The sequence below is a fragment of the Mauremys mutica genome, chromosome 1 (assembly GCF_020497125.1).
Source record: "Mauremys mutica isolate MM-2020 ecotype Southern chromosome 1, ASM2049712v1, whole genome shotgun sequence".
In the NCBI taxonomy this organism is placed as follows: domain Eukaryota; kingdom Metazoa; phylum Chordata; order Testudines; family Geoemydidae; genus Mauremys; species Mauremys mutica.
In genome coordinates, this window is record NC_059072.1 from 58,204,211 (window position 1) to 58,276,299 (window position 72,089).

Here is a 72,089-nt window from a genome sequence, read left to right on the forward strand (position 1 = left end):
CAACTCCTACACCAACCGGGTTCCAAGCTGGTGCCCTCTACGTCAACAGGTACTGCACCTGGCACACTAAGTTTATGCACACGACACGTTGGTATTGTAGCACACGGTACCAATGTGACCTACAATTGACCAGACAGAAGGTTTGAGAATAGACACACGGCACTATAATGTTGCACACCGCACCTTAGGGTAGCACACTGCACCACGGTGTTGCACACGACACCAATGTGACCTTTTGACCGACAATTGGCCATACAGATGCCATGTTTGAGCATAGGGTTGCGACAGGAAGTAGCCTAGGGGAAGGAACCGTCAGTTCAAGTGGTTTACCACTGTCCTCAGGGCCCCTGGGCTGGGATCTGGAGTAGAGGGCGGGCCCAGGTCCCTCCCTCTCCACTCCCCTCCTCTAGGACTCTAGTGGGGCAGTTAATATTCCAATTCAGGGGCAAGAAATGGTGCCCTGAAATCCCTCCCCAAAGAAGAGAAAGCACGAGACCCATCATAATAGTGCCAGCAATTTGCCACACAGGATAATATATGCAAGGGTGTGCTCTACTCTGTAAAATTCTCTACAGGTAAGTTTGATAAAATACAAGATACCAGACAGAATATCTGTTATATCCTTGGGGCAGCCGGTGTAGGAAGCAATCACTTGAGGCCAGAGAGCAGACAGCTAACCAAAACCTCCATTTTATTTACAGACACAGAGAGCTCACTCAGCCGGTTGAAACCGGCTGAGCTATCCCTTAATAGTCTAACTCAGTTGCCATAGTAACAAAGCCCATGACAACCAAATACACAACATATTCCTCCCCCCCTAATAAGAACATCCGCAAAATAAAACACACACTAAACTAGAGAAGGAGGGTAGACTGCCTCCATTCCCGGCTAAACCCTGGGGATTATTTTGCCCCATAACCGTGGGTTCGCCCTAACTAAAGATCCAGCCGATGAGGAGGCCTTCTGTCTCTAGGTGGATTACGGCGAACTTCTGGTGTTGTTGCACCCGAAAGTACTAGGGGCTCAGGGTCCGCAGCACGAATAGGTGAGGAGGTGGTATCAGCTCGTGCTGGGCAAAGGGGTATCTCAGCTGCCGGCGGTAATGGAGGAGAACAGTCAGGAACAGGTGACTCATGATTCGGTGTCTCACCAGGAGGGGTGAAGTCAGACCCCTCAACTGCAGATGCGTCCTGAAGACTGGCATGACCTGGCAACAGCTGATCTACATGTCGCCGCCAGGTAAGATTCTCTGCAGTCCGGACTGTATAGGAAACAGGTCCTGTTTGAGTGATGACTGTGGCCGGGACCCATTTAGCTCTGGAAGTATAATTCCGAGCCAAAACTGGCTGTCCTGGGCTAAAGGTTCGGTCTTTTGCTCTGGGTGCCCGTCTGATGACTTGATATTGCTGCTGATGTTGCACAGTTTGTCTGGGTTCAGAAGGTTTCAGCAGATCAAAGCAAGTGCGCAGCTGTCGTCCCATCATTAGAAAGGCTGGGGAAGCCTGGGTCGTAGCATGAGGTGTGTTTCTATAGGAAAGTAAGAAGGTATCCAGACGCTTTTGAATGGAGTGTTGTCCCTTTGCTGATTTCAAAGCGTTTTTCATTGTCTGCACAAATCTTTCAGCTAATCCGTTGGTGGACGGATGATATGGTGCTGACGTGATGTGGTGTATCCCATTTGCCTTCATAAAATTTTGAAACTCCTGAGAGACGAACTGCGGTCCGTTGTCGCTCACAAGTTGTTCTGGCAGACCAAAACGACTAAAGAGTCCTCGTAGTTTTTGAATAGTACTCTTTGCAGTAGTGGACTGCATTATAGAGACTTCTGGCCATTTAGAATGAGCATCTACTGCCACCAAGAACATGCTTCCTTCAAGGGGGCCAGCAAAGTCAACGTGAATACGTTGCCATGGGTTTTCAGGCCAGTCCCATGGGTGTAGGGGTGCCAACTGGGGTGCATTTCTTACACTCTGACATGACATACAAGCTTTTGCCTTCTCTTCAATAGCACTGTCCAATCTAGGCCACCAAAAATAGCTTCGTGCAATTTCCTTCATGCACACTATTCCACAGTGACCGGAATGTAGCTGTTCTAACATCTGTGATCTCAGGGGTGGTGGAATAATGACACGCCTCCCCCACAACAAACAACCAGATTGGACCGATAACTCCGTCCGCCTGGACATGTAGGGAACAAGGTCGGGTGAGACCGGAGAGGTTTGTCGAGATTTTCCATGCATCACCAGGTCCATAACTTGGGATAATACTGGGTCAACGGGGGTTGCCTTCTTTATCTGAGTAGCAGTGATGGGTGTATTCTCTACCTGTTCAAAGTAGAAGATTTCCTTTTGGGCACTATCTTGATGTTTGACCGGTAAAGGCAACCTTGAGAGGCCATCTGCATTGCCGTGCAGAGTGGATTTCCGATATTTGATTTCATATGTGTGTGCAGAAAGTATCAATGCCCAACGTTGCATACGACTAGCAGCTAATGGGGGAATGCCTGTGTAGGGTCCAAAAATTGATGTCAGAGGTCGATGGTCTGTAAGAAGAGTAAACTTTCGCCCAAACAGGTACTGATGAAACTTCCTAATTCCAAAAACAATTCCTAATGCCTCACGTTCGATTTGGGCGTAGTTAGTTTCTGCTTTGCTTAGAGTGCGTGAAGCAAAAGCAATAGGTCTTTCTTCTCCCAAAGGCATAATGTGTGACACGACCGCTCCCACTCCATAAGGGGAAGCATCGCAGGCCAATTGCAGGGGTAAGGATGGATCAAAGTGCGTTAGAACTTCAGAATTTAACAATGCATCCTTAGCTTTGTTAAATGCAACATCACAGGCTTCAGTCCACTTCCAGGCCTTGTTCTGCCCAAGGAGCTCATGAAGTGGTTTTAGCAGTGTGGCTAACTGTGAGATGAACTTTCCATAATAGTTCAGTAGTCCTAGAAATGAGCGCAGCTGGCTTACATTTCGAGGTGGGGGAGCCTGCACAATAGCTTTAACTTTTGCAGGGGCCTTATGAAGACCTGCAGAATCGATGATGTGTCCCAAATATTCAACAGAGGGCTTGAAGAATTCACACTTGTCTTTGCGAACTCGTAGGCCATACTCTTCCAGTCTTTGTAGGGTAGCCTCTAAATTCTTTAAGTGACCCTCTTCATTTCTTCCAGTGACCAGGATATCATCCAGATAGCACTGAACTCCGGACAAGCCACACAAGATCTGGTCCATAGCCCTCTGGAACAGGGCGGGAGCCGATGTGATTCCGAAGGGTAGGCGACAGTATCGATAAAGCCCCTTATGAGTCACAATAGTCAACAGCTCTTGGGACTTTTCATCGACGTGCATCTGTAAATATGCTTGACTCAGATCAATCTTACTGAACTTTTGTCCCCCAGCCAGGCCTGCGAAGAGGTCATCGATGCGGGGAAGCGGGTATTGCTCTGCACACAACACTGGGTTGACAGTGACTTTAAAATCACCGCAAATCCAGAGAGAGCCATCTTTCTTCACTATTGGAACGATAGGAGTGGCCCATGAGCTATGGGTAACTGGTATTAGGACTCCATTGGTGACCAGGCGCTCCAGGTCTGCTTCAACTTTTGGCCTGATGGCATATGGCACAGTTCGGGCTTTCAGATATTTTGGTGGACTGCCAGGTTTAATGTTCAATGTCACAGTGATTCCCTTCATACTTCCCAAATCATCTCCAAAAACAGCAGCATGTTTCCTTAGTATAGGGGTTAGACTGGTTTCTTCTTTAGTCATCCAGTGCACTTCTGCCCAGTTCAGCTGAATCTTCCCAAGCCAAGACCTACCCATTAAGGCTGGGTAGTTACCTCTCACCACAAACAGTGGCAATTTAGCCGCCTGTCCATTGAGCTCCACCTTAACATCAATAGTGCCCAACATGGGCACAGCTTCACCTGTATACGTCTTCAGAACAGTTTTTGTTGCCTTAAGCGGAAGATGCTGTAGCTTTTCCTTATACACAGTCTCAGGAACCAGCGAGACAGCTGCACCCGTGTCTAGTTCCATGCGTATAGGTTTGCCCTCCAATAAGGGGGTTACCCAGTATTCATGTGAGCCCGCTGCCAAAGACAAAACATGCAGTGGCACTTCCTCTTGTGAGGCGGTGTCACCTTGATCATCCTGGGTCTGCTCTAGGGTATGCAAGGTTCCTCTTTTTGTTGGCCAGACCACAGGCCTCTTTTTCTTTTGTTTACAGGCACACTCAATGTGTCCCTTTTTGCCACAGTGTCGACACACCAGGTCCTTACACCAGCATTCTGATGCCTGGTGTCCTGGCTTACCACAGCGGTAACATTCTTGACTCTGCACAGTTTTGTGGGTCGGTTCTTGTGACACTTTTTGCACCCTAGGGGGTGCACCGATGTATTGTGCCTCCCTTGTAGCCAGTTCCATGGAGACAGCAATATCAACAGCCTTCTGTAATGTAAGCTGAGCCTCTGTCAGTAGGCGCTTCCGTATAGCTTCACTGCAGAGGCCACTTACTAACCTGTCACGCAGGGCATCATTTAACATCTCTTTAAATTCACAGTGTTCTGCTAGCTTTTTTAAAATGGCTACAAATTGTACAACTGTTTCATCTTCCTTTTGGTCTCTTTTGTGGAACCTATATCTTTCAGCAATTACTAGTGGTTTTGGGGAGAAATGAGACCCCAGGATTTCCACAATGTCACTGTAAGATTTAGTCTCAGGCTTAACAGGGTGTAGTAAGCTGCGTAGCAGGGAGTAGGTTTTAGCCCCTACAACAGTTAAGAATATTGGCACCTTCTTCGCTTCTGTAATGTCATTTGCAATACCAAAAAGCTCAAAACGCTCAGTATACACATGCCACTGCTCTGTATTCTCATCAAAAGGCTCCAGGGGCCTGGTCAGAGTAGCCATGATTTTTAGTTTCACTTTCACAGTCAGTGCAAACAAGCAGCTTTTTTTCTTTGTTTGGTCTTTACCTTGACTTCTATTTCCTTCTGTTACTGGAGCAGCACCAGGATCCCATCCTCGTCGCCAGTGTTATATCCTTGGGGCAGCCGGTGTAGGAAGCAATCACTTGAGGCCAGAGAGCAGACAGCTAACCAAAACCTCCATTTTATTTACAGACACAGAGAGCTCACTCAGCCGGTTGAAACCGGCTGAGCTATCCCTTAATAGTCTAACTCAGTTGCCATAGTAACAAAACCCATGACAACCAAATACACAACAATATCCACACAGAACTGACACATTAAAGATGAACGGCTAACTTGTGGAGTTAACCACTGGCCACTGTAAATAGAGAGATGAGAAGGACCATGCTGCACTATGAGCCTGGGGAGAAATAATTCAGCAGAATTCCTCCTAAGACTCTAGGGAAAAGAGTGCAGGAGCAGAAGCTTTGCTACCCTCATAAAGGCCATAATGTGGGCTCCCATGCCCAGAGGCTGGTCTGCTCTCCACTTCAGAAGGATTGCGGGGCCATAGGCTGGGTCTCACCCTACTCCACTTCACCTCCTTCACAAGGACCCAAGCAGAATGGGAAGGCCCTTGCACCTTATCTTGTCAGCATACATGCATACAATCAGCCACAGTCTGGGCCCAAACCATGGCAACTGCTCACTACAAGCATAAATAATTTACTGGAGTATGTTCCTGGAATGCTCATATTTTTAATCTGATTAAAAGGACATGAGTCCTATTTGCATTCAGAAACATGAATATAAGTGTTGTAATGTGGCTCATTTGTTCTCTTCAAAAAGGCCAGATCCTAAAAAACTCTTAAATTGGACACATCTTTGAAGCTTGTAAACCTTTTGGCCTGGGCAATGTGACCATTTAAATTAATGAAAATCTCCCTTTTATGGTACACCCCGTTAATAATGAACCTAGTGAATCACTAGCGGGTGAGAGAATAAATCTTAGTGTCAATTCCCAGACAAAAAACTTCATTAAGCTGGAATTAAGGATGAGAAAGTACCATACCTTAAAAGATAAAAAGGGACAACACTAGTTTTAAATATCTAAACATTAGAAAGCGAGGGCATTCTAATGAAAGTTAAATTCAAAACAAAACACAAAAAGAAAGACAATGGTATGAAATTTCACAGTTACAGTATCTCAAACATCCTTACCTACCTCCGTGCCTACTTTAACCCACGTCCAGCTTCACCAGCTTCCGGAGACAGTTTAGGCAACTTTAAATTGGAGATACTATAATCTATGGCTATGTGGGACTATGAGCTCAGTCACATTTCTCTCCATGTCGGTATTCAGCCATTCCTTCCATAGCCCAATGCCACCTTAGCAAGAAAAAAGAAGCAACAGGAATATGAAAAATAAAGGTTCTTTCTCTCAGAGGCCCCATTCCTGGAGTATCTGAAATGTTATACTCATAACACCTCTGTGAGGTATTTTATTTTATTTTATAACTGGGGTACTGAATCACAATGAAATGACATGCTTAGGACCCCACACCAAGCTTGTAGCAAAGTTAGAATTGAAGCCATATTTTTTGAGGTCCTAGCCCAGAGGCGGGCAAACTACGATGTGGCCCGTGGGACCCTCCTGCCTGGCCCCTAAGCTCCTGGCCCAGGAGGCTAGCCCCCAGTCCTTCCTCCACTGTTCCTCCTTCCCACAGCCTCAGCTCACTGCACCGCTGGCACAATGCTCTGGGCGGCCGGGCTGTGAGCTCCTGGGGCAGCGCAGCTGCAGAGCCCAGCCTGACCCGGTGCTCTGTGCTGCGCGGTGGCGATGATGTGGCTGGCTCCAGCCGGGCATCGTGGCTGTAGCGCTACCAGCCACCAGTGCTCCAGGCAGTGTGGTAAGGGGGCAGGGAGCAGGGGGGGTTGGATAGAGGGCAGGGGGGTTTGGAGTGGTGGTCAGGGGGCGGGGGTGTGGATAGGGGGCGGGGCAGTCAGAGGGCAGGGAACGGGGGTTGAATGGGGGCAGGTGTCCCGGGGGGGGGGGCAGTCAGGAATGAGAGGAAGGGTTGGATGGAGTGGCAGGGGGCAGTCAGGGGCAGAGGTTCTGGGGGTGGTCATGGGGACAGGGAGGGGGTTGGTGGTGGTGGATGGGGGAGGGGTCCCAGGGGAACCCATCAGGAATCGGGGGGGTTGGATAGGGCAGGAGTCCTGGGGGGGGCACGACCCCCTCCCCTAACTAGCCCTCCATACAGTTTTCAAAACCCGATGCAGCCCTCAGGCCAAAAAGTTTGCCCACCCCTGCCCTAGCCAATGCCTTAGCCCCAAGACTATTCTTCTTCCATTGCTTATTGATGTTATGTGTCAATAGGCAGGGGAGGCCTACTTGTGTAACCTTTACTTTACCTGGAAAAGTGGATAATTGCCTACCTTCCCAAGTTGCCTGGTGTTGAGGAGGATCCATACTTAGAAAACTACAATATTCCTGGTGGAGAAGCCCCACTCACACAATCCCTGTTGAAGACATCAGGGCCCAGATGCTTAAAAGTATTTAGGTGCCTTGTCCCATTGAACTCAGTGGTCTGGGTGCCAAGCACAATGGGGGTCCTTGTCCAAGACTAAGGCTCCTTGGGTGCTACGGTAATACAAATAAATAATATTAAAAATAGAACTAAACAGGAGTGGGAGGGGTTTGAATTCAACCTCCCTCTTGGTTCTTTGAGTAAAAAGGAGGTGTTGCTTTTTTTTTTAGCACGTGCTAGACTCAGACCCAATACTGAATATTACAGGCTGAATATTTATGGGCTTGTTTGCTGAGTCTCCTGTTAAAAGGAACAAGAAAGGAGAAAAAGTGAGCATCTTTCTTCATCCAGAGCATTACAATACTCCCAATCCACAGCTTTTTTTCCCAATAAGACCCATTGCCCAGCACTTCATTAAAAAAATTGTTCATGCGGGTAGACATCAGAATACGTTTATTGCTCTTAGAGAAATATTACTATGAAGACGTTTGGGACCCCTGACGTAAGAGAACTAGCTTATTCAGGGAACTGGCAATGGTACAGCCACTCCCCTCTAGGTCCCTAACACAAATCTGGATCAAGTCATATTGCCTGAAAGTTGTTACTGTAGGGTTAATGGTCTGCATCCAGCCCTCAGTGAAGAGGTGTGCACAACACAAAAACCACAATCTCAGCTGGTAATATTGCTACAGTCTCAGTGGAGAAGCCAAGAACTGAGAGGGCACACCCATGTTCGGATGGAAGTTTGGTTCTGAAAGGTTGCCAGCCTGGCAAATTTCATGAGCATGAGCTACATTGAAGGTAAGGGAAAAAAATATTGAGCCAGCATCTGCAATATGGGCTCATTCCTACAAGGTGCCATATGCTCTCAGCTCCCCTTGAAGTTTGTGGCAGACCTTGCAGGATCAAGTTTTACCTAAGTCTTGAAAAATTGGCTTGTGGGAGTGATTTTTTTTTAAAGTTTGAATTTCGCCCTAACCTTGGAACTTGCCTTACCAATACATCAAACTATTCTATTGATTTAGATAGGAAAGTAACTCTATACTGTGTGTTTGAGAATGGACATTTATTTGTGTTACAAAAGTAAAATCATGGTTAACCATATTATCCCCCAGCTGCATCTGGACATCCAGACAAGCACATAACAACTGATCTTTCTCAGCTTAATTTTATCTTTTTTACCAGTTTAGTAACAAATTAGATGTCTAGACCTTACATGCAACCACTCTACATGCAACATTTAAAATCAAACTTAAAATTTCCTTTCTAAAGCCTAGATTCATAATTTATTTTTACTAGCTACTCATAGCAAGTATTATCTAGCCATTTTATGTTTTGTAATCTGGGAAAACCTTTTTTCTGTCTAATAGGTAAGGCTGCGATTGTTTCACGGAGGTCGCAGATGTCACAGATTCCATGACTTTCCGCGACCTCCATGACTTCCACAGTGGCTGGTGCCACTGACTTACTTCAGGGCCAGCTGCTCGGGCGCCTCATGGCCAGCAGCACCAGCCATTGCTGGAGTGACCCAGGGCCAGCTGTTTTGATGGTCCCTGGAGCCAGCTGCACCAGCCGCTACTCAGGAAGCCCTGGGCAGCTGGCTCTGGGGACCACCCAAGCAGCGGCCAGTATGCTTGGTCCTATGGACCACCTGAGCAGCGGTTCTGGGGGTGGACACGGTGAGCATCTTAGCAGTGGTCCTGGGGGTGCCCTGGGGACCACCCAAGCAGCAGCGGTTCCAGGGCAGCTGGAGCAATGGCCCCAGGGGCACCTGGAGGCTGTCTGGAGAGTGATCCCTGGGAGTAGTGGCTGGGAGGCAGTCAACCCCTAGCACTGGAGCACACTTCCCCCCCCCCCCCAGCAGGGGTCCCCTGAGCAGTAGTAAGTAGAGATTTAGTCACAGGTATTTTTGGTAAAAGTCATGGACAGGTCACAGGCCATGAATTTTTATTTATTGCCCGTGACCTGTCCATGACCTTTACCAAAAATACCCGTGACTAAATCTTAGCCTTACTAATAAGTGTTAGCAAGGAGCCTTTCCAATAATTCACCCCCTACCTGTGGCTCTTTTTAAAAAATAACAATCACAGTTATTTTATAGATATTATTGTCGGAGTTAATTGCACCACCTATTATAAGATTGCACAACATTTCCCGTTATAATAACCTTTTTTCAGTTGTTTGTAACATTGCCAAAGTAACCATTTGGGCTGAAATTGTCCATGCTGGATATCTGCCTCAGGCTGATTTTTTTTAATTTCACCAAAAATGGTTTCAACATTTCCAAGAATGAGGCTAAGGAAAAGTATGATGTGTTGCCTATCTTAAAAACTTCTGGCAACTTTTTCTTTGAAAAGCCCCATACTTTGGAGCAAGGACTTGAAATTTGGGTAGGGGAGACTTTTGTGTCAGAGATGTGCTGTTTGCCATCCTCGTGAAAATCCACTCAAATTTGGTCAATTCACAAACCATTGAAAAACACAGTTCACACATGCTAAGTAAAGATTTCTTAGATTTTACTATTCCCCCCACCCCATCACCTCTGGGCTCCGCTGTCTCCCCCAGTGTTTAATTTTAGGGCTGTCGATTAAGTGCAGTTTACTCACACGATTAACTAAATTAGTCATGATTAACAAAATTAATCACAATCACAGTTTTAATTGCACTGTTAAACAATAGAATACCAATTGAAATTTATTAAATATTTTTGGATGTTTTCTACATTTTCAAATATATTGATTCCAATTACAACACAGAATACTAAGTGTACAGTGCTCACTTTATATTATTATACCTCTTCCTCAATATAACGTGACCCAATATAACACGAATTCGGATATAACGTGATAAAGCAGTGCTCCGGGGGGGAGGGACTGCGCACTCAGGTGGATCAAAGCAAGTTCGATATAACGCGGTTTCACCTATAATGCAGTAAGATTTTTTGGCTCCCGAGGACAGCGTTATATCGAGGTAGAGGTGTATTTTTATTACAAATATTTGCACTGTAAAAATGATAAACAAAAGAAATAGTATTTTTCAATTCACCTCATACAAGTACTGCAGTGCAATCTCTTTATTGTGATAGTGCAACTTACAAATGTAGATCTTTTTTGTTACATAACTGCAGTAAAAACCAAAACAATGTAAAACTTTAGAGCTGACAAGTTAGCTCAGTCCTACTGCTTGTTCAGCCAATCGCTAAGAAAAACAAGTTTGTTTACATTTATGGGATACAATGTTGCCCACTTCTTATTTATAATGTCAGCTGAGTGAAAATAGGCGTTCGCATGGCACTTTTGTAGCCAGCATTGCAAGGTATTTACAGTATTTTCATATATGCCAGATATGCTAAACATTTGTATGTCCCTTCATGCTTCTGCCACCATTTGAGAGGACATGCTTCCATGCTGATGACACTCGTTAAAAAAATAATGCGTTAAATAATTTGTGACTAAACTCCTTGGGGGAGAATTGTATGTCTCCTTCTCTGTTTTACCCACATTCTGCCATATATGTCATGTTATAGCAATCTTGGATGATGACCCAGCACATGTTTTTCATTTTAAGAACACTTTCACTGCAGATTTCACAAAACGTAAAGAAGGTACCAATGTGATATTTCTAAAGATAGCTACATTTCTTGACCCAAGGTTTAAGAATCTGAAGTGTCTTCCAAAATCTGAGAGGCACGAGCTGTGGAACATGGTTTCAGAAGTCTTAAAAGAGCAACGCTGTGATGCATAAACTACAGAACCTGACCCACTAAATAAGAAAATCAACCTTCTGCTGGTGGCATCTGACTCAGATGATGGAAACGAACATATGTCCGGCCGCACTGCTTTGGATCGTTATTGAGCAGAACCCATCCACAGCATGGAAGCATGTCCTCTGGAATGGTGGTTGAAGCATGAAGGGACATATGAATCTTTAGCACATCTGGCACGTAAATATCTTGCAACGCCAGCTACAGCAGTGCCATATGAACGCCTGTTCTCACTTTCAGGTGACATTATAAACAAGAACTGGGCAGCATTATCTCCTGCAAATGTAAACAAACTTAGCGATTGGCTGAACAAGAAGTAGGACTGAGTGGACTTCTAGGCTCTAAAGTTTTACATTGTTTTATTTTTGAATGCAGTTATTCTTTGTACATAATTCTACATTTGTAAGTTCAGCTTTCATGATAAAGAGATTGCACTACAGTACTTTTATTAGGTGAATTGAAAAATACTATTTCTTTTGTTTTTTACAGTGTAAATATTTCTGAAAAAAATAAATATAAAGTGAGCACTGCACACTTTATTTTCTGTGTTGTAATTGAAATCAATATATTTGAAAATGTAGAAAATATCAAAAAATATTTCAATAAATGGTATTCTATTATTATTTAACAGCACGATTAATCACAATTAATTTTTTTAATTTCTTGATAGCCCTATTTAATTTGTATTGTTAGAGATGCCAGAGGCTAGAGCTCAGCCCTGGCACAAATTAAGCACTGACAGGGCAGCCTGATACTGGTGGGTGCTGGCCAGGAGCCCAGCTCTGAAGGCAATGCCGCCGCCAGCAGCAGCGCAGAAGTAAAGATGGCATGGTATATGGTGTATGGGCACCCTTACTTCTGTGCTTCTGCTGTGGCTTGTGGTGCCTGGTGCTCAGCATGTGGCTCAAGGTGGGCTTCGTGCTGTCACACGGGGGCTGCATCTTGCCAGAACCCACAGCCCTCTGGCTATTCCTGGCTCACCAGGGTGCCATTTCAGATTTTGGTTGGGGGGTGGGGGGCAACTTCAACTGTGATTCCAGGGGATACTTAGGCACCTGAAAACTATAGGGTTTTTTTTTGCAGATAACTTAGAAATTAGCTGTTGATTTCACCATTCACACACAAATCTACAAACATATTTCCATCAGTAGTAATTGAAATTTACAGATAGGGAAAGCAAGAAAAATGCTGCTTGAGAACTTGTTGAAGTCAAAATTCAGTGATATAAAGTTCTGAATCAGGATTGTTACAAATGGACTAGTGAATGAACAACATCAACAAATCATTTCTGGGTTTAGGATATTTATTTTATACATCCTGACATGTAATACTGACACTTCGTGGTTTTTGCAGTATTGCTGTAGTCAGGATATGAGAGCCACAAGATGGGTGAGGTAATATATTGAATTGGCCCAACTCTGGCTGGTGAAAGAGACATGCTTTCAAACACGCCCCCCCCCACCCCCACCCCCACCCCCACCCCCACCCCCACCCCCAGCTCTCCTGCAGGTCTGTGGAACTCAAAAACTTGTCTCTTTCACCAACCAATGTTGGCTCAGACAAAGTTATTACCTCACCCATCTTGTGCCTCTGTGTTTTAACAGCTTTAAAGCTTGAACTCTTTGAATCTGAACTTCTACTGACATTAAAAAGTTATCTGGCCTCCCCCATAATTTCCCACAACTGTGAACATTTAAAAACTATAAAAATACAAAAAAGCTTAAAAATAAACAATTGATATTATGGAGCAAAGTAATAAAAAAATAAAAATTGCATCCTACCAAGCCTATTTATAAGCCACCAGAGCAGCAGGGTTGAAGCATGGGGATGAGGAGGGGCCAGAGCCTATCCCCGCTAGAGTTATGTCCCAGTTTAACATTGTCCTCACACTAAGAGCAGGAATGCCATTGACTTCTAGAGGCTGAACGAGGTTTTCAGGATATGGGATTAAGTCAGAGATGGGAGTAGATAAATAAGTTTATTTATTCTTCATGCAGTATAGAAATGTGCACAGCATTTTGCCCAACAGCTTATGCAGGGCCATTCTTAGGCATTTATAGCATAAGCCACTGCGTAGGGCACCCAAAAATTGGAGGCACCCCTGGGTCTTAGTGTCCACCCTTCCTCCTTTTCCTATCCCTTCTAATCTGACCCTTCCTGCAGGCTCCCACCACAGCTGGCTGCTGCAGCCTGGTGAGTCTTCCTCTGCATCCAAAGAAGTGAGTTGTAGCTCACGAAAGCTCATGCTAAAATAAATTTGTTAGTCTTTAAGGTGCCACAAGTACTCCTGTTCTTTTTTCCTCTGGAGGGGATCTAGTACTTAAAAGTGAAAAAGCCTCCAGCCTGCCAAACCTATTAGCACAACATTGAAACTGTTAAAGAGCCATTCAAGTGGTAATAAAGCCATTTAACAGGCATTTGCTAACCCCCAGGTCAGTTTCTGAATTTACTGACAAAAATAGTTGTGCATTACTGTAATATTAACTCAGAACATGTTAGTCTACGGGACCTTAGTTTAAAATTTGCTTTAAAAATATTTCATTAGTGTGTTGCTGAAAATTATAAAATCATATCTCTAAAAAATCCTGATAGATTTTAAGATGCACAATCTGAGTATTCATCTTTAGCTTCATTAAATGCTTGGATCTTCAGACATATCGTTTTTTAAATAAATCCTTCAAAAGACCACCCATATCACATGCGAGCCTGGGCTGCCATCAGGTATAGGGGCACCAATTTAATAATACTGCATAGGGCCCCATAAATCCTAAGGATGGCCCTGAGCTTAGGGCATGTCTACACTTACCGGGGATCGATGCTGTGATGATCGATCGACTGCCGATCGCTCTCCTGTCGACTCTGGTACTCCACCGGAACAAGAAGCATAAGGTAAGTCAACGGGAGAGTTTCTCCCGTCAACCCAGCATGATGTAGACACCACAATAAGTTGACCTAAGCTGCGTTGACTCCAGCTACGTTATTCACGCAGTTGGAGTTGCGTAATTTAGGTTGACTTAACCCTGTAGTGTAGACCTGTCCTTGGACAAGGCCCTGCCCCCAGGAATTTCAGTATACTGTTAAGGACAACTAGTGGAAACAGAAAGAGATACAAACAGAAAGCCTGAGGGTGGGGATAGGCAATCAGGAATTGAAGGAAAGGGAGATGGGTTTCAAGGAGGTCACTGCAGGCAGGCACCACCTACTTAATGGTTAATCTGCTATTAAAACTACAGAACCACTGTGCTGGGAACAGCCCTGGGACAGGGAAGAGTGCAGTGAGTCTGCATGCAACTTCCCTACCCACTGTGGCCTACATTCCCACTCCTGTTCAGATGGTGGGGGGAGGCACATGGGGGAGCTGATCTCACACCCATTATCTCCTGTGCACTCTCCAGCCTGACTTTGAGGAGGCAGCCCCTCGGACCAAGTGAGTGAAGCTTCTGAGCCAGAGGAGCAGGAAGGACCCTTACCTGCTGATGGGGGTGGGGGCACAATTTAAAGGTCCCCCCCAACAGCCGGAGTCATGCCCCCCCTTCTCAGGCAGCTTCTCCCTTACTCTCAGTTCCCCTATGGGAAAGCAGCTGTTCCTCCACTACCTCTTCCTGCGCAGAGCTGAAGCAGCATCCCCTCCTCACAGCTCCCAGCTATTTGGTGCACCTGCTGTTTGTTTGCCTGTCCGCAGGGGAGGGAGGGAGGGTTTGGCAGGCAAAACCTGCCAGAAAACTGAGGAGGGGGAGGGGTATGTGACCCTGCATGCTCCCCCCTCCCCCATGTGTCATCTCTCTGCAGGGAAGGGATGGGATGGATGGGAGCAGGCTGCAGCACCCCTGGTTAGCGTGGGTGCTCACCTGTACAGAGTTGTGTGCACTCCTGCCAGCAATGCTGGGGGACAGAGCAAACTCTTTCCTGAACAAGTGGGGCTTTTAAGGGACATTAGTGCAGCAGGCCCACCCCTGTCACAACCAAGATAGCATGGGAGGCTGCTCCAATCCTCCAGCTGGGGGACACAGAGGCAAGCTGCTGGCACACACATCCCTCCTCCTCCTTCTCTCCCCTACCCCTCAACCTCAGCCACCCATCCCAGAGATCAGATCAGGAGCCTCTTCCAGCCCAGCCCCACTCCCCATGGCTTCTAATGCAGGGAGAGCTCTGTCCTGAGAGAATGGGGAGCCCGGCACCCACCCCTGCTGCTCCCACTGGAGTAGTTACCTGATGGAGTGCCTAGTCAAGTTGCAGCTTGGGGCTTCCCTCTCCAGCGATGCATGTCTCTCTCCCTGGCTGGCTGGCTGCCTCTGTAAGGCCATCTGGCTCTTGGTTGGAAGGTCAGGTCACACAGGAGGTAGCAAACGTGCCCCCTTCAGTATGTCACCCTGGGCAATTGTCCTGGTCAAAGGCCAGCCCAGAGCAGGGTGCCAGCTCTCCTGTGTTCTCATCAACCTCCTAGAAGATCCCAGGCAATGTAGACGATAAAGCTGCCTGATTCAAATGCAGAGGGGACAAGAGTAGGGGGGAGATGGGGAGAGTAGCTTGGGACAAGGAGATTGAGGGATGGGGGAAACTGGGATTGGAGGCTGGTCGGGGATGTGGGGAGCTGGAAATGGAATAAGAGTTGGGATGAAGCGGGAGACTGGGATTGCCTGGGTAAGGATACAAGGACTTGGAGCTCAGGGGATTGGAAGCAAGTAGGTGCAGAGGGAGGAAGATTGAGGGATGATCTTACTGGAATCCTGTGTCCAGTTCTGGTGCTCACAATTCAAGGAGGCTGTTGATAAATTGGAGAGATTTCAAATAGCCATAAGGATGATTAAAGAATTAGAAAACATGTCTTATAGTGACAGACTCAAAGAGCTCAATCTATTTAGCTTAACAAAGGGAAGACTAAAGGGTGACTTGATTACAATCTATAAGTATCTACATGAAGAACAAATATTTAATAAATGGCCTCTTCAATCTAGCAGAGAAAGGTATAATATGATCCAATGGCAGAATAAATTCAGACTGGAAATAAGGCTTAATTTTTTAATGGTGTGAGAGAGTAATTAACCATTGGAATCTCCCAAGGGTTGTGGTGGATTCTCCATCACTGACAATTTTTAAATCAAGATTTAAATCAAGATTGGATGTTTTTCTGAAAGATCTAGGAATTGTTTTGGAGGCATTCTGTGGTTTGTCTTGGCTAAGGCTGTTGGCTAATGCAGTTGAATGGTGTCCCAGAAAATTGGATTCTGTCCCTGCTTGGTACCGTGGCTCTTAGAAGACCATGAGGTCTTTGATGAGCTCTCAGTACCAGAACATACTGGTGCCTCAAAGTCACTCTTTGGGACCTGAGGTCACCAACACAGTCGTTCTCTAAGGTGACTGGGATCTATTTAACGAGGTGTTCTCTGGTGGGAGTCACAGAACTCCTTTTCCTTGGGGCCCTGTTGGTACTTCGGTGCCTTTATCCTGTGAAGATCTCAGTGAGCGGGATACAGGGATCAATGGGGCACTAAATTCACTTGAAGGCTGGCATACAGGGGTGTCAGCTAAGCCCAGCTCTGAAACTGGTCTTAGTGCTTGCTCCATCATAAGAAGCCTGGATGTTATATATTTTTTCTAGATCTGCTCTTGAAAGAAGTGCTGATCTTGCACTTGATTGGTGTATGGGTATCTCCCAACCAGTGGAATGCCTGTTGCTAACTGGGCTAGACTCCTGGCTGGAACAGCAGCTCTTAAAGCTTGGGGATCCCAGCATAACCAGCGACAACTACCTCCAAGGAAGAGCACCTCAAGGGGGAAAGGGTGTGGGGAGAAAAGATGGGGTAGTCATCAGACAAACCATCAAATAAAAAGGCACATCAAACTAGTAAATTAAACAATTGACTAATTAGAAAGCTAAACTATACTAAGACTGAAATACAAAGCTAAGCTATGGCTGAAAGCAGGCATGCTTGATGTTCCAGCTCAGGCTATAGGGTTGTTGAGAAGGGACTGAGGGTGGTTTGCCAGGCAGCTTCATTTATCTTTGGTACAGGGCACAAGGATATCTGGAGCGTATATATAGGCTGAATGGGCACTGCTTCTGAAAATCTCCAATGAAAGGCCCATGGGACTTATCCACACCTGAAGTGGATCTCCCATAGGGACACTGCTCAATGAATAAATAATTCTATCTTCAGAGAAGGGTTTGAAGGGTATGCAATAAATAAGACTTTGGGCCATACTTTGAATGAAGAAGAAACAAAATACTAAATAGCTACACAGTAAGTGAGCACCATCCACCCTCTGCATTGAATGTAGCAGGGATTCTGTGGAAATGATAATATTGTAATTAAAGATTGCATCATAATGCACATAAAGTTGCTCACACAACTTTAATTCTGGCATTTCCTATGTTTTGAGTGCTTGACATTGCACCTCTTAATAATGCTCTTTTAACTTCTTCTCTGTGTGTAATAATATACAGAATATGCTGTATGTTATGCAGGGCCGGTGCAACCATTTAGGCGACCTAGGCGGTTGCCTAGAGTGCTGGGATTTGGGAGGGCGCCATTTTCTTTGGCAGCAACCGCAGCGGACGGATCTTCGGCTGCCCCGGTCGCCGCCGGCATTTAGGCGAAGGGAGCTGGGGCAGGGGAGCACAGGGAGGGTCGCCTGCAGCAAGTAAGGAGGGGGGCGGCATGCAGGGGAACTCCCCACCCCAGCTCATCTCTGCCCCGCCTCCTCCCCAAGTACACCATGGCTGCTTCACTTCTCCCACCTCCCAGGTTTGCGGCACCTAAGCTGATTGGTGCCGCAAGCCTGGGAGGCAGGAGAAGTGAAGCGGTGACGGTGTGCTAGGGGATGAGGCAGGGCAGGGGTGAGCTGCTTCACTTCTCCCGCCTTCCAGGCTTGTGGTATCAATCAGTTTAGGTGCCGCAAGCCTGGAAGGCGGGAGAAGTGAAGCAGCGACGATGTGCTTGGGGTGCTCGTGCTTGGAGCAGGGGTGAGCTGGGGCAGGGGGGTGCCTCGGGGCAGAGGGTGGGGAGCTGCTGCAAGGGGGGCACCTCAGGGTGGAGGGGGCGAGCTGCCGCAGGAGGGGGGCGCCTCAGAGCGGGGGCGCGGGGGAGGGGGGCGCAAGGTGGAAGTTTCGCCTAGGGCGTGAAACATCCTTGCACCGGCCCTGATGTTATGGCATCAAAGTTGAAAGTCCTTTTCTTTTACACATACACTATTACATATATTGTTATAATTTGGGAAGTAAGAAGATTTCTCATAACACAAGAACTAGGGGTCGCCAAGTGAAATTAATAGGCAGCTGGTTTAAAACAAACAAAAGGAAGTATTTTGTCACACAACACACAGTCAACCTGTGAAACTCTTTGCCAGAGGATGTTGTGAAGGCCAAGACTATAACAGGGTTGAAAAAAGAACTAGATAAATTCATGGAGGATAGGTTCATCAGTGGCTATTAGCTAGGATGGGCAAGGGTGGTGACCCTAGCCTCTGTTTGCCAGAAGCTGGGAATGGGAGACAAGGCATGGATCACTTGATGATTACCTGTTCTGTTCATTCCCTCTGGGGCACTTGGCATTGGCCACTGTCGGAAGACAAGATACTGGGCTAGATGGACCTTTGGTCTGACCCAGTATGGCCATTCGTATGTTCTTATTTGCATGAATGGATGGATGCAAACTTGGATATTAGGAGGAGTTGGATATTATTCCATATGTCTTCCTTTGGCAGAACCCAGTTTGTTAGAAATGTAAAAGCCCTAAAGCTCTGCACAGGTACAAGGTTCTACTCATGCAGATCCAGTTACAGGAATATGGCTTTAGACTGTGAACTTTTTTGGGCAGGACTGTCTTTTATTATGTTTGAGACAAGGTAGGAGAGTTAACATCTTTTACTGTCCAACTTCTGTTGGTGGAAGGTAAAAGCTTTTGAGCTTCACAGAACTCTTCTTCAGGTCTGGGAAAGGTAACCAAAGTGTCTGAGCTAATCAGAAGTTAGGACAGATTGTTAAGCATAAGGGGTTCACGCATGCTATAGGAGACTGCTTAAAATGAAGTGGGCAGTTAAGGGTTAGCAGGCAGTGTGGTGTGTTACAAATTGCTGTAGGGAGCCTTAAAACCAGTGTCTCTTGAGTCCATGATTTTTAGTTTCTATCAGCGTTACGAATTTAAATGATCAGGCTCACTTTTTGAAAGTGTTGTGCAGGTTTCCTTTGAGGATGAGAACTGAGAGGTCAGATATGAAGTTATTTGTTTGTGAAAAGTATTTGTCCATGGGTGACATAGTTTTTTTGTCGTTTAGCATTTATCTGTATCATTTGAGAATGTAATAATTGTCTGGTTTCGCCCACATAGTTGATGTGCGACATATGATGCACTGGATAAGGTACACCACATGTTGTGATAGGCATGTCTAGAACCCATGAATCTTGAAAGGTGTATTGTGGAAGGTATTTATCATCAGAGCAGTGGAGATAAGTCTGCAGGTTTTGCATCTGTTGTTCTGGCAGGATCTGGTGCTGCTTTGAGTTGGTGTCACTTGGTCTGTGAATTCTGATGATGAGCTTGGTGAAGTTGGGGGGTTGCTTGAAGGCCAGAAGAGGGCATTCAAGAAATATTTCTTTCAGATGTGAGTCCCCAATCAAATATGGTTTGTAACTGTTTGATGATACCACAGGTTCCAGTGTGGGCTGGTAGGTGACAACTAAGGGTATGTTGTCAGTGAGATTCCCCACATTGAAACAGGTTCTCATGGGGTGTCTGCAGCATGGAATGATCCACCCAATCTACATCTCTGGCAGCATGTCCTTGTTTAGTGAAGGCCTTTTTAAGTGTGTTGTGTACTCCAAACTGCTCTATGGAACAAATTCTGTGTTATCTGAGAGCCTTGGTGTGTCTGGGGTGATTGCTGGATCTGTGGAGGTTAAGGGTGGTGATCTATGGGTTTGTTGTATGTAGTCATTAGTAGGGTTCTATTGTTGAAGCTGATTGTTTGCCTAGGTTGTTGATGCTGGTGTTGAAGTGTTCTAGAGAAAGTCTGATGGATGGGTGGTGATTTAGAAGTTGTGCTGGAAATCTGAGGGAGTTTAATTTGTCCATCCAGAAGATGAAAATATCAGTTCATCAAAGTTGGTTGTGTGGTGCCTTCTCCCAGAAATTCAAGTTGACCCATGAAAAGGTTGGCATATGGGGGAGCTATCCTAGTACCCATGACTGTTCCCATGGTTTGGACAAAGTGCACTGTTAAATGTGAAATTATTGTGCGTAAGGATGAAATGGATATTTGGTGATTCATTGAGGGTGGGTTTCTAAGTGTTGTACAGTATCTTGTAAGTATTTGAGGCATGCCGTGATGCTGTCATGGTGAGGGATGGTGGTGTATAGGGAGGTGACGTCCATGCTGGCAAGGATGGTGTTCTGGGGCAGGTTGTTAATGTTGTGGAGTTTCTGTCAGAAGTCAGAACTGTCTTGGAGGAAGCTGACCACTTGTGTAGTGAGTGGTTTGAGGATATACAGCTCTTAACACTATAGGATTCCAGTCATGGATGGGTTTAAGTGTTACTGTAATAAATAGATGTATGTTCCTTGCATGATTAATTCTTCAGTGCTGTTCAATCAACAGATTACATAGAATTACTTGTTCCCTCCAACCCAACTACTAAATGAAATTTTATAAATCAGATATTTTACATTATACCAGATGAATATAGTTGAACACAATACCATGAGTATTTTTTTTATAATCTCTGTCTAGGTTCTTGTATCATGCCCATCATAGTGGTGTCTGAGAGTCTGTTCATATGCAGCATTTGACTTAATTCTTTTAGATTACTGTGACCACTTCTGAAAAAAAATATAATACAAGCAATGTCAAATAGATAAGGAATTAAATCCCCTGCGTGCTGTACTTTGCTTTTGAGTTGATAGTAATTCCTTCACCTCTTCATCCCCCAAGAAAAAACAAAATTGCTAAGGATTATCTATTTATTTTTAATTCAGTTAAAACAAACATACAATGTTTCATTGAAACTGTGTAACACTCTTTGCCAACAACTGTAGTTGAATTGTTGACCTCTAACAATACAGTGGGCATATATACACAATATATACAAAGATGTACTGTACAACACCTGTAACAGATACATTAGACTGTAAAAGAAGGTGTTAGTCACTGCATTTGGGAAATTATAACATCCATGATAAACTGTATGAAAAAAAATCTGTACCTGATCTATACTTCTTTATGGACCCCAAAGACTCCTCTTTATTGTAACATTTACATTTGTAATAAATAAAACCTTTCATGTTCTTGTGTTCTTACATCTTGAGTGGTAACATACTATTTCAGTTTTTGTAAGCATAGCATTTTTCTGTAAAGAAACTTTCCCTTGACAGTTGTTACACATATGTACAACATGAACAACTCGTTGAAATGATGCAATAACCATTAATAATGGCAGAGGAATATATACATATACCCAAAGTCCCAAACCTATATTATATACAATATATTTACATTATATATAGACAAATACAGTTTATGTACATAACTATCATAAATATTGAAAAATAGGTTTTAGTTTTAATTGATTAATGTTCTATAAATAACATTACAGTTATGACTGAAATATCATGGAAGACAGCAACGTAAAAACAAGGTGACAATACAGTGGTTTAATACTGAAGCTGCTTATTTCCACTGGGATGTTGTTTACGGACCTCTAAACTGACAGGTTTGCAGCAGATTCATATATTAGAAAACTACCTAGCAAAGTGGTACTCAAGTTTAACAGCTGAAGAGCTACTTAGTCATCAAATGGAGCTTCAGAAAACAACTGATGTTACTCACAATGTAACATCCAGACATTGCTGCATTAATTTGCAAGACTCAATAACATGTATTGATACAACATAATGAGATGCTATCATGTAACATCTTCCCCTCTTATCTCCCCTGACAGTGACTGAAGGATTTCCCCCTCTCTTCCGGTTGCAGAGAAGGAAGAGATTCATTTTTGCTCCCTTTGATGCTGGAAAGGGATCTCTTCATCCTCCACACACACACACACTATAAACTCTTGGAGGGAGAGGACATTTTATATCCTCCCCCAGCTTTCCGTGTGCGTGGGGAGGATGAAGTAGAGTTGCCATATCACTGATCCATAGATCAGAAATAAATGAGCCTTTGATCTGAACGCCACATCCTCTTCCTGAGTCCCAGTAAGAGAAGCACTGATCAGTTCAAAGTACTAATTGAAAGTTGAGTACCACTGGACTAATCAAACAAGCAAGATGAGAGAAAACTCTCACTTTTCATTATGTTTTCTACAGATGTGGTGATTGGTAATTTTAGTCAGAAGTATGAATCAAAATATCTGCGATTTTTCATAGATTTTAAAATTGTGGAGAAAGACAGGCATCATCTGCCAAATAGTGATTGTTACCTAGAATTGATTCTGGCTTTTGAGACAAAATCTTCAGTGCTGTTTAATCAACTGATTACATGCCATTGTTTGTTCCCTCTGACCCAACTACTAAATTGAATTTTGTAAATCAGATTTTTAAAACATTATGCCAAATATAGTTGAACAAAAGTACCATGACACTCTCTTTTATTATCTCTGTCTAGGTTCTTATACTGCACCCACCATCGTGGTGTTTAAGAAAGAGCCTGTTGATAAGTCAAATGTGCTCTTATGCAGGTACCATTTCTCTTCAACCTGGGATAGGAATAAATAGTAAACATGTAGTAGAAACAAAACAGCTAATCACAAACATAGCACCTGTTTTGGTAGCTAGTTAGGACTCAAACAAAATGTATCTATTTCTGAAGCAAACAAGTATAAGATGACTGTTCAGTCCATGGTTTGTTTTGTTTAAACTACTATACAGTATCAACTTAATGAGGAATCTCAGTTGCCTATATGAAGAGAACTTGTCTTGAGCACCAAATACTGGTGCAGTTTGTGTATTAGTCTTTTAGCATGGACAAAATCGGAACAAAAATAATCAAGTAATTTAAAATCCAACAGTGGATGAGAAATTGACAAATACTGCGCAGTTTGTAAAAATAGTACAATTAATAAACTATATCAGGACCTCTTTTTTATGGTGCAGCAAGATCAAGAAAGACTGGCCAAAAAACCCAAACCTAATTGACAATGGGCCATATGCTATCATGAAGCAGAACCCCCCGTTAATCTCAAAAGAGAGTTTTGTATGATATGGCATGATATGACCCAGTGTGATTTGGTAGAGAGCTGCAACTGAATCAGAACAACCACCCATCCTGTTTTACCCAATTGCACTAATGAGAACCTCAAGAAGAGAACTCTCAAGATCTTTATGAGCTCTTCACTGTATAAAAGTTTATTTTAAACATCACCCATTCTGATGACTTGAAACTGTTAAAAAGCATTAAAACTTGAGTCAGATTGCCATTTTTTAAAACTATGATATTTTTAGTTGCTTATGTACAATGATTTGTGATATCGACAATGACTTCTTTGATTAAATTTTGGAGTATCTGAGTTTCACTGAAAAAAAAAAACAAAAAACAACAACCCTGTTTCTATTTAGTTACGGAGTTTTGACCTACTCAAATTGGTTAAAAGTCAGTATAATTATGCCTCCATTGAAGGGAAAATTGTATTACATTTAGAACACAGATTAAATGTTTGTACAGGTTCTATGTCACTGGGATACATTTTGACTTTAAGAAAACAATTTTTTAAATAAAAAAAAAAATTATGCTTTTGAGGTCCATAAGAATTTTTGGTACATAAAATAATAGTGTTTTTTCCCTCTCTCTCTCTCTCTCTCTCTCTCTCTCTCTCGATATATCAACACTTTGCTGTAAATTAAAAGTTATTTTTCACATCAAATGGTTCCATTAGGCACATTCAAGTAAAATAATAAAATACCCAAGTAACAATGACGAAAGCCAAACATGGCTTGATAAAATTCTACAGAGAGTTGTGTCCATTCTCTGGAATGGAATAAAATTGTCACTTCCCTCAGCCAGAGACTCAGGTGGTTTGATGTTAATATCCACTTCCATCATGCAGAATAGTTTCTTTTCAAGAGTTCACTTATTCTACAGTCAGAAGAACCAGCATCAAAGAATCTGCATTTTAAAGGAAGCAAAATTGCAAACCTAGGTAAATTTTCTTTCTCAGTAGATATTTCAGTGAATGCTGGAGTATTTGAGATTAAATCGTGCCAGTTAATGTCCGCCAGATGCATAATTATGGATCCAATCCATAATAATCAAGATCATACTTCCAATCATCACGAACAGGCCACTCACCAGGAAGAGTATAGCCTGGAAAGAGAAAATATAAAATTCACTTCAGACATTTTATTTTCTTCTTCAGCTACAAAATGTATACCTGACATAAACGGGTAAGTGCCTGTCCTGAGTGACTAATCTTAAATAAGTCAAAGAACACTAAGGAATGACTAATAAAAAAGAACAAAGATTATAGTAAATGACAATGAGATAACCTTTGATTTTCACATGCTCTGGTGCCTTTTTAAAATGGATTAATAAATGTATTTTTAATATAGCAGGCTACATACTCAGCTGGTGTAAACTGGCATAGCTCTATTGATTTAAATGGAGCTCTGCCTGGCTTCGCAAACTGGGAATCTGAACCTGAGTATCTAAGATCAGAAGCAGCAACATCGAGCAAAGGACTCAAGTGATCAGGAGGAGGTCAGCTCTGAGAGTAACCGAGAGAAGCAGGTTTTGAAGAAATATTTGAGAGAGGCCAGTGAGGCTGCATAATATTATACAGCAGTTTCACTACTGAATAGATATTTTGCTGAATACACTCCACTAAATATTTATCAGGCACTTTCCCTCTATTTATATTATTTGTTATAAAATAGACAAAATGTGCCCCATTTCTATTCACACTACTTTAGTGTCAGTAATGGTGCAATAGCTGTATGTAATTAAAATAATTTTATTTCCACTAACAATTTGGTATTTCAGGATGAAATCCTGGTTGTTGTCACCTCTGGAGTTGGCAGGGACAACTGGAGAGGTCACGTGGGGAAGTATGCAGAAATAACTTCCTGGTGGCTCTCTCTCCAGTTACAATTGCCTATGAAACTACTGCTTGTTAGAATAATAGACACTACTAGTTACTGCTAGTTCATCAACGAAGACAATTGCAGACATTCTGAAATCCTTAGATTAGAAAGAAATAAACTAAAACCCTTGCTCTGAGCCAGTAAGTGATGAAAGCATGTTAATGAAAATACTCTTCTACACATACCCCAATCTTCTGCACCGATTTCAGAGGTTCTTTCTTCACTAGTTTGATATAGAAAGCAGAAGGAAGTATAAAGATCAGCATGGCAGCAGCAGAGGCACCTATATTAATAATAATAAAAAAAGTTTTCTGAAATAAGTTCAGTGTTTCATTAGACTTTTGAAGACGTTCTGATTTTGAAAAACAAATAAACAAAACCCTGAATGAATATACAAAAACTTACCAATGAATCCAAATATATCTCGAATAGAAGGGACAAAGATTACGAGAACATTGGTAAATGCCAAAACAAAAACTGTAATTAAACTGTGACGTAACCAACTGAACTCCTTCTCTGCGCAAAACAGCTGTGTAATTGAAGTGCGGATCTGCAAAAAATAATGAGGACATTAGTATTAATCACAAAAAAGTCCTTAAAGAGACACTGTCAACTTAATACAAAAACAACTGGGATTACTATAACAGTAAGACATGAGAGAGAAAAATGTTTCTCTGTTTTGCACTTGACTTTATGCATTTGATAGCTCTTTATGAAAACAGGTTTTCCAGTTTTTTTTATATAGGTGTTTATAAACAGGGGAGAGAGAAAAAAACCTAGCTAAAAACCATTTAAAACAAAGAAATTGGTAAAGGGACTAAGGAACAGGTATAGTACCCAATACTACTTTTATCTCATTTTTTTTAAAATGACTTGAATATAGAAAAATGATATAGGGTAAAATATTTATTATAAATTAATAAATAAAAGCTTTTGACCCCTCTATGTAAAAATGTTTTACTTTCTAAATTGATGCCTATCATCTATTTCAATTATTCTGATTCAGTTAAATGAGTAAAAAGCATGCACGCAGACTTGTTATATAGAACAATTTTTTTAAGTTAAAAAAATTACTAGAAATTAGCAAACTGTACTTGCCCAATTAATTTAATATTATTATTAGTCCACAGCCGGAGAAGAAGAAAAGGTACCCAATTACTGGCGAAGATGGATACACCGAATAAAAAAGGATTACTTACTGGGAAGATAACTACAGGTACAGTAAGGGTTACAGCCATAAGTACAGCCAGACGCACAATAAGAATAATAACATCAGCACCCAGGACTGCAGAGTAAGTATGAAGCAATTCTGCTTCAACATTTCCTATAAAGAAAATGGCATTTTAATTGAACTCTAATAACACACTCTTCACAAGACTGCAGCAAAACGTAATAGAATGGTAATATCCCTGTATACTTAAGAAATAAAACAGAACAGTCCCTCCACAAATTTACAGTGAATTAAAAACTCAGTTGGTCTTGAGCACATTGTCCTGTGAGTTTGTGGAAGAGAGACAGACACACACAGGGCCTATCACCACTCATTTTATTTGCACATGTACTTCAGCTGGGCCAAATTTTGCTTTCTGCTACTCACTGACTTTGCATGACAAAGGCATATAGGTTTTCACCTTATTATTAGACTATGGCAACATCATAGCAAATTCTTAGAGCCAAATTCTATTCTCAGTTATACAAATGTAGACTCCTTAAAGACAATGAAGCTACAGAGCAGAACTTAGTTCTTTGGTTTTATAGATGAAAACCAATACAGGGACAGTAGTAGAAAAGGAAAAAATACAATAATGTGCAGTTATGAGAGGTCTGTGAAGAATATTACAGGGGCTAGTGAGAAAAAAACAAGCTCATTTCCCTTCTTAAACATATTAAGGCTCAGAATCATAATAAACTCACTTCTATAGTTGTCCTTACATAGTAACTTCAATGTTGGACTCATAGTACTTTACAAATATAAATGAATTTTATAAGCTTTACAATCCCTGGAAGTAGTAAATCCATTTTACTGAGGGATAAACTTAGGCACAGACAGGTCAAGGATAACACAAAGTCTGTGTCAAACAGCACCAAAATAGCCTGACTTCCAGTCCTGAACTTTAGCCATAAGACCACTGCTCCCCTTTGTGTGTGAATGTATAAAAATAATTAATTAGTTGATGCTAATTTGCTTTACATTTTAAAAGCCACAAGATTTATTTTGAATTTCTGGAGACATGCTTCATTTAAAAGAAAATAGAAGAGGCAATAACTACCATAAAATGTCAGGTATCCAAAGAGAGCAGCCAATAGGTACATTATAAACATGGCAAAAAATGAAACATTGGACACATTCATCATTCTTCTACGGGTTCGGCTATTAAAGAAACAAAACAGAAATAAGTGTTAGTGACAATATATTGCTTGTTTCTTTTTGAATAGTAAAGTTATATACAATCTATACATTTACCCTTTCAGTTCTTCATAAATAGGAAGAATAGCAGGATGGCAGACAAAAGAGAATGTTAGGATTGGTACGGCATAGACAGTCTGAAAAACATAAAACATGCTTTATAAACTTCTTGATAGATGTAGCAAATTTATCTTTGTTGCACAGAATTCATCAGTAGGTTTCTACTTTATATTTTTACTTTCCATTGAAAGTATAATTGGTCTCAATTTTCCATTAAAAAAAAGTTAACTATTCTGTAAGGTTATTACAACACTCACTCTCTCTTTTGTTCTTAAGGGCCCCAATACTGAGAATCCTCAAGCCCCACTTAAGCCCATGGTAGTTGAATGCACTCAGCTCCTTGCTGGATTGAATCTTTATGGCCTGATCTTGAAAATCTTTACTCACATGAGTATTACTTTCTCATGAGATTTTCCATCACTAGGGGTATATGTGTGAGTAAAGGTTTGCAGGATTTGGCCTTTAGGGGCTGATCCAAAGCCCACTGAAATCAATGGAGACTTTTCAATCATTATAGTTACACCAGTGCAAAATCCATTTACTGGTGAGAGGTTTGCACCAGTGCAACTTAATTTACCAGATTATTTGTTTTGCTGAATACAGATGGGATTACTCACATGTTTAAAGTTAAACATGTGCTTAAGTGCTTTGCCTTACCATGAGAAGTGCTGACTGCCTCCCAGGAGAGGCTGGAAACCCTTATTTCGTCTTGAGCTCAATAAAAGTTAAGGAAGCCCCATTTTGCAGGAGGTGCACAATGCCTTTCAGGATTGTGACATAATTAATGGCCCCCAAAATATTAGGTTTGGCAATTATGTAAGGAAAAATGCCCATATTTCTTTGTAATGTTTGTTCTCCCTCTTTATTTTTAATAGTGAGAATGTCATGTACATATGCTATCTTACCTGTGAGTTGAAGACGAAATATTTTGGCCTGCACATGTCATCACTAGTCATGTTTTGTGCTGTTCCATGCAAAGGTGCAGCAGTTGCCAGGTGTGCCAATGTGCCATTCAGAGTTGTGTTCATCACGTCATACTCCAATCCCAAAGGACAAGGGATTTGGAACTTCTTGCAAATTACCTAAAAATACCACCATACCACATTATCATACTGTATCAGTTAAAAATAACAAAGCTGTTTGAAATCATATGAAATCTCACTTGAAACGCACTATTACAAGCACTGTAAATCTACAGAGAAATTATACTTACAACAATAAGGAAGAAGACCATACACATTAAGGAAAGGCCACTTGTATATCCTAAGTATCCTGTCATCAAGAAAGAGAAACAACATTTTAATTACAGCCTTGCTTTTTTCCCCCCACTTATTTGCTAAAAATTACAAAATTTTGTAATTTACAAGTGTCTCATCGCTTGTTTTCACTGCAGTGTTAGCTCAAGCTATAAACTCAAGTTTTGCCCCTCCTTCCACACCCAAAGATTTCTAGCTCAAATTACATGGTTTTAAAAACTTTAAATTTAAACTTGAGCTAGCTGGCTGCTGTCACTGGAGTTAGTAATAGAGTTGGAGGATGCAGCAGTTCATCAGCAACTGCTAATCCAGTGACTAGGCAGCAATACAACACAACAGTTTAGGACCCCAAACAAACAACAAAAATCATTATTTCCAATTTAAACTGCAGGGAAAATTTATTTACCCAAAATGAAATTTGGCCAGGACACAATGGCTAACATCCCCACTCTTGGAAGAGTGCCACGTGGTAACTGATGACCGTAAGTGGTCAGAAGCTTCACTTAATAGATCTAATCTTGTTTCCAATGAAGTGAAATGGGAATTCTGATATGGTCTTCAGTGGGAGCAGAAATTGGTCCTGTATTTTATCTGAAAAATGCCACTTTCAGTTCCACAGTCCTCTACAACATAGGGTGGGTTATCGAGTCAAGTGCCATGTGGGGTATTCACTCTGTATTGGTTCAGAGAAAGTATTCCACCAACTGAATCATGAGCATCACTTTGCAAAGCATCTATGCTTTCCTCAAACGTGCATAGCACGTACATTGACCAGGCCAAATCTGCGTAAACAGAGATCTAACAAGTCAAAGGCAGTGGAACTGCAGGCTTCCCGTCCTGTCCTCACCCATTCTCTTTTCCTCTTATACTCTACAAACACTCTGTAGCCCTCATTTATTTCTTAAAAAGAGAGGTCCTGTTCTTCTCCTCAGCAACTGAGATCATTTGCACAGTTCTCCTAGCATTCACCTGGCAAGAGATCAGTAATGTGGAGGTAGCTCCCATATCTGGGCCTTCCACATGTTAACAACCAATCAAACTTATGTTTCCACATTTACTTTAAATGAATAGTTGCTTACCTAAATTTTTCAGCAGTGACAAAGGAAGAATGAACACTATAGACACCAGCACAACCAAACAGTCACCATTAAGATACCATTCTCTGTAAGAAAAAAAAGAGAAATTTATATAAGTAATCAAAGCATTTTTACAACAATGATGCTTACAGGTTAATCCTTACAAACAATAGTGTGTTATAGAAAAAAATATAAGTAAAAGATAAAATATCCAGTAACAATACCAGAGAATAAAACTATGTTGTGATAATTTCACAAAACAATGTATAAAGGGGCTATTGAAGATATACTGCTATTTCAAGATGTTTCAAATATATTTTTTAAACCTGATAAATGGGAGAAATAGGTTTAGATGCTGAAAATTCTAGCATTCAGATATACTATTTGAACTTTATTCTTCAGAATAGTATCCAAGTCAGGAAGGATCACACCACAAGGGGGCAGGGGGAGGGAAAAGAACCACGCCTCCCAGAACTATATTGAGGCGATCCTCCCATCATCTTCCCTCCTACAAGGTCCCTTTCCCTCAGTGTCTTCTGCCAGGATAGGCGTATACATGGTTGGCGGGGTGGGGGGAAAGAGGGACAGGAGATAGACAGTGGGTTGGTCAGGTGAATAATGAGGCTGCTGGAAATAAAAATGCATATTGCTCAAATTCACAAAGGTACTTATGTCCCTGAATACTAATGGGAGGTAGCTGCCTAAGTGACTCTGGGCCTTCGACTCTTTGTTGCTCCCCAGTCCCCGACCCTGAGGCTGCATTATCTTTCTCACTACGCCCCATCTGGGATGGAGATCACCCTTTAAGAGAGGCTTTGAAGAGCCAGGGGAAATCTCTGGTAATGTGGCTCTACTATGCTGCCAGGGAGCTAGGGGAAAAGCCAGAGAGAGCGCGCCGAGAGCTGCAGCAGAAGCACACGGCCTCTGCATGGCTGGCCCTGGCCTTCTGCCTATCACCTGGGACACTGGGAAGATTTCATTCAGTTCCATAGGGGCAAATCTGGCCCATCACAATTGAAAAAATATAGAAGAATATCACCACAAGGGAAATTTAATAGAGATTTTCTTCCCTGAACCCCCTCCTGTGTTTCTTTTTTCTTTCAATAGGCGAAAGTAATCAGTCATTTGTCAGGTGTATTGGGAGCACCTTCCTCTGAAACACTGGGGGACAAATTCAGTTCTCAGACCAGTGTAAAGCAGATGTAACTCCAGTGCAATGAAGTAACAGGGCAAAACTGGTCATGGGTATTCAACTGTGGCAGTAATAGTGTAGCCTTTATCCTACTGTTAATACTGGAAATAGTACTAGCTGATCCATAACAGGAGATATTTTTAAAACCAGATGTAATCTTTGGCTGAGAAAAGAAGCCTTGTTGAGCAAATAATCCATCTTAAAGACTTTACTGGTTTGAACATTAAGGGCTAAATTCTGAAAACTGGTGTAAATCTGGATTCATTTTAACAGAGTCACTATGGATTCATACCAATGCAAATGAGAGAAGAATTTGGACCCATTTCTTCAGCTACTTTATTTGGAATTAAAAAAAAAAAAAAATACACTATACATTCCCAAATTAGTATGATATAGACATCTGTAAGATAAAGTTAACGTACTGCAACTTGTCTTTTTTTAAAACAAGAAAATGTTTTGTTGAGTAAAAAAAACAAAACAAAGACAAAACAAAACACTGATATCAAAAAGCACTTCTCATCAGAATGCATCTTATTGTTGGTGATGCCCATGTGAAGGAAATCATGACTCGCAAAGTCAAGAAGTTATGGAATTTGTGTGGATTAATGGATAATGTAGATGCACAGTTTGGATGTATACTGCATATCTTAAATCACTACATGCACTGTAATCAATGAGCTGGTGTTTTTAATATTGCCACAGACTTACTGAATATTTGTTTTTAAGCAAACATTAACAAGAATCACTGTAGAAATGCAGCTTACTTTTATAGTAAGAATACTTCCCACAATGTTAATGTTTGAAAACTATCTTATCTGTCTAAGCTTCCTGAAATACATTAGAGATAACAACTATGACCCTATTAAACTTTCATTTCATTATTGAGCAATATGTTGACCAGCACAGCCATTAACACTTACCAGATATTCTTTACATAACTGTTTTCTATAATATGATGGAATACTTATATTTTGCTAACATCTTTACCAGCAGAGGCTAGATCCATGTCAAATGGACCACCCAAGGGGTAGGAAAAAAATGCTTACTGGAGCTTAACAGAGCCCTATCTCTGATTAAGAAGCTACACTAAGATGTACCAAAGGAGGTCTTCATATAGAATGTATATGTTGTCCATTTTTTGTTTCTACTGATAGTTTCTCTGATGAGGAGGAGTTCTATCACCTACCCTGTGTTCTCTTCGATGTTCATAAATGACTTGATGACCAATGGCAACTCATATTTCACTATGTAGAGGTAGCTTGACATAGCTGTAGGTGAATAACATTATAAATCATTAAAAATATAGATGGAACATGACATAAAAACTTATTTCATAACTTTACTTGACACAAACAATTAATAAAAAGATATGTGAAAAAAAGTCTGAGAATGGAGAGGTAGTATTTACTATTTGACATTACAATCTACAGTACATATTTTTAAAACCCTCACCTCCAATGTTCTGCATTGTAATTGACCCAGAAGCTGCAATTTTTCCAGCCAAACCAAATGCCTTCATTCCTAGCTGTTCATATAATAGAGATCCTACAAACATACAAAATAAATCAATTGAAAAGCTGTATTTTACAAAGGAAAGATAATATTAAGTTAGTAATAACTATTTGTACAATAATAAGAATTTACCATACCTCCTTCATTGGCAGTCTTTAGGAGAAGATGAACTGAATATAAAGAGAATATTGACACCACCACCAAGAGAATCCTAGGAGGGGGAAAAAAAAAAAAAGCCAAACAACTTTTAGACAGCCTTAAATTTATTTAGTTTAGCCATATTAAGTGTGCTATTTGAAAAGGAAGGATTTAAGATAGAACATAAGAACCAATATTGAAATATAGTGAAATGAAACAATAATTAAGAAAAATAAGAAGTGTAAGTTCCAATGCTAGCTGAGAAGGTATGAAAGGACATCATACTTAAATCCACATTGGAAGGTACACCTACCTATTTTCATTATTATTTTGCCAACAGGCCCAATTCTCATTTATACTAGATACTGCTGAAGTAGGATTAAATACTTACATCAACTTTACAACACTCTAATAGTGTAAAGGGGCCTTAGAGAGGTGCAAGTATAAATGAGAATCAGACCCAATATATTTTGATTGATCCAATAAACACATTATTTTAACAAAAATATAAAAAAACCACATTATTTTGTATCGCTATAACAGCTGTTTTTCTATTTTTACTCCCCCCCCTCACATTCTTAGGTAATTAGATCACAGCTAGTTCATCTCTGAAATACTAGACTTGTGACTGATGTAATTTGTGACTAGGTGAGAAAATCTGCTGAAGTCTGAAATGAATCACCTTATAGCTGTATGTGATTTTTTGTGTAAAGCAAGATACAAAGACAGTTAATTGACTGGTAAAGTATGGATGGACAATTAGAAAATGGTAAGAGCTCGTGACTCAGTACGGTTTGTTTTAAAATTCATATACACGGAAATTATCTGAATGCAGGTCAGTTTTCTTTGCTTAACATTTACTGTTGTTTCACCTGTGCTTGAACAGAGACTGTGAATGGCTCCCAGAAGTTGTCTAATTTTCTTATAGTTTCTATTAGAACTACATATGCTTTATTAGCAGCAAAGAGTCCTGTGACACATTATAGACTAACAAACGTATTCGAGCATGAGCTTTCGTGAGTGAATACCCACTTTGTTGGATGCATGTAGTGGCTACATGCATCCAACAAAGTGGGTATTCACCCACGAAAGCTCATGCTCCAAATATGTCTTTAGTCTATAGGGTGCCACAGGACTCTTTGCTGCTTTTACAGATCCAGACTTACACGGCTACCCCTCTGATACATGCTTTATTGAAATGCTTCTTTGTAACCTCTAAAAATTCGCAATGAATCACAACGAATACACCCTTCAGCAGCTGCACTGTTCTTTACAGCTAAAGAACAACACTGTCACAAAACTGTAATAAAATAAAAAAACCCACTGCTTCCTACACCAATACAAGCATTTGGCTTTAAAAGAATAGTTCCCAGAGAGACTATAGCTGCTATCAGGCATATTGTTGACAAGTAATACAAGAATCTCCATACAGCTCCATCAGTGTACTGCAGAATACATTGCAAATCATATACAAATACATTTTCATGATTGTGAAAGGTAATGATTAAGTGATGCACTGGTAACTGGACTTCTTATTTGTTCACCAGTCATAAACAGTACTGGAAAGAGCGTACAGATTATTATCTATGTTTTCTGTAGTACCAAACATTATAGATATATTTTTCAACACTACCTCAGACTTAGAATGGCCACTTTATCAGAGTAACAAGGTAGTTTAGTCCAGTGTTTCTCAAATGCGACCACCAGCAGATTTCCTTGAAGCCACAGCCTCCTAGGTGGTGATCGGGGGGTGGGGAGTGGCTAGGTGACAAAGCAGCGCCCCCTCCCCCGGTGCCGCCAGTAGGGGTTTGGCCCTGCTCGCCTCTGGAGCTGCAAATGCCAGAGAAGCAGGCACCCAGGTAAGTTCCCCACTTTCCCAGGGGTGGCGGGACACGGACTTCCAGCTTCAGCCTTGGGTGGCAAACTGCAGGCTCCAGCTGCGTGACATCAGGTTCTGTCCCCCACCTGCAGCGGGGCTTCAGGCTCTGGCCCTGGCCTCACCACCCCTCCACTGCTCCTGGCCCCCACCGTGTCCTCCAGCTCTGATCCCCAGCTGCAGGGCTTTGCCTCCCCGGTCTCACCCACCATCACCCCTGTTCCCTACCACCTCCCCATCCAGGGCTTAATTGGTCCCCAAGCTTGCCAGTAAGTCTGCTGTGAAAAAGTGGTATTTGTATGTTTATATCACTTTTCACTGCCTCCCAGCTAGCTATAAAGTGTGCTGCTGTGAAAAAAGTGATATTAGCTAATATCACTTTCACAGAAGCAGACTTACTAGTTAGCAAGTCAAAACAAAGCAACCAAAAGGCAAAAACAAACAAAACACCTTTTTTATCTTTCGGTCCAGTAAAGAGACAAATGTATATTACTGAGTCTGCTCAAAACAGAACAACCCAAACCCTACATAAATAAATTACTATGATTTGGACATGTACACATGCATATTTATTTGTTTTTCCTAAAGTTAATTAAGTAATTTAGGAAGAATTGTGAGAGTGGCCACCAGCAAGAGTTGGTGGCCACACTCTGAGGCCACCAAAAAAATTACTGTGAGAACCCCTGGTTTAGTCCGTGTGCTCATTTAGTTCCTGGCTTCTATGCGGAAACTACCAAGCACACACACTGAGAACACTTGTCCAGTACATACCACCAGCTCAGTTCATATAATCCACCTAATAATTATTATGTTAAAAATTTAAAGTCACTATCAGCCTGGGCCAGATGTGAACCAATCAGCTAGACATTAAACGCTTTTTATACTGTTATTAATCCTGTGAGCCATGCACTCTCAGTAACGTCTTAGCTACTGAAACCTGTGCTCTCCTGCATCTAGACTACTAATCATACTTAATTTTGTGATGTTATGTGAACTAGTGTAGCCTATTTCAGTAGCAATATATTTGAATACAATCTAGAGAAGAAAAAAAATATAATAATGAATTAAACCACTATGGCACCTGTGATTGCTAAATTGCTAGCTACAAGTATTTTGTTTTTTTAAATGAACTGATTATAGCATAATGTGTTGAATTATTCAAATAACTGACTTTAAACTTGCTTCCTCCTACCTATTTTACTTTTTTTGTCTACACTAACTCCTAAGAGATGTCACCAGCACAACACACGGTAGGCTATCATAACCACTACAAAACCTCTTTAGAGCATGGAATTGGCATATAAAAGAGGCAGGTAAATGCCTCTTTGCTATTTTTACTACATGGCACAGCTTTGTTAATTAAAAAATATTAATAGTATGTATAAAGAAAAGGGTATATAAATTATAAAAGTTCTTAACAAGGAAAAAAAAAAGAAAAAAAAAAAATCATGCCATGCACTAAACCTCCAGTAATAGAGATTCCACAACCTCCTTAGGTAATTTGTTCCACTGCTTGACTACCTTGCAATTAGGAAGCTTTTCCTAATGCCTAACCTAAATCTCCCTTGTTGCAATTTAAGCCCATTACTTCTTGTCCTGTCCTCAGTGGATAAGGAGAACAATGTATCAATTGTCTCTTTATAACAGTTTTTTTTACGTACTTGGAAACTGTTATGTTCCCCCTCAGTCTTCTCTTCTCCAGACTAAACAAACCCAATTTTTTCAGTCTTTCCCTAGTAGGTCATGTTTTCTAGACCTTTAATCATTTTTGTTGCTCTTCTCTGGACTTTCTTCAATTTGTCCACATCTTTCCTGAAATGTGATGCTCAGAACTGGACACAATACTTCAGTTGAGGCCTAATCAGTGTGGAGTAGAGCAGAAGAATTACTTCTCGTGTCTTGTTACAACACTTCTGCTAATACATCGCAGAATGATGTTTGCTTTTTTTGCAACAGTGTTATACTGTTCACTCATATTTAGCTTGTGATCCACTATGACCCCCAAATCCCTTTCTGCAGTACTCCTTCCTAGGTAGTCATTTCCCATTTTGAATGTGTGCAACTGATTGAAAATACTCCACTTAGGAAGGAACAATTTGTCCTTGTTGAGTTTCACCCTATTTATTTCTGATCATTTCTCCAGTTTGTCAAGATCATTTTGACTTCTAAGCCTATCCTCCAAAGCACTTGCAAACCCTTCCAGCTTGATATTGTCCACACAATTAGTAAGTGTACTCTCCATTTCATTTATCCAAATTATCCATGAAGATATTGACTAGAACTGGACTCAGGACATATCCATGTGGGACTCCACTCTACAAGCCCTTCCAGCCTGACCTGTGAACCACTGATAACTCCCTGAATGCCATTTTCAAACCAGTTGTGCACCCACCTTGCAATAGGTTCATCTAGCCCAGTGGTTCTCAAACTTATTTGATTCAGCCCCACCTCCTGCTTGTGTCTGTAGTCATTTACACCTCCCCCCAAAAGTACATATATTGCCACTCAGATCTGAAAGCAGAGTGGAGAGTGGCAGCTGCTGGCCAAGCACCCAGCTCTGAAGGCAGTGCTGCCACCAGCAGCAATGCAGAAGTTAAGGTGGAAAGGTATGACACTGCCACTCTTACTTCTCCATTGCTGCTGGCAGCGGCACTGCCTTCAGAGCTGTGCGCTTGGCCAGCAGCCACCGCTCTCTGGCTGCCCAGCTTGGAAGGCAGAGTGGGGAGTGGTGGCTGCTGGCCGGGTGCCCAGCTCTGAAGGCAGCGCTGCCTTCAATTAAGGTAAGGCACACCCAGCCAGCAGTTGCTACTCTTCTAAAGCTTCTCCCCTCCCTCTCCCTGAATACATTCCATGCCCGCTAGACTATATTTCTCTAGTTTGCTTCTGAGAAGGTCATGTGAGACCATATGAAAACCTAGTTAAAGTTGAGCTATATCACATTTACTACTTCTGCTTATCCACAAGGCTTGTAACTGTTTCAAAGACCTGAAGAAGAGCTCTATATGGCTCAAAAGCTTGGTCTCTCTCACCAACAGAAAGTGGTCCAATAAAAGATATTACCTCACCTACCTCTCCAATATCCTGGAACCAACAGAGCTACAACTACACTGGATACCGCTAATATTGTCTATTAACAGATACATGGCAGAAGAGCCTTTTTTAAATTAACCAAAACATACTTACACAAAAAGAATAATTCCAGTGTTTGCCATGGCATAAGAAAGTCCAAGGATGCCACTACCCATAATAACATTGCTCAGATTAAACGCTGACATTCCAAAGGAAGTAGTACCTGGATGCTGTGTAAGGGAAGGAAAAGCTAATAATTAATAGAGAACCAATGATTTATTCATGCTTTAGATTTGAATTGAAATGAACATTTTCCACTTTTCAGGGTTAAATGTTTGAAAGTAAAGCAATTGTTTAGTGTGCTAATTTTAAAACATTGTTAGTGCATACTTACATATTCAATGTCATACTTCTTCTTTCCAAGATTGGATTCAAGCAGGAAATTTTGATTTTCTGGATCCCTGTCTACACAAGGTCTGTAAGAAAAAATAAATAAATCCATATTTAATTGTTATAATGAACCAGTTATACGTTAATTGCCTTTAAGAAGTTAGTTGTTCCTGTTTTTTATTCTGTTTCAAAGGGAATTAGAAAACCAGCAAATCATCCAACAAAACTAAGTACATAATCTGTCATCTGCAAAATGACTATACAAAATTTTGTATATTCAACTTCCTATATTTCTAATTGATAAAAACATTAAAAACATTAATATCTTGCAAGGCATTTTAAAAGAGTACTTTATTACACATAATGTACTTCACACCTTTAGAGTACTGTAGAAATATTAACAAATAGAAACAAAACTAAGAGCAATGCAAAATCCTTCTGACCTCATAGGTGTTTTGGTTGGATATGAATAATTGAAGTCATTGCTGTTGGAGCTATAGCTACTGCTGTCTTCATCTGGAGAGATGTTAAACTTGCTCACGTCTGCTCTGTCCATGTTGGGAATTTAATTAGCTTTTCCCAGTATCAGATGAAGTGAGGAATATTTGGCCTGATGACTGCCCCTCGGTGGCAGTCTCCACTGAGCTCGCTCTTTTGTCCTTGGATGCTGGATTTGCCTTGCCTGTGAAGGTAAAAAGGAAACGTCAATACTGCAGTGGTCTATCAAGCCGGTCACGTGAAGAGCGGCTGCTTGCTGCTGCTCTGGGGCTGATTCATCGCCAGCCAGGCGAGTGGAAAAGTACCAGCCGAGAAGGGGCGGAGAGGAAAAGTACAAGATACTGACTACAACGGAGAACAAAGATAAATCTTCAACTACAACACCCAAGCACACGCCGGAAGATGTGATCTGCATAGGAAAGGGTCTACATTGGGCTTTCTGAGACATGTTCTTTCATGCACACACAAAAGCAAAAGAATGAAATCAAGATCACACGCTTCAGCTGCTAGGAAGACAGTTATATCTGAAGATCAAATCCACCTAATTTACGTAACTTACATGGAGACCAATCATATTGCAATGAAAAAACTATAATATTCACATTAAGATTTATAACGGAGAAGTACCCACAGTATACTATAATGAAAAATATTTGTTATATTAACAATAAAATATCCTTACACATAGATGTATTTGATCTCACACACACACACGTGTACTGTGTGTGAAAGAGAAATACCTCCAGTCCACTCTTCCTGTGCCAGAAAAGAAAACTGATGCAACATCCATGTGCGATTGTCATATTCACTCTTGATTAACCTTCCTCTCAAATATTTCCATACCGCTCCCTGCTTTCTATTTCCCTCCCCCACTCCAGGGACATGGGATCCCTGCAGTTTAAATGGGGGAAAAATGCAAATCAGTCACAAGACTGCACCAGCAGCGTGGGTTTTTGTTTTTTTTTTTATCTTGGAAGGAAGCAGCAGCTGGGGCGAGATTTGGGTCCGTCTGACCCACTCTCACGCACAGAAAATCCCTCGCGGGGGTTTTTAAATATAGTTTCAGAAACATAATATTGACCTTAACTAAAGGCACCAATAACCCACTCCGCGATTTAAAGCCCAGACCCCACACCCCCACAAGCAATAAGCACAGTACGTTACCTTGGCGAAGCTGAAAACCGAGGATTTCCCCTCTGAAATCTTCAGAATATCGACGAGATCTTTTTCTAAATCGATAATTTTAAATGTTTTTAAAAACAAAAACCCACAATCCTTAAAGTAAAAAAAATAAATTAAAGTATCAAAATTTCGTTTACAAGCCACCGGTACACGAGACAAAAAAAAATGAAGGTTCCCCTTCTACTCAAACCCTCGGCTGAGCAGGAGAAGCATGTGGCTTTGGGAGGCAGTGTTGTTATCCCGGCCGGGCAGCCAGATATTGCTCCCGTTCGACGTTGCTACAGGTCTGAAAAATGTCTCTGCTGCCTCTGCTTTTTGAGAGCGGACTGCGGAGACTCGCGGCGGGAGGAGGAAAGGGCGAGGCACCACCATACGCAGCAATGTGCCGCCTTTCCTTTGTATACCAACACCAGCCCCGTAGCCCCGCCCCCGGCTCATTTCCTCTCTCGCTAGGCTCGAGATGCCACTCAGGCGCTGTTACTTCTAACCCCCCTCCTCCATCGACGAGAAATACCAGGAGAACATTGTTTAGCACTGATGTAACACTGGAGACAAACTGTACTTAACGAGATACCACCACTACTTCGTGTTCACCTATTTCAGAGGATCTCAAAGGGCCCTACATCAATGCATGAAACCTCACAACACTAGAGTGGGTGAAGGAAACCCCCTTTTAGAGAGAAGACGACAGAGGTACAGAGAGGTTCAGTGAATGCATGATGCAATAACCATCGTTCTTTCAAGGACATCATTCATTCATTACTAAAAGCTCTGCGGCTTCAACTTCCCCCATCTTTAAAATCCCACTTCACAGACGTGGGGTGAGGCTGTTTGTAAAGAACTCCTTGGTGCAAAGAAATTCGCACTTGCCAGTTGCAGTTTACAGATTATTTGATTTCAGTACCATTTAAATGGGTGTAGCTGAGACTCCCCCGTCCATCATTGTGAGTGATCCCCAGACTCTCACTGTTTCCAGTCATCCCCTCTTTAGAGTTTGTATCACGTTACAATGATGCGAAGGTTACCGAGGTGAAAGCTGATCAGTCCCATGGTCCTACTGCTGTCATTTATTATTTGTAATGTATGATGCGGTGCATGCACATATAAGTCCAGATGGTAGCTGGAGTTTAAAAGGAACCCTTAGGCTTGCGTCATTGGAGTATTTTCCAAGGCCTTCGCCTGGGGTCTGACACCTTTTAAGGGGCCCAGGAAGGGGGACACAACTCCCTTATCCTCAGCCAATGTCTTACTATTTCCCCCCTAGTGATAGCTGGAGGATTTTGCTCTCGCTACGATGCAGGCAGGTTGTGGCGGGGTGAGGGTCAGTACTAAGCATTACCGCCTCTCCAGGGAGGGCTGGCCATGGATTTTATTCTATGGCTCCTCTCCCCGCTCTGGGAAGTTGGTGGGGGGATTTCGCGATCTTTCCCCCGTGTAGACAAATGTTCCACTGTATTTCACACGCCTTTAGCGAGCGGCCTTGGGAGGGAGGGGGAAGGATTTGCGGGAAGTCCCCCCTCCCTGTGAGTTGCGAGGTTGGTGCCTTTGGAAGCGGGGGGGGGGGGGGGGACGGACACAGTCTGTTGTCAGTGCAACGTGCGCTCCCCCCCCCCGGGAGGTATCCCTCCCTCGCACTGCCCAGTCCTTTAATTCCTTCCCAGCCGCCGGAGCTGGAGGCGGATGGGTGCGCGCAGTTTGCAGCGCGGGTGGCCCTGCAGCATGCGGTGTTTGTGTGGAGCCCCCTGCGGGGGGAGGGGCGCACGTGTGTGCGGAGGGGGTTGTGTGCTGGCTGGGCTAGCTTCGTGCGTCTGAGCCACCCGCCCCCCTTGTCACGGCTGCAATGGGGACATCCCCGGGAGCGCCACGCACAGCAGCCCCGCGCGCTCGGAACTCGGCGCACACGCGGCCCCGCGCGGGCCGGGATGGGGGGGGGGCGGTGTCCTACCCCCAGGGGCACGGGGCGCACGGATTTAAGGCGCAGCTGCTACACTCAGGGGTGCGCCTCTTTAGTGGCCGACCGCGCCCCATCCTGGCTGAGGGGCTCTCCCCGGCGGGGCGGCGCGAGCAGCTCGGGCACTCGGCGCCTCGAGACCCGGGGCCTCAGCCCGGCGGCGCGAGCCGACCGTTAGATTCCAGCCTGCCCGGGTAGAGGCGCCGAAGGTTCTAGAGCAGCCTGGGGGAGGGGGGTGACGGCGGGGGGGTTGAGGAGGAGGAGGAGGGCGGGGCAAAGGTTCTAAAAATTTTCCATAACTGCAGCGAGCGAGAGAAGAGGTGTTCGCTGGCCCCGCCTCCCTGGCGTTGTGACGCGTTAGTCAGCGCCCCGGCCAGGCAGGCAGGAGCCTGCGCGAGCAGGAAGCCGGGGCGGCCGCTCACGCGCTGTTCACGCGCTGCCAGGGCCGGGGCGCCCCCTGTGCTCCTTTTCCCTTCCCTCTGCCGGGCCGGGTCTGCACCAGGGCGAGGGGTGCCCGGGCTGCGCGTGCAGCCACGCACGCGGTGCCGCTGGCCGGGGGAGCCCCCGTGACCCAGGTTGCCAGCAGCCACGCGGAGCGGGCCTGTTTGCATGTTGTCAAGGAGCTGACGGAAGGCCCCAAACGCCCTGCACAAATGGGGGGGCGGGGCGATCTGCTGACACCCTTGCTGGGTTTGGCGCCGGCCCAGCTCGGCCACCACAGCCCTTTAAAACCACATGTGAGTTCGGCTGTTAAACGTGGCCCTCGGGCAAACAAGGCTGGGAAGTTTGGCGCCTTGGGAAAGAGATGCTCGGTGCCCAGCAAAGGGCTGATCAAGGCAAATGTGCCACGGGCAGGGTGGTCACTGACACATCCCCTGCACACTGGATATGGACATTCCAGTACTTCCAGGAAAGATGTGACCCTGCCCCTGCCAGGTGACCTTGTGTCTGTGGCTTTGCCCCTCAGCATGACTGTGCCACTGCTGGCATGATCTAACCCCTGCTGGTGTGACCCCAGCCTCTGCCAGCATGATGGCACATGGGAGGTCATGCTGGTGAGGGGTGCAGCGATGTGCTCTTCAAAATGCTGTTCGCTGTGCATGCTACCAGTCAAAACCATGTCCCATTTAGTCTCCGTACCAGCATAGGCGGTGAGTTATGTGGGCCCGTAGTGCCCATGCTCCACCAATATTAAGGAAGGTGGGCCTGACTCCACCAACGTTTGGGCTTATAGTTTCAGAGCCTTCCCATCCATAGGACAGACAGGAACAACCACCCCAGGCCCCTTGCTTTGGAGGGCCCTGTGCTTCACGGGGACACGGGGTCCAGGGTGGCCGGGTGCCAGCAGCAGTGAGCAACCCAGCCCACTCCCACTCCACCCCTTCTCTCAAGCCCCTGCTCTGGACCCCATGTCTCCCTGAAGCATGGGGCCCCCAGAAGCATGGGGCCCGGGGTGGTTGCCCCGGTCCATGCTATGGACAAGACGGCTCTGCTTGGACCCGTTCTGGGCACCACTAAAAATTTTACAAACCTGGCGCCCATGTGTACCAGACAGAGGACAAACCATAGAAAAACAGCACTGTTCAGCTGAATGGCCTGCCTACCCACAGGTGTTCACACGGGTTACCTATCTGCATCCGAAAGTGGGATTTGTTCTTAGGTTTTAATGTAAAATAAAACCCATGATTTGATGTATTTTAAAGTTATATGAAGGGTGCCTGTAGCCTGTGAGTAAGCACCCTTAATGCTTGTATAAATCCAGATAAATAAATAAATCATAAAAGCTACTTTGCAAAATCAGCAACAACATGAAGAATGAAACCAAAGCAAATTCATGCTCCACAGCTCACTTTACTGGGAAACCTAAAAAGCACAATAATAGAGGTAAACAATGTGTGTCCACTTTAATTTTGGAGAGAAAAATATACCTTTTAAATTGGATCAATAAATGCATTATAATACCACTTTTGGGCCAAAATCATACCTTCAGGCACCGGCAATTATACAAATAACTATATTTTAAATAAGTCAGGTTGACCTATTTATTGTGATTTGCATTAATATAATACCAAACAAGTAAAGAGTGCTGCAGTGCAAACTATGCTTTTTGTAGGCACTGTCAATCCCCTGAAGGATTTTTTTTTTACCATAAACTTGTCTTTTATGGGATAATGTCCGTGGCAGCACCCTATTCAAGACAATCACCTGGCTTTTGTGGGTAATTAAATGCCAAAGTGAAGCTAAAACATTTGATAACTGTAAAAGCCATTTATGCACACTTGCCATGAACATTACACCTCTTGTAGAAGAGAAAAGAAGTATCAACATAACAAAATGAGAATTTGAAAAAAAATCTTGTCTTGGAGAGTATGAAAGTTTTCATGGCTGCTACTTTGTTGGGCCATGATCCAGCAAACACTTAAGTACGTGCATAATATTAAGCAGGTGAACAGTCCCATCTAAATCAATGACACTACTCGTGTTTAAAGTTAGGCCTCTGTGAAGTGCTTTGCTGGATTGGCACCTGGAGATTTTTCATTGCTACTGGTTTAAGGATGAGATGTAAAGACTTGTTCAAGGGTTGAGTTAATAAGTGAATAATGTATTGAGGGACAGGAGTGGTGCTGTAATGTATGAGAAGATAATATATATAAATAATCTAGAAAGAAAATATTGATATTATTTGTATTAGGGTAGTGCCTAGGACCCACAGGGCCCCATTGTGATTGGCACTATACAAACACGTAGCAAATGGACAGTCCCTGCCCTGAAGAATTTACAGTCTCTGAACTCCTTCATCTATCATAGAACCTAAAGTTGATTCAGTAAATCTATTATATTTTTTACCTTGTCCATTTTTTCCCAAGGACCAATGTAAACAGTTCCTGGCTATTTTAATTCTGAATTTCTTGACTTAATTTGTTTTGCAATTGAAAAAATATTTAAATACCTTTATGTCTCTTCCATATATTTTGGAGGCAGAATAACAATCATCATACTCATCGTTTCCTTCCACTACCACTTTACCTCTTATTCTTCCTTTTATTCCTTTTCTTTTTATTCATCCTTGCTCCTTTCTTCTTTTTGCTTGTTTCCTTCCCTTTTCTCTTCAGCCTTTTTATATTCCTTCTCCTTCCCTTTTCTTCAGACTTTTCTTCTCATCCTTATCCTCCCTTATCTCTATACCTAAAATGTTCTTGTCCTGCCTCCTTTCCCTTCCACTTTGTTCCTTGTAGGTGGTCTTCAACCACTTCAAGCCTCCTTATAATACTTTGTGCTTTGTGGATATGTAAAGGGAACAGAATTTTCTGTATGAAGTTTGTGTACCTACTATAGTTATCCATGTAATAAATAAGACTGCTAAAAATGAAAGAAGTTAGTGAAAAATACTTTTCTATATTTTTTGTGTGTATTGATAGCTTTGTGTACAGTTTCACTATTGCCTATAGAGTCATTTTTCTTTGTTGAAAAAATCCTATAAACGTCAGTGGAATAAACCCTTATGAATTAAAAAAAAATCCTCAGAACATATTTAAAGGTTGCTCTGTGAGAAATTAGTTTTAAAAAAATTAGTCAATATAAAAAACTTCCTGTTGATTGTGTTTCTTTAAAGTATGCCACAACAGAAGCCTCAGATGTCAGTGGTGAGATTGCAATCTCGAATGAACTCTGTAAATATATTTCATATTAACAGACAGACAGTGGCATGCTATTATGGGATCTTACCCTGTACTCCTTTCTCAGGTAAAACTCCCACTGAAGCCAACAGGAATTGTGTGTGTGTGTATGCTGCTCATATGATGGTGACTCACATATTAAGAGTATCATTCAAAACCTAGTTTAATCCTCAAATATATATTCCTGGGTTCATCCTCGCCTAGTTTTAGCTTTCCAATATGATCACCACAAAATCATTATGTTAAAAAACAACAACTTTTTAAACAAAATTATATTTACTATATTAAAATTTAGACTTATACCAAAAGTAGGTAAGAATCCTGAGCCTTGCTTTTTAAGCCATACAGTTGTGCTATTGTATTTGAGTTCACTCAGAACAGTGGATTCTGCATTTAATATATGCAACAATACCCACACACAAAAATGAGTGAGTCTTAAAAGGGCACTGCCAAAAGCTATGAGAAAGATTTTCACTTTATGTTTTTCACTCTATAACATGCTCTTAAGAGGTTTAAAAATAGGATTTCTCTCTATTAATCTTGATCTTTTCCACTCAGCAAACATTGATTTTCTCCCTGTGTTGTGTGAAATTAACATCAGGTTTTTGTTTATCTTTTTGCTCTGTGATAATGCAGTACAATTTGGGAATTAGTATTTGTTAGCTCAAGCTCCCTCCACTGTCTGAATCCTCCCCTCGTCTCCCCCCCGCCCATTTTTATTGTCTAGCTCCTTCAGGGATCAGAGCTATAATTTTTGTTCTTTTAAATTTTGCTGGTGATGGAAAATCGATTTAAAAAAAGATATTTAGAATCTCAAAGATGTTTGTCACACATTTACTTCATTGTTTGTGTATAAACATAATTTATGAAGTCAACAAAGCCCTCAATCCACTTCAGATCTAGAAAAGGTCACTTACATTTTTGTGGGCCCCACAAAAATGGAAGAGTGGTTCAGAAGACCACACAATGGTGTTTATATTCATAAGGGAGAGAAACTATAGCAATTGGCAGGGGTCCCAGCATGCCTCCATACTAGTCCCACAAGGTTCAGCGTGAAGAACAATGATGGGGGCAGAGGAGGAGCCACGCGATATGTATTTACATTAATCCGATGGCCTGAATGCACCACGGCATCTTTGACCAGGATACTGCACATCAGGGAAAGCCTTCATAACTTTTGGCAGTAGAGGGTAGACAGCGTTACCCAGAATCATAGTGGAAACAAATACTCCATTCATGTTCATTATTTGGTGGGAACAACACATCTGCCTGCCCACTCTTGAACAATCCTGAGTTACTTTACAGGAGTATCTAATAACGTATGTATCTTTGAATTTCTCCCAATGGCCTACCAAGGTCTGCATCATGAGGGAGCAACAGGCCAGATCCTCAAATGTATTTAGGTACCTAATTCCCATTTAATTAGGACTCCAAACCTGGGCATTTTAAGAGTTCTTTGGTGGATAAAACACATTTACATTTTCATTTTAGTTTAGAACATTTAAACTTGAAAATGCCAATTTTAATTTAAAACATTATGTGGAAATGCGTTTAAACACTTTGAATGTAGTGGGATATGCCTTCTACCAAGTGAGTTTTCATATTCTTCAGCTGGGCAAAATGGACACAGTTTTCATTTAGTTATAACAGTTCTTGTGAACAAACTCCTGGCAGAAGTTAGGGATGGCTAGATGTTCCAGTTCATATTGTCTTCTATAATACAATAAATAGTTTTAAATTAGACAAGAGTATGAAGCACATTTATTTTTTTATGGAACAGATACTGATTCAGCACAATGGGAAGGATATTATTCTATTTATTTAAATATTGCTGAATCTCTAGCATCAGCAAGGATCGATTACCTGAACTACCCTTTCTGTTCTTCTCTTTTTATGTGCTGTACTTTTACTGAATTTATCAGCAAATGCTGTGTCATGCATAGGTTGCATAACTGGTGCTCCACATTCTGACCCAGAATTGGTTGACTGCCTCTAGTTCATAGGCTATCTGCACTCCTTATTCAGGCAACCAGTGCATGACACAGCACTTCTAGATAGGTTTAGAAAAAGTAATGTACAAGAACAGAAGTGTGTTTGTGTGGTCATATAAAGTAATCCAACCCTATCTACAGTACATCATTAATTGGCATTAACAGTTGTTCAATATTTAAATAAACATAATGTAATCATGTTCCTGTCATTGTGCTGAATTAGCAGTTTAACCATACAGTTATTCAGTAGGAGTTTTGCTGAATATATATGGAATATTAGATCCCAGAAGACTGCATGTCACTCTTCTTTGGGTATGGTGTCTAAACAGAGTGGGACATACGCACAAGTAGAATGCTTAAATCTCAGTCTATATGATCCATATGAGCTATAGTTTATGATATTAATCTATATTTAATACAGTCGAACCCATTTATCTCGACCTCGGTTAACTTGCCAACCCTATTAAGTCGAGGTTTTAGTAGTGGAACCGCCAAACTCCCTCTTTGTCTTATCGGTTTCTCATCGGTTATGTCGATTCTTTAATCTCGCCGAACCCTAATATCTCGAGCACAGAAGAGCTTTTGCCACTAACCGAGGTCGAGATAAATGGGTTCGACTGTAACTCCGGCGGCGGCCCTGCCCGGCTCCTGCCGCATCCCTCCCCGGCCACGCGACTCACTGAATTTGCATTCACTGAATTGTTCACTTTCGCCGGTCCCCGCTTCGCCGCCCGCCCGGCCCCGCATACCCAGTCCCCGCCCGCCCGCCCGGCCCCGCATACCCGGTCCCCGCTTCGCCGCCCGCCCGTCCGCCCGGCCCCGCTTCGCCGGTCCCCGCTTCGCCGCCCGCCCGCCCGGCCCCGCATACCCGGTCCCCGCTTCGCCGCCCGCCCGTCCGCCCGGCCCCGCTTCGCCGGTCCCTGCTTCGCCGTCCGCCCGGCCCCGCTTCGCCGGTCCCCGCTTCGCCGCCCGCCCGCCGGGCTTTATAAAACCTTAACAACAAGGATAACTACTTTTCTGCAGTGTTCAATCAGGTTCAAAATGTTGGGCTGCATCAATATTAGAACCTTACTTTAAAAAAAGAGAATGAAGGCAGAGAAACAAAAAAAACGGATAAAAAAGGGGATGTGGGATGAGAGAGTCAACAGAGGTCAGTTAATCATTTGCATTCACTGAATTGTAACAGTAAATTAAGAACTTATGCTTTGGCCTAACCTTCTCTCTACATTTCATCATGTTCACTTTCCCCTCATTCAAAATTTCCAGTGAGGGTATAGAGATTTGTTCACATTGCTGAGTGCTGTAATCATTTCTCTCTAAAATGGGACAGATTCTCTTCTGCATTAAGGCTTCTTTATTGCCACGCCACTGGTGCAAAGTAGCCCTAAGCCATCTTAGCCAGCCACAGAAGGATCACCTTCATGTAGGCACCCTTGTGTACCACAGAGCCACCACAACAATTTTTAAGACACCCTACTACCACCATAGATCTATGCCAACCAAGGATCCCCTATGTTTGTGCACACCTTTACTTCACAGTGATCCTAGGCTGTTTTAACAATCCTAGGCTGTTTTAACAATCCCTCAGAGGTATTGGTAGCTGGCACTGTGAGATTGGATGATGGGTTTTACACAGTATGAGTGCTTCTTGGCCACAGGTGTGAATCAGGTGCTATTCACAAACTTCTCTGCAGAGGAGCTGACTGAATGTTAAGATATATGTACTGTATGCTAATAATTTTCCTCTCTGTACCTCTTTCAGCAGTTGTCAGTGGCTTGCAGGATTGAGTTTTTAGGGCAAGATTGTGGCCAAAGCCAAAGGTATACACATAAAGGTGTTAGTTAACCAGAGAGAAAGGCTCAAAGAACTTTCTTCCCTTTCAAACATTTACAGGAAATGGCTTCATTGTAAATAGAAAATAGATGGGCCATACGTACCCTGCCTCCCTCCATGCTACCCAGCATAGCTGGACAGCTAGATAGGGAGTACATAAGGCACCCTCACCTGGGATATAGCAGTGGGTACGATGCTTGTGCGGACCTGGAAACTGTAGAAGGCATTGCTCTTTGGGAAACTCAAGCCCCCCCGCAGAGTTCCTGGTGGGATGGTGCCGTTTCACATCAGTTAGCTGTATTCATCCTGAACTCCACTGACTTCAGTGAAAGTTTAGGTACACAGGCATACAGCAAAAGATAAGTGTTTTTAAAATAGTTACATCATTTTAAACTCTCTAGGTTAATTATAGAAAATTCATATTTACATAAGATTAAGTTGTCTTCAGTCAATGACATTTAGTGAGAGTTTGGACCCAATCCTGCAATTGACACCTGGAGGGTACAGGACTGCATGTGAAATTAGTCAATTATAGCACTGGGGCTTTAGCTGGTAAGAATAGTAACATTTGGGGTGTTGAGTCACCACAATCATCTGGGCTGATGAGCTCTCCACGCTGATCAAACAGGAAATGGGAATTCAAAAGTTCCTGGGTCTTTAACAGGGGAGGAGCTGTTTTCTGTGTACCTAGCTGCTGTGCAGCAGAGTTGAAAATGATCTCCAGACTGGTCTCAGTGGAGCATTGTGAGACACCTCCTTGAGGCCAATTCAGTCAACTTACACAATGCTGTGCTACACTACCTCTCTGTCGACCCATCAACATTGAATTAAGTGCTATGCCTCTCATGGAGGTGAAGTAATTAAGTTGATGTTACAGGTGAGTTAGGTTGGGCAGAAGGGACCTGGTAGTGTAGACACATACATTATGAGGTCAACAAAAGGTGGCTTCCCTCGAGATAAGTTTGTACAGGTTGAACCTCTCTAATCTGGCACTCCCTGGTCCGCCAACATCCATGGTCTGGCATAGGTATTGACTCCGTGGGTGCTCTGGGGCTGGAGCAACCACGGGGAAAAATTAGTGGGTGTGGAACATCCACTGATGCCAAGCTCCTCCTCCCCCTCCCCCTGCACCTCTCACGCGCCAGCAGCCCCGTGTTTACCAACTCCTCCTCCTCCCTCCCAGTGCTTCCTGAGCACCACGAACAGCTGATTCATAGCGTTCAAGCTCCGGGAGGGAGGGGGAGGACCTTGGACCAGTGGCTGAGATTCTGGGTGAGGGGCTGGCTGCTGGGACCCTGGGTGGCAGTAGGGCTCCCAGGCAGGGGGCCACACTGGGTGCAAAGCCTACTTCCCATTCCTATGGAGACCTGCTGGCACTCTGCATTGCCCTCCTGTGGTTCGGCAAATTCTCTGGTTCGGCCAGGTCAAGTCAGGTCCCAAGGGTTCTGGACTAGAGAGGTTCAATCTGTAGTGTAGACCAGGCTTTAGATTATGATGATCTATTTTTGAATGTAGAATTGTAGTTAATCTGTAAGTGAGCATGTAAACCTAGCATTTATGTGACAGCCTTCCAGATTTTAAATATAGCTGATCTTCTGTCCCTCCTTGTGTAAATCCAGAAGCTAAAAATATTGTAGAACAGTAAGTCTTTGCAGCAGTTTACAGATAGTAAAACATGCCAGTACATTTATTATATACAACTGGTCCTAAATTTTACCACTGTGATGTAAAATGTATCAAACTAACAAAAACATGTTTCTATAAATGAAAAGGAACTATGAAAGACATGTCTATTTATTGAGGTCCCATAAAATGAAATATCATACAGGATGAACTGATCTGTTTTCATGCTTCCGTATAGCACGGAGGTGGGCAAACTACGGCCCGTGGGCCACAGCCAGCCCCTGTCCTGCCTGGCCCTTGAGCTCCCAGCCTCTCTTCTGCTGTTGCCCCTCCCCCACAGCCACGCTGCCGCACGGGCAGCACTCTGGGCAGCAGGGTTGTGTGTTCCTGCAAGGCAGCACAGCAGCATGTCTGGCTCCGGCTGGGTGGCGTGGCTGCCACACATGCTGCTCTGAGCGGCATGGTAAGGGGGCCGGGGGGGGTTGGATAAGGGACATGGGGTCCCAGAGGGCAGTCAAGGGACAGGGAGCAGGGGGTGGTTGGATGGGGTGGAGGTTCTGGGGGGCGGTCAGGGGATGGGAATGTGTGGGGGGGTGTTGGATAAGAGTGGGAGTCTCAGGGGGCAGGGGTGTGGATGGGGGCAGGGGACAGGGAATGGGGGGGGGTTGGATAGGCGTGCGGTTCCGGGGGGCCAGTCAGGGGGTGGAGGTGTGGATAGGGGTTGGGGTAGTCAGGGGACTGGGAGCAGGGGGGTTGGATGGGAGTGGGGTCCTGGGGGGGTGGTTAGGGGTGGGGGTCCCAGGAGGGGGCAGTTAGGGGATAAGAACTGAGGGGGATTGGATGGGTTAGGGGTTCTGAGGGGGGCAGTCAGGGGTCAGGAAGTGGGAGGGGTCAGATAGGGGGCAGGGGCCAGGCTGTTTCGGGAGGCACAGCCTTCACTACCGGGCCCTCCATACAGTTTTGCAACCCCAATGTGGCCCTCGGGCCAGAAAGTTTGCCCACCCCTGATATAGTACATCATGGGCTTAATCCGTCAAAGATTTATTCATTTGAGAAGTTCAATAGATCTCACATTCTACTTGTGGTCCTTTTCTAGAAAATAGGTGTGCTAGCACAAAGTTCTGTGCTCATGTGGAACCACTTTGAAGTCAATGGGATTCCTTGTGGGCGTTTGTTGTCAGGACTGGGACCTGTGTGATTAAGGACATGCATGACTGGTGCCTATTTTATAACTTTCTTCATGGATAATGTATAGAATATTTCCATTGTACTGAAAAGTGTACTACTTTCCTGGGACCTTCAGAGGTACTTTCAACAGAATAAATAGTTTTGACTAAAAAATACAGGAGTGCAGGGTGTACAGAGAGAAGCAAGCAAAAAAGAGACCCTCAACCACTTATGCAATTTATGCCCAGGCCATTTTATATGAAAGATTACCACATATTAGTAATACTGGTAAATGTGTTCAAATAATTTACCTCCTCCTGCCTATTTTTTGTACAGTTAACAGTCACATTTTTTTATTGTCTATACATTAAGCATATGACCAGTTGGGCAAGGTAGCCTGACAACGTGCAAATTTAGGGAGTATTTCTTACACAATTTTGCTAATGTCTTACCTGACTTATATTGTTTAATATCTGTAGTCCTGGGGCCTTGACCTCCTCCTTTAGTAGTCTATTCCACTGTGCTCAGCTAACACAGTGCTAAATCTCTGCTGGCGAAACTCCATAGAAGTAACTCCATTGAGTTGTGAAACCAACACTTTTGGTCCATATAGTCTAAACTTTTCTTGCTCTAGATTCAGTGGTGTAACTAGCAAGAAGTGACTGAAGAAAATCCAACCATCTGCCCACACAAATTTATGTAACCAGCTGCACTATAAGGCATTTCCTGTGTGCCTTTTTATGGGAATCTGCAAAAATTTATAGAAGGCTGGCTTAGTCACACTAGTTTTGCAAATATGAGGTATATTTTTGGTAAGTGCCTGATGTATTACAATATCTTTATATGTTTGACTTGGCACAAACTAGAAAGGGTATTTGTAATTTCATTTATTAACAGAATAATATTTTTAAAAATATCAGTGTGATCTTTTAATAGGTTAAGTCCATATCTATCCATCTACACACATGCACAATGTATATAGAGATAGAAAGATATAGACGTAAACTGTTTACACACACCGTATATACTCATATATATATACATTTACATATATACAGTATGTGTATATATATATATGGAGAGAGTACAAATGAGATAGGAAGAGAGAGAGAATAGAAGATCGAGTGATATGGTATAAAATGTTTATTGGCTTAAGCTCTCACTAATTGAGGCATTTATAAAAGTGGGCCCTGGTGAAGCCAGGGGACTACTCACATCAGTATGTATTCCGTAGCATTGGACTCCTATATTATAGGCACCTTGGGGCAGGGATCATGTCTTTTAATTTGTCTGTAAAGCACCCAATACAGTTTAGGCTCTGCATAAACAATAATGACCATGAGTTGTGAAGCTGTAAGAGAGTTAGGCAGGATAGCCAAAGTGAATGCTAAAGGGGTAATTTCCCAGATGAGCCATGAAAAGGTGCTGCAGAGTGGTGGAGAGCACGTGCCCATTATAGAAGAAAAGAAGGAAACATTTTTCTGTCACTTTATTTTTTATATCATTACAGCTTAAAGCTGCTTGGAGGTTTGGATGCCAGATGCATCCAGGCAGAAATGAATTAGTAAGCATAATGCAGGTGAGATGGTCAAAGGTGCAGGGCAAATGCAGCTTGTCATATGGCTTTCTAATTTATCACATGATTGTCATTATCGCATGTGTCATGGGTGTAATTTATATGACAAATATGCTCAGCTGATTAAACAGATGGCAACATTGGAAACAGGAAACAGGAATATAAAATTTCTGTATACAGTATCCAAATCTGATATATATATTCAGATTTGGATACTGTATACAGAAATTTTGGCTACATTCCAACTTGGGCATTTACATTGTTTACCTAAATTCCTTCAATGGCTTGAGTTAGATACAGTTTCACTTTTTGTTCCTACCTGTTCTGTAGTGCTGCTGTTTGCTGTTAAAGAGGTGGCTGCACTTGAGTGATGAGTGAAGCGATTGCTATTTATAATTTATTCAGTTATTAAAGTTTGTACAATGCCCTGAAACTAATCTGAATGTAAGGCACTATATATCTGTGAGATTATTGTCAGATACTTTAGACAAACACTGGCCAATCCAGAATTATGATGTCTGAAACAAACTATGCAGACAAAGTGACATACTGAGCCAGATTCTCTGCTGGTGTAACTCTGTTGACTTGGGTGGAGGAAAGAATTTGGGCCACAATATGTGTGTTGTGTCTATTCTTTTCTGCCAGAAATACAAAAAGCCAGATTCTGCTCTTGGATACGCATGCATTGCTTTCAATGAAATCCATGACAGATGGACACTTCCATCCATACAAGACAAGAATTTGGCCCAAATAATTCCTTGACCTGAGGAATTCTTTTTTCATACTAAGATAGGTAATACTGTACCCTCTTTAAACAGCAAGTATGCTCAGTGTTCTTGAGTTATGTAGCATTTGGTGCATAGTAAAGCGGTGAGAGTCTAATTCAAAACTCAGATCTTATCTACATGGGGAAATTGACTGGCATAACCATCGTGAAATAACTGTTCTTCTATAGCTATACTGATGTAACTGGTATTTTGGAATAAAAGTGACATGATTCTGGAACAGTTACTCTGTTTTATTCCAGAATAAAGTCACTTTTATTCTGGAATAAAGTGTCTGAATGTGGGAGTTATATCAGCATCATCTAGAGGAATAGTTATTCCACTAGAGCTGTGCTGATCAATTTTCCCATGTAGACAAGCCCATAGACAAGTCCTTGACCTTAATATAAAACTGTTAGGAATTAGCAAGGACATGAATATCTTGAGGGGATTACACACCGTCCTTGTTAATGTAACCTTTTATTTCCTTTTCTCTCAGTAGCATTCACAGATACGTCCATTGGTTCCCAGTTATCTATGTTGTGTACCTCTTTTCAGTATTTTTTATATTTCCTAGATTAATTACTTTCCATCACTGTTGCTGCAGAAATGTTTCTCTGTGTTACTTATTTTTAGAGTTAGAGGCAGTCTTAGTTTAATTATTTTTTTCTAGATTATTTTTCAATGTGTGTTGTAGTTAGTATACCATTAAAGTAACAGAAAGATTCCCCTTATGGTATATTTTGTTTCTGGAGAGATCCAAGATATTATTGAATGTTAGCTCTCTTCAATGGTGTTGCCTCAAGCTTTAAGAGGACAGAAGAATAAGATTAAACTACAAATTAGCTGTCACATCACAAAAAAACAAAATACAGTCAGATTTTGGTAGAGGAGTCCCATAAAAGCTCTCTTGAGTGGGCCTTGAAGCTTTTGATGTCTAAAGGATTATTGAAATTGTTGAACCAATCAGTATGACTGCAGAAATTCCGGAAACTGAAACATCCTATTTCTGTTCAGGTTGGGCTGACCTCTAAACACTAGGAGAAAGATTATGTGGCAAAATGAACAAGGAGGAATCTTAAAATCCCGAGGAAGCATTCAGAGACTACTGCCTTTAGTTTGAGCAGTATAAATATCTGTATTTCCAAACAATAAGACTTGATTCTCAAATTTGTCCTCAACAGGATCTCACTGCTTTCCTTCTCTGGAGCATGAAAGATATTCCAAAAGAACATTCATTAAGGATGGATATGGCTAAGCAGCAAGTGAGGGTAGCATCTGACGATAGTATTATAATGTGCTAGCAAGAAGTACCAGTGTGATAAATGCCAGGAGATGTACAATGCTCAAGGTGTTTACAATGGCAGATTCAGGATTAACCAGCTCATCAGTCTTCAAAAGAAAATTAGAAGAAGGTCATCCTTTGTCTGAATGGTATAGGTTTCCTGGACAATACTATTAGGTACATTAGGACTATCTGGATGGATGAAAAATTGAGACAATTTAGATAATACTCAAAGTGTTTACATTTAAACTGGAGATTTTGAAACTTCTAGTGCAGCTACTGAAAAGTGAACAGTAATTCTAAATGTCAGTCATGATGTGGTCAAATAAAGAATAAGGTCTATATCCTTCACAATGGATCCCAATGGGAGGGTGAGATTCCTTGTGGATGCTTGCACCCTCATGTGGCCCTATTGAGGATGTAGCCCTAAGTGCCCTCTTGTGCAAGGATGTGATAGTAGATTCCTAGCAGGATAGATAGGCTAAGTCCATCATAACATTAAAATATTAATATAACATTATCTCACTTCTACAGAAACAGAATATTCATATGCTGGGTCCAGATCTCCCCCTTTCACTGAGAAATCTATAGGACAGGTCCAAAGGGGACTGAGGACTCCATCAGGTTCACCTGAGAGGATTTGCATGGAATCATTCCATTTAGTTGGACAGATTTAGTAGTCAAGGAGTGGAGAGGTGGAAAATCCCCCAACTCCACAGATCCACTTGATCAATGGGTAAGAGAACCTCTAGAAGCACAAAGGCTGGAAGTATCCTGCATGGATGATGTTCCCTTCGCATAGCTCCACTGACTCACCTCCAGCAGCAGACATGCTGCCACTGGCTGTGTGCCTCTGCTCAGCCACAACTATGGAAAAAACCTCCAGTGGAAAGAACATCCAAAACCCAGCAGAGTTCCTATGACCAGTGTATCAGCAGTTGTAAGTTATCATACAGCTCTTTTTAAGTAAGCATAGTTATTCTGAAGGTAAAAGCATTGCAGAGAAAACATATTAAAACAATAAAAGAACCTACATGCATGCTGAAAAGTTTAACAAAACTCACCCCTAGCTCCAGCTTAGGGTTCTGATAGGTTTTAGCCCTTCAAAACCCCAAACTGGGTTTTCCCATGGTTACAAGTTCATCCATTTTAGATCCAGAATCAGAAAGAACAAAGACCGGGCAGATAAGCCATTTCTTTATGTAGCTCAGGCCTTTGATCCTGGCCTTCTATCAGCAGACAATGACCCTCTCCTCAGGGCCTACCTTCAGAAGGCTGGGTTTTTGCATAACCAGAGTTGGGTAATGTACATGAACCTACCCGCAGGGATTCCCCATGAAATCCACTTAACACTCATTGTCCCTGTAGCAGGGTGATCACTCACTCCTGCCCGGGAGGGGTTAAAAGTAGCTCTGGGGAGGGCTGTGGCTGGGAGAAAGCAGCTACTAGGCTGATTGGGGAAGCAGCCACAGCTGGGCCACACCCCAATCAAGCCACAGCTGGCCCTATAAAAGGCCAGTGAGCCAGGAACTGGCAGAATCTCCCTCTAGCTGAGGAGGGAGATGGATCTAGCTGCCTGAGCCCTAAAGGGTACTGGAGTGAAGCAGGGCTGGGGAAAGGCCAGAGGAGCAGGGGAGCTCCAGGCTGGCAACTACCCAGGCTGCAGAGCCTGGTCCTAGGCCCATAAAGGTACTGGGTGCCAGAGGAAGGCAGAAGGTCCGAACTCCCTTGCCTATGATGAGTGGCTTTTACACTGCAGTCTACCCCAGGTAGTGGGGGCTTGGTGATGACTGGCAGTAGCCCAGGACTTAGGCAAGGTGGGGATTAGAGGGTTGGGGGGTTTCCCAGAGAGGGGAGACCCATAGAGACTGGTGGGGGTATTGCCAGGGGGCAGCCCCAGGGTAAAGGGACACTGGGGTCTGGGAGGGACACGGGGTCAGCGACAAGTGGGACACTGGGCTGCAGACGGCGCCCAGGTTGGAAAAGAGCTAATTCCCGGAGATGACCAGCAGGAGGTGCTGCAGAGGTGAGTCCCACACCTTTACAGTCCCCAAAGTCCATTCTTATCTGGCACATTTTCAATACATTCATTTGAACTCCCAGGTTTTATGTTGGTCACATAGCCACCCTAGAGACATTACATACAGTCCCAGCCCACAATAATACATAAACTTAATACAATAAGGTCTTTCAAAGATTGCATGAAATTGCTGTATCTGTCACACTCGTGAGGTCCAAGACTGAGAGGGATAATGTCATGGAGGCAGCAGTGCCCTCCTTCCAGAGGAGTTCCACCTGCTGCAGTCCTCACAGGTTGTGTAAGGGCGTATAAAGCAGATGTAGGTAAACATGGCATGAGTTGGATTTTATTACTTTTATAATTTAAATTGTCACATGAAAGATTAAACTATTTTTAATTTCCACTTTACAGCGAATTAGACATTTGTGTGGATTCGAATTCAATAAATAATAGATCTGGTTGAGAAATTGTTTCCCCCCCATAAAATTAGTGTGGTTTATTTTTTACCATTTTTGTAAAACAAAACAAAAAACACACCACCAGCACGTCCCAAAAATGTGAAAATCCACTCTTCAGTTTTCAAGGGGAGGAGGGGGGAGATTTGGTGCGGTTTTTTAAAATGAAAAATCAAACATTTTTGATTAAAATTTCCATTTAGTTGAAAAGCCATTTTCTATTGGAAAGAAATACTTAGATGGAAAACATTTCAACTGTCTTTAATAAGTAGGGATCTTAAAAAGATTACCCTTTATTTATGTATTCTATAGGCCAATGTGGCTCAAACTATACTTCGCTAGCAATTGGCCATGGAAATCAACTGATATTGAGAACTGCTAATGCATCTTCAGCAGGAGTTGGGATAAGATGATGAAAGATTTCACAGGAAATTACAGGAGAAAAAATACTATTTTTCCACACAAAAACTAATTTTCTATTACCTAACTATAAAAAAAGTAGAGTTCCATAGGCAAGCTTGTCTACCATACATTGGTTGCAAGACTAATGCAGACTGATACAGGACTCTTATGCACTAAATAAAACAAGGCAAGATTTTAAATAAGATAAAAAGGAATTGTTCTAAAGACACGTCAGGACTATCTGGGTTTTGATATGTTTGCCCATCACCATAGCAGCTGAGTGCCTCAGTATAGCACAGAATCTAACTTAATTAACACTTTTTATTGGAAAGAATATGGATAAATTAATATAAATTATGATGTGTCTGCCAGGTAAGTTTGCATATATGATGCAAATACTGTAATCAAAAGGGCCTGATTCTCTTCTCACTTACACAAGTGTAACTCCATTGATATCAATGGAGTCACTCTTGATTTACACCAGTGTAAGTGAAAGGAGAATCAAGTCTACAATATTTAACTACCATATGTTAGAAGAATGAATAGCTGACATTGTGATTAAAAGGTATACTTTTTTGGGGGGGGAATGATTTTCTTGCATTGCATGACCATCTCACATTTCCTGTTAAGTAATTTCAGGTTTGGATTAGGTGCAAGAAATACAGGATTAAGCCACAAGAAAATAATTTACTTGTGGAATTGATAGTTCAGGCAATAAGGTTCCACATTAGAATATTTTTCTTGATATATATTTGATAAGAATAATGAGCTTGAGAAGATGTAGTATGGCAGTAGAAAATCTCAACATTTTATTATGGTTGAATAAAATTTATCCTAAGGACTCTTATTATTCAACTATAATTGGAAGTTAGCATTTTGAATTTTAGAAAAAGTCACTATAAAAAGGTGGAAAAGAGGAAACAATGTGATATATAAAGAACATCTGAAAGGTTATTTAAAAAATGTGAATTGTTTTTGACATTAGAAATTCAGGTACTGTCTGGGGGACTCGGTCGGTTTGTCTTAATCAGGAAAATGTAATGTGTTTAGGTTGGGTTTAGCTAATACATGATATAACATGACTAGCTAAAGTTAAGCTAACAGTATTACCCCATATCTACACTAGGAAAAAGATCGAGTTTAGTTCAGGTTTAGTTAGAATATGTTAGAAGTGCAAAATACAATCTTTCATACCTCCCAATGGTTGTTCCAAGATAGGGAATAATAGAATTAACATTCCTGATATTTCTCAGGTAAAAATAAGCAGAAGGAAAAAAAATTAACAAAATCCACAGAGGCCTTTTTAAAGTCCCAAAGAACACATGCCAGTTTAAAGAAAAAAGATTCTTTGCAGGTTTCTTTTAAAATGAAAGGTGCATAGTGCAGTTTTGTTTGCTTATGGAATCAACATTTCTAAAAGCTTCTGTTAAAATGGATTTGAAGGAGGCTTTTTGTACAACAAACAATTTTTTCATGATCACATTTTTCATGATCTGCAAGCCCTCCACTGCTGGAACTCCTATAGAAGTCAGATACCACTGCCAATAAAATGGCTCTGACTAGTATCAAAAGAAAACATGTGCAATGGGTATCTGAAATATTATGTCATAGTAAGTTTACATGTCTTTATTTATCTTTTGGGGAAAGTTCACTCTGGTATAGAGGGCCTGAAAGCCTCTATAAACTTCCAGCACATTGCTAGGACCAGTGCCAAAAATCCAAAACACTCTCACTCCCATCCAAACTAGGATTCTCAACTGTTCAATACAACCCCTCAGACCACTTGCCCAGAAAAATAACTGGTAAAAAAATATTGGCTTTACCATGTGACTAGAATATAAAATTATTTGGGCTCTGGCAGACCAAAGAGAGGACACAAGTTTCAGAGCTGAACTGTCACTAAAACAACCTATTAGCTTAAGCACTTCTGCTGATCTATGACAGGGGAGAGAGATGGTCTCTGAGGTACCCAGCACTTAAATCATTTAGGGATTTATAGGTTAAAACTAGGACTGTCAAGCGATTAAAAAAAATAAATGTGATTAATCGCATGATTAAAAAAATTAATCGTGATTAACCGCATGATAATTGTACGGTTAGAATACCATTTATTTAAATATTTTTGGATGTTTTTTACATTTAAAATATATTGATTTCAATTACAACTCAGAATACAAAGTGTACAGTGCTCACTTTATATTTATTTTTTATTACAAGTATTTGCACTGTAAAAACAAAATAAATAGTATTTTTCAATTCATCTAATACAAGTATTGTAGTGCAATCTCTTTATCATGAAAGTTAAACTTACAAATGTAGAATTATGTAAAAAAAAAACCTGCATTCAAAAATAAAACAATGTAAAATTTTAGAGCCTGCAAGTCCACTCAGTCCTACTTCTTGTTCAGCCAATCCCTCAGACAAACAAGTTTGTTTACATTTGTAGGAGATAATGCTGCCTGCTTCTTGTTTACAATGTCATATGAAAGTGAGAACAGGTGTTCCCAGGACACTATTGTAGCCAGCGTTGCAAGATATTTACATCCCAGATGCTTCAACCACCATTCCAAGGACCATGTGTCCAGGCTGATGACAGGTTCTGCTCGATAACAATCCAAAGCAGTGTGGACTGACACATGTTCATTTTCACTATCTGCATCAGATGCCACCAGCAGAAGGTTCATTTTCTTTTTTGGTGGTTCAGGTTCTGTAGTTTCCTCCTCAGAGTGTTGCTCTGTTAAGACTTCTGAAAGCATGTTCCACACCTCATCCCTCTTAGATTTTGGAAGGCACTTCAGATTCTTAAACCTTGGGTGAGCGCTGTAGCTATTTTTGAAATCTCACATTGGTACCTTCTTGATGTTTTGTCAAATCTGCAGTGAAAGTGTTTTTATAATAGAATATTAGGGTTGGAAAAGACCTCAGGAGATCATCTAGTCCAACCCCCTACTCAAAGTAGGACCATTCCCCAGACAGGTTTTTACCCCAGTTCCCTAAATGGCCCCCACAAGGATTGAACTCCCAACTCTGGGTTTAGCAAGCCAATGCTCAAAACCACTGAGCTATCCCTCTCTACATGTTAAAATGAACAACATGTGCTGGGTCATCATCCGAGATTGCTATAACATGAAATATATGGCAGAGCAGGGGACATAAAATTCTCCCCCTCAAGGAGTTCAATTACAAATTTAATTAACGAGTGTCATCAGCATGGAAGCATGTCCTCTCAAATGGTGGCCAAAGCTTGAAGAGGCATATGAATGTTTAGCATGTCTGGCACGTAAATACCTTGCAATGCTGGCTACCAAAGTGCCATGTGAACACTTGTTCTCACTTTCTGGTGATATTGTAAATAAGAAGCGGTCAGCATTATCTCCTGTAAATGCAAACAAACTTGTTTTTCTTGGTGATTGGCTGAACAAGAAGTAGGACTGAATGGACTTGTGGGCTCTGAAGTTCTACATTGTTTTGTTTTTGAGTGTAGTTATGTAATAAAAAAGGTATAGTTGTAAGCTGAACTTTTACAACAAAGAGATTTCACAACAGTACTTGTGCGAGGTGAATTGAAAAACACTATTTCTTTTGTTTGTCATTTTTACAGTACAAATATTTGTAATAAAAAATAATATACACTTTGATTTCAATTACAACACAGGATACATTATCTATATGAAAATGTAGAAAAAACATCCAAAATATTTAATAAATTTTAATTGGTATTCTATTGTTTAACAGTGCTATTAAAACTGCAATTAATCATGAGCTACTGTACTATAAATAATAAATATAGATCAACGGGCTTAAGAAGTGTTGTAAAATGTTTTTGCAGTTAGATTATTAATTAGTAACAAACTGAAATACTCCATAGACATTAAAAATGCTTTGGAGAAAATATTACAAGTTCTAATAGACAGCAATGCAATATTTAATAAACATGCATTGAAGAGGGGTAGAGGACTGACACAGTACTCAGCAAGATGAATGTGGCACAGAAAGTCTAAGGCAGGGGTAGTCAATATTTTTTTGTGAAGGTTAAAACTTCCAGGTCAAAGGTATAGTTAAGGTCCAGGCTCCAGAGAAAATAATAATAAAAAAATCTCCAATAATAATGATAAGTAAATGAAATGATTCCGGGGTCAATTCACTATGTTTATCTCAGTGAGCGGCCTGTAGAACAGGAAGTAATGAATATTTGTCAGAGCTGTACGTTTAAGATAAATCTGTGTGGTTTAAGCCACAACAGAAATTGCCTAGCTCTGATGCAGGAAACAGAACATGGTGTCATAAACACGATGATGCCGCTATGTGTACTGGGGAAATGATTCACAAATATGGAATTTACACAGAAGTACAAAAAGTTTTTTTAAAGCATGGAAGTCAAAGGAGATTTAGCAATCCTATTATATTTGCACAGCCAAAAGATCTGCTTTCCCTTCTGATTAAAATGGCAAAGCATATATTAGATCATATCATACTAAAAATTATCTTTAAATAATCATGAGATCTAAGTAGTATGGCAATGTGTTCTTTTCATGTCAAGGCACCTATACATTCCTTTTTCTGATGGTATTCAGTAGATTTTTCTCACACTCACTTAAAAGTTTTCATAGCTTTAAGTGAGAAAGAAATTTATTAAAATTGGTCAAATTTTGCTCTCTTTTATCCAGAGTAACTCCTTGGATTATAAAAGTTGAAAAATAATGTAAGGCCATCTTTACAATCTTAAAGGAGAAAACTATGCACAAAGGGCTCAACCCTGCAAAGTGCTGAGTTCTCTGGCTCTGAATCAGCAAAGCACTTATACACATGGTTAATTTTAAGCATGTGAGTAATCATACAGAAATCAATGGGAGTTAAGGGTATTCAGCAATTTGCAGGATCAGGTCCTTAGAAATATCCATTTTCCCATTATTCTGAACACTTGCTTGTAGGTTCTCCTACAGGAAAGAAGCAACCTGTAGCATGGCCCTTTAACTGTGGATACCAAGGAACTTGCAATGTAAGCATTGTGTAGTATATTTTATACTTATGAAATCCAGAACTTTGTCTGTAGATTTATTGTAACATAGAAATGTTGTTAAACCAAGACATGTTCAGTTATGGGGGATGGAAGATGTGGCCTCTTTATCATTGTAAGGACATTGATTTGAAAGGAGAGATCATGAGGCACACATCACAAAGATCACATGTGGAACTGGGTAACTGCTTAAAACCTTGATTGCTTCTGCCTGCTTGGTGGACTGGTATTCTACAGATGAGAACTTCATTTAAGATCATAAAGAAGCAGGTTGGCCTTTACCATTATTATATAGAAAATAATCTGCTTTTCCTTCCCAAGAATCACAGTCCCTTGAAATTACATCATGTTTATACCAAGACTGAATTGGGCACCAAGGGTGGAATGCTCAAAAGGAATTAGGCTCTTAACTGCTATTGAGGCTTCTAACTTCCATGAAATCAGTTCCACCTTAAATCATTAACTGTTTAAAGTATCTAGTCTAACTATGCCATAATGCTGTTCTCCCAATTCTCCCATGTCTCATTCAATTTACAGTTCCTATTTCATCACAACTGCTTGTAGTCAAGGTCCCCCCGTCTCTATCCTAGAGGGAAAGCATAGACTTTCAGCATGAACACACTACAGTGCCTACAGTTATTTGCAGGAGGAGGGTATGCTTTCTATATGTTTTTACAGTTTCTGTCTTTACTCTGGGTTTGAGTATTACTTTAGGTCAGTGGCTCTCAACCTTTCCAGACTACTGTACCCCTTTCAGGAGTCTGATTTGTCTTGCACACCCCCAAGTTTCACCTCACTTTTACTTGCTTACAAAATCAGACATAAAAATATAGAAGTGTCACAGCACGCTATTACTGAAAAATTGCTCACTTTCTCATTTTGACCATATAATTATAAAATAAATCAATTGGAATATAAATATTTTACTTACATTTCAGTGTACAGTATATAGAGCAGTATAAACAAGTCATTGTCTGTATGAAATTTTAGTTTGTACTGACTTTGCCAGTGCTTTTTATGTAGCCTGTTGTAAAACAAGGCAAATATCTAGATGAGTTGATGTATCCTCTGGAAGATATCTGCATACCCCCCAGGGATACGCGGACCCCTGGTTGAGAACCGCTGCTTTAGGTGGTATATTAGGGTGCTCTAATTTGCCATGGCTTCGATTTGTGTCTTGTATCTGATAAGACAAAGTTAAAAGTGAGTAAGAATTAGTAATCATGGATTTTTCAAACCTCCAGAATGTAAACTAAGCAAGTACCACAGATATGCCCAAGATACAAAGTATGGACCTGATCCCACAGTTTTCTAAATTTAGGATTGTTGGTTTTGTGGTTTGGGTTTGGACCCATTTACAACCTGTACTCATCTGAGTGTATTTTTATAGCACTTAGCACAATGGGGACCTGGTCCATCATTAGGGCTCCTAGGTGCTACCATGAGACATAATAATGAGTCTCCCCTTGTACTTGAAAAGACAGGAAGTTGGGAATAGATTAACTATGGCTCTTTTTATTTCGTAGTCTTATAAATAGAACAAAAAGGAAAATTATGAGCCAAATCCTGCTCATTTTCACGAGTAGGTCTGTTGATGTAAAAATTTCCATTTTGCTACATTTATAAGTCCATGAAATAAAAATACTCAAAGTTAATCCATTTGTAACTCCCTTTTCTTCACAGGGCATTTAAACCTATCAGTAATGGCCATCAGTGGTGCCAGTGTATTTGTGCCTGGTACTTTTATTTATGTAAGCATAAAAATATGCTTTGGGGTTGAGAAGCAAGATTTTAGTTTGCATTGTGCTAAAGCAGTTGCAGTATTGTACAGTGTGGAAAATTTGCACCACTGGATCATATATGCTACTGCAATTTTATGATACTAATAATATGAGCAAATAAACAACTAACTTCTTCCCAAAAGAGGCTCAGGAGCAGGTGCTGACATGAGAATGCACCTTTTATCTGAGCTTTATTTTTTAAAAAAAGTGTGCTTCTGATAGGCACCAGTGTTGTTCAGAGCTCTCAGCTGGCTGTCCTGTCTGCTAATCTTCATAGGCCTCTTCCTTTGATCACATTTTTTTTTCTTGAATCAGCGTGCAGGTCCCTTGTGGCTGCTTGTTCCTGCAGTGAAACTGGGTTGTGGCTGGTAGAGGAATGGGGTAATACAAACTAAATCGATGAAGATGATTAGATTGTTTTGGAGTCTACTTGGTGGAGTCTATTTTACTGGACAGTTTGACTTTCCTTTAGATCTTCCTTTTTTTCATTTCAGTTGATTATGGCTTCCAAAGCTTACCTGGACAATGCTTACCTTATAAAGCAAAGCTTATCTGGAGAATGCTCCTGGATTTTAAACTATCTGGGTCTGGGGAAGGCAACTGGGCTGAGACCAGTGGCTCTTGGGACATCTCTTTCCCTCTGGCCATATTATCCATGACTCATTGAAGATAACCTTTAGATAAAGCATTGGTTCTCAAACTTTTGTACTGGTGATCCCTTTCACATAGCAAGCCGCTGAGTGCAACCCCCCCTTATAAATTAAAAACACTTTAAAATATATTTAACACCATTATAAATGCTGGAGGCAAAGCAGGGCTTGGGATTGAGGCTGACAGATCGTGACCCTCCATGTAATAACCTCGCGACCCCCTGAGGGGTCCCGACCCCCAGTCTGAGAACCCCTGAGATAAAGTCTTAGTACTTTAATAGTTGTTGAATAGGGCAATAGATCTTTTATCAAAAATAATAATAATAAAAAACACTGGAGAGTAAAATAAAATTATCTAGATCAATAATTGTAATGCTGGAGAGCAGAACTGGAAAGTGGGAGAATCTATCACAGGAATGTAGAGTCAAGGCTAAGAATCTGTAAACTGTGGTAAATGCAATTATGAAAGACAACATCAGAGGGGTAGCCGTGTTAGTCTGGATCTGTAAAAGCAGCAAAGAATCCTGTGGCACCTTATAGACTAACAGACGTTTTGGAGCATGAGCTTTCGTGGGTGAATACTTGCATCCGAAGAAGTGGGTATTCACCCACAAAAGCTCATGCTCCAAAACGTCTGTTAGTCTATAAGGTGCCACCGGATTCTTTGCTGCTTTTGAAAGACAACATGTTATTATAACCAAATGGGAATCCTTAGAAAACAATGTTGTAAATAAAAACTGGGTTCTGGGCTTCCGAGGTGGAATGTAAAGGATTTATCTTCATACAATGTTAAGAGAAGCTTTGGGTCTGAGCTCATATTAACTGAGATCATCCAAATCTAAAACATTTTTACTAAATGCTTAAGCCAGGATTTGCAAAAGTGGTTACTGGATTTTGGATCAGTTTTTGGGTATCTAACTTCAGATTCCTTAAAAGGGCCAACATTTTAGAGAATGGGTGCTCAGTACTTTGTGAAAATCATGTTCCTTTAATGTATCTGAAGTCTGGCATTTCACAACTGAGACACTTAAAATCACTAGGGAATTTAGAAAATCTTAGCCTTAGAGATTATGTTAATAAGAAATGTGTCTGAAGGCAGAGAGATAGGATATGAGGTGTGTGACAGCTCACCATGATTACCTGCTTTAATTACAGTACTTGGGCTCAGTCTTAAAGGTTTTCTTAATGTAGTATTGATATATGGTCACATTGGAAACTGGATTAGTACAGGGAGTAGCTGAGAAAGCCAGTATTAAAACTATTTCAACAGTCTCATATAAAGAACAATATTTATTCAATATTTGAACTGAAGAAATAATTAATTGAGAATAATTTATGCAGTTTAGCCTCTTAGTTTTCTTAATTACCTGTCCACTAGCAGCTTATGGTTTTCTCACATTTATTTGTTATTCAAAATTATTTGCTGGATAGTTTCTCTGAATGGTTCTTGGTGCATGGATCATTCCAAACCAATTCAAACGTGTGCTAATATTAACTTAAAATTTGCTGTTTTCCATGACCAATCCTGTCAGTAACCGCATTCACAGCATATTCATGGGAAGTGAACACAAAAGGATCATGAACACAACCAAAGCTAATTGAAACTTCTATTTGAGTGAATAGCCATGGAAGTTATTTTTGGAGAATGGACCAGTTCTATTCAGCATGCAGCACTTTTGAGTCAGAGGGGTAAGATCACAAGAGATAGAAAGCTGGAAATAATCCATGGACATCCTGTTCTTATTAGCTGTGGGTTAAAATGTGCTGACGGATTTTAAACCTGCTGAAATACCATTGATTGGAAATTTTGATCCACACTCAGACAGTATTGGGAGCACACTCTAGGAGTGACTGTAAACAAGACGCAGACAGAAATATAGTGAGTGAGCAGACAGTGAAAAGCAGTGTCAGAAATGCAACAGAGAACAGGCTGAGTAAAAACACAGACAACGAGACTCTGGGAAAGAAGCAGAGAAAGGGGAGAGAAAAAATCCTAATTTTAAAAAGTATATATCTTTAGGGATAGAGATTATGCCAAGCCTTGATTAGGGGACTGTTCTTCTACCCTTAATGCATTACATGACTGTATTTAGTTAAAAAAAAAGCTTTTAAAATTTTAAATTAAATTATCCTTAGAGGAAATAAAACAAACCATGAGTTGAAATTACACAGCAGAAATGCTGGCAGACTCAGATTCCTTTTGCAACCCCCCAAAGTAGTTTAAAAATCCCACAACAATTCAGGCTCCCTAAGGTTCATACACTCCCTAGTGCCGGCTCCAAAGCTGATTGAAGACAATGGAGAGACTCTTTTTTTACTTTAATGGACTTTGTATCAGGCCCCTACTGCTCAGTGGGCCGGATTCTTCTCTCGGTTACATAGGTCCAAGGAATTACATTAGTGTAAAACTAATGTAAGTGAGAGGAGAATAAATACCAGTGTTTCTTACACAACTTTAGAAAAATAAAGATTGAGCATGTCGTACAAGTACCCACACATGAATTACGCAGGATGCCAGTACAGTTAATGTTTATCCCACTGTTTTCAAAACCCCCACCATAAATTACTTACAGATCCCAGCCCTTAATTAAATGCAAATGTAATAACCACCCTCCACTACAGTTTTTAATTTACCCCATTCAGGACACAGTTCTTTCATTAATTTTGCTTTGTTAAAATACTTTTTAGTCCCTCCACAAACAGCCCCCCTCCCAAAGACGACGCCTGCTGTAAAAGTCTTCAGTTCAAACATGCCAGACGTGTCATGAAATGAAAGAATGGGTTCAAAAGCTGTGTGCTTAGTTGCTGTTCTGTGGATCCCTCATGGCAGAAAGGAGAAAGGGTGACTGCAGGTTTCCAAGGTTCTCTCCCAGGACCCAGTGTAGTGACCATTGTTGCTGATGGGAGTCTTTCCATTGACTGTAGTGGGCATTGGATCAGTCCCTCTGTCCCAGATTCTCTCTACCTTTTGAGGTAAGGTGGCTTCTAACACCTTAGAAAACTGAAGATGAGAGGAAGGATGAGCCATTGGTTAGGGTGCTAACTTGGTACTTGGGAGACCTCTATTCAGTCCCCGGCTTTGCCACAGATTTACTGTATGATCTTGGACTAGTCACTTAGGCCCAGATCTACGTAGGTATTTAGGCTCCTAAATTCTATAGATTTCAATGGAATGACTTTGTGGATTTGGTTCTTAGTCTCTCTGTGCCTCAGTTCCCCATGGGTAGCACTTCCCTGCCAAAGGGGTGTTGTGCAGATAGAACATTAAAGATTATGAGGTGCTCAGATATTAAGGGAATGGGGGCCATATAAGTACCTAGGAGAGATAGGCTCTTCAGTAGAAATTAATGTGATATATGTAGCTTGTTGGTTGGCAATTATATTATTATTTGTATCACAGATGTGCCAAGCAAGATTGGACCCCCAATGTGCTAGGTGCTGTACATACACACAGTTTTTGTTCTGTCTTGCATCTAAATGGACCTGACAAGGACAGCATTATTATTATCATCCCTACTTTACACCTGGGGAACTGAGGCACAGAGAGATTCTGACTTGTCCAAACCAGGTTGCAGAAGGAGCCTTTGATGGAGCCAAAAGCAGAAACCCATTCTCCAGAGTCCAGTGCCTTAACAAGACCATCCTTCCTTTCATTAGAGAGCTTTCACATTTAAAAAGCCTTTTTGATTAGTGGTGGAGGGAACAGTGTTCTCCTTCCACTGTCCCCCAGAGGGAACCCCCCCACACCTTCTCATAAACAAACCAGAAAGAGTAGTTGTTGGTTGGTGGAGTTGATGGAGATAATCTTGCCAGGACTCATTGTTAGTATTAATCTCTCTGGCTTCCCTGTAAGTGCCTTCAGATCTCAATGCTCAAGCATTTAATGAATACAGAGGGTGGCTGTTTGGTGTTCAGCTGAAGAGAAAATAAGTGGATTTCCTTATCACTACTTAGAGAAAGCTGGATTTAAAAATTTAGCTAAAGTCTGAAGGTAAATGGAGAATGTGTATTCATTTCAGAAGTATGTTAATGGAACATTAAGGGTGAAATTTACACTCATATCAGTTAGAAAAATCAGAGATAAGTTTGCCTGATTCTTGGTCAACTTCCCTCTCACCATAGCTCATTCTGATCACTTCACATTTGCTGCAGGGCAAATATCTATTTTACAGGTAAGGGTTAAGCAGGAGAAAAATACTGTATTGTAGCAAATGCTTTATATATATATATAAAATCTGATATACGGATTAGTTGGCAAGTGAGAGATTTCCTGTCAGGTTGTCTTATCATGAGGCTAGGTCGAGACCTCGTGTGGCTAAATCTATGGGAGAGAGCTAAAAGGAAAGAAATCTCCTTGAGGAGATTTTTTCATAATTGTTTTATGGGATGCAGTGGTTGTCCCTCTCAGCCCAGAATAGGCCAGAGGGGCCACCTATTATCCTTGCAGATCACCAGGAATCTGTGCAGACACAGAGGGGACAAGATGGAGGCCAGAGACATTTGTGCTTCTCTGCTGACTCTATGACCCCAACAATTCCTCCCCATTCTTTACTCAGTGTTTTTCCAGGTGGTGGCTGTACCAGGGTCCCCTTTAATGGAGGATCAATCTCACTGTGAGTTTATGCAGTGGGAAGGGCACAGAAAGTTAATACAATCTAGTTTTGTTGACTTTCCAGGGAAGTAGCTGGGGCTTATGGGAAATATGTGTTCCCTTCACTGGCCTGCCTATCCCCTGTATGCTCCTTCCGATAAGAGGACCCTCCATGGAGTCTAGGGCAAGTGGGAAAAAAAAGTTGACATGGAGCCAGTTTACCCTAACTTCTGCACAAGGACAATGTAATCCATCCCTGGAGGGTCCTCTCTGTGTTATGCAAGGACATAGGGAGAAAGACATGAGGGAAGAAAGAAAAGAGGGGACCAGTTTGGGGAGGGGGCGAAGGAAAACTAAGAATAAGGGAGCATGAGATTTTATCCCTGAATCCTGATTTTAAATCTCAACAGAATGAGCCATTCACAGAGTTTTTGGATTGAATTTCCTTTATTTTATGAGAGGGGGAAAATGGTGGGAGGAGGGAAGTAGAGAATAGCTGTCACGATTCCTGTGCAGAAACAGCAGCCTTCTGTAATCATTCCATCTTTTGTTCTGCACAATTCTTACAAATATATAATAAATAAAATTAATAATAAATAATTAATAATAAATAAAAGTATATCCCTGCAGGGATAGCTTGTTAGAGCTAGAATAGCTGGAGGTGCTACTCTTCAGGACACAGGAAAGTGACCAAGTGAGTAAATATCATATGAAAGGTTATTCTCATTTGACATTTAATAGCACTGTATCTAACTGTAAAAATATCAAAGCAAGGTTTTTTTCCATTGATATTTCTTCACTCAGTTCCAGCTAGGATGGATTAATCACAGGGGAATTTACGCCAGAGAGCAACAAATTCCCAGGAAATAGCTTTAAATGAAGAGTCAAGGGAGCATAATAATAACAGTTTACACTTCATCTGAGGACAAGAAGCATATTTTCAAATATACTTCATGTCCAATAACGCTTCTTTGAGGAAGATATTATACCCATTTCACAGTGAGAAAGGCCTGGTTTTTGGCCTGGTCCTGTTGTGGTGTGCCTGTGTGCAGAACCAAAGGCATGAAAAGCTCTTGCACACAGTGAATGCATGAAGATAGTGCTGCCCATGCACTAGCTGTTCCAAAAGGGAAAAGGAGGGATAGGGAGGGGGAAGTGGTCATATCACTTTCCCTGTACTAACCTGCAGATCTGGCCAGCCACACAAGGAAGTGCACGTTACATCATTTTAAGGGCTCTCTTGCTGTATTTTGCTGGGGAGAAAAAGAAGCTATTGTCCCTCTCTGAGGCAATGCTTTCTGGAGCTCACTTTGAGGTGCTGCATCTTGCCCAAAGTCAGTTAGCAAAAGAGCAGTATATCCAAGAATACAACAG

At 41.7% G+C, this 72,089-nt stretch overlaps 1 protein-coding gene across 3 annotated transcripts; it reads right to left on the reverse strand.

The window, feature by feature from the left end:
- Positions 1 to 21,145: 21,145 nt before the first annotated feature.
- Positions 21,146 to 41,936, reverse strand: SLC38A2 (solute carrier family 38 member 2). 3 transcript variants are annotated; one of them, XM_044978925.1, is made up of 17 exons: positions 41,877 to 41,936; positions 39,914 to 39,978; positions 38,695 to 38,933; positions 38,256 to 38,337; positions 37,976 to 38,091; positions 32,916 to 32,989; positions 32,719 to 32,811; positions 32,453 to 32,534; positions 30,078 to 30,160; positions 28,956 to 29,014; positions 28,648 to 28,824; positions 27,740 to 27,819; positions 27,546 to 27,646; positions 26,475 to 26,599; positions 25,681 to 25,825; positions 25,461 to 25,558; positions 21,146 to 24,499 (listed from the first exon to the last, which is right to left on the reverse strand). In XM_044978925.1, the coding sequence occupies exons 3-17, from the start codon at positions 38,805 to 38,807 to the stop codon at positions 24,401 to 24,403; spliced, it is 1,527 nt and encodes a 508-aa protein (XP_044834860.1). In that variant the 5' UTR covers positions 38,808 to 38,933; positions 39,914 to 39,978; positions 41,877 to 41,936; the 3' UTR covers positions 21,146 to 24,400. The 3 variants fall into 3 exon arrangements, with proteins under 3 accessions (XP_044834860.1, XP_044834855.1, XP_044834867.1); XM_044978920.1 differs by lacking the exon at positions 41,877 to 41,936 and having other exon boundaries at positions 39,914 to 40,237; XM_044978932.1 differs by lacking the exons at positions 37,976 to 38,091; positions 41,877 to 41,936 and having other exon boundaries at positions 39,914 to 40,230.
- Positions 41,937 to 72,089: the final 30,153 nt, after the last annotated feature.

Bases quoted from the DNA above. Each gene is read 5' to 3' on its own strand.
- SLC38A2 (XM_044978925.1), bottom strand. From the start codon at position 38,807: ATGGACAGAGCAGACGTGAGCAAGTTTAACATCTCTCCAGATGAAGAC. The intron at 38,092-38,255 runs GTAAGTATGCAC...TCCCTTACACAG, and splicing joins AGAAGTATGACATTGAATAT to CATCCAGGTACTACTTCCTT. The intron at 25,559-25,680 runs GTAAGTTTTTGT...TTATTAATATAG, and splicing joins AGATATATTTGGATTCATTG to GTGCCTCTGCTGCTGCCATG.